Here is a 72089-nt window from a genome sequence, read left to right as displayed (position 1 = left end):
CACTTTTGATATCTTACAATGATATCATGTCAATTATATCCCAGTAAAGGTGAAGTTCAAAAAGAAAAAAGAAAAAAGGAGGAATGTTGCCACATTACCACGACTACCACGAGGCTCGTTTTCTTTACTCCCTTGAATCCCCATGGGGGCCCGAGAGAGTGAGGATTCGGAAGTTTCCTTATTTATTTTGAGAGACAGACACAGCATGAGAGGGGAAGAGCAGAGAGAGAGGGAGAGAGAGAGAGAGAGAGAGAGAGAGAATCCCAAGCAGGCTCCAGGCGGCCAGCCACGGAGCCCAATGCAGGGCTTGAACCCACGGACCGTGAGATCTCGACCTGAGCCGAAGCTGAGAGTTGGACGCTCAACCGGCCGAGCCACCCAGGCGCCCCAGAAGCTGAAGCTCAGCAACGCTAAATGACTTTACTGTGTCGTGCAGGCAACATCTGGTAGGGCCCGATGCTAATTCAGATTTGCCTGCCTGCAGAGCCCAGAGCAAAAACCTATTCCAGCAAGAGTTTGTTGAATATCTGTGATGTTCACGATACGGTCTCCTATGCTAGAGAACCGTAGTGTTTTTCAAAGGCTTGGTTGCTGTCCTTTCGCAGTCTGGAGGGAGAGTCCGGGGTGCAAGCAGCTAAGCCAGTTTCTACCAGGCGCCATGTCGTTGGGCCGTGAACGGCACGCCTCGGGGAGACCAAGATGAGGGACCAAGAAACACTTCAAAAAGCAAGTATTTGATCACGGCCTTGAAGGATGAGTAAGATTTCACGCATGGAGAAGCTGGGAGGAGTATTATTTTAAACGTAGGGGGGGTTCCTGGGCCTTGTTTGTTTAGAACTAGGCAGGGAACATCCGAGTTCAATTTTTACAAATCAGGGGAAGCCGTGTTGCCAAATCCGAGGGGAAATCTGCGTCCCAGGCCTTTGTCTAGAACGCATTCTTGGAGGGGAGAGACTGTCCTGTTTATTCTTGCGTCGGCAATGCCTGGTGGGTCCCCGATCATCTTACGTGTATGGAATGCGGTTTTGCAACTGCAACAAAGGGGGAAATGTGGCTTCCAATAACCCCCCAAATTACACAGACCTGAGCAATGTCTCTCGTTGCATCCGCTGCGGATATTGAGAGACCTGAGTGCTTTTCTGCCATACTAATTGTGGCAACGGGAGCGTAAGGAGACATTCTTCCTGCTCCTAACGGTCGAGGGCAGCTTGGTGACCCGAGGGTACAGAATTCTGACCCTCAGTGGCACCTCCGGGATGGCAGTGTGTGGGGAAGTCGCCCTCTTGTACTGCGAGTAAGTTCAAATGAGCCTTAGTGGTTTTCTTTTTTTTTTTTTTTAAGATCTGTTTGTTATTTTCCTTTCCTTACCAAGTCCTGGCATGCACCGGTTTTGTGGTCTTTTCTTCTGCGCTCTGTCAATTAAAACGCCGCCGTTTTCCCCCTCGAACACCGAGCATGCCAGGAACAGGGGTTTTTGTTAATGAAGAGGATGGGCTGGCAAACGGTGGAAACGAGTGCCCCCTCCCCGTAACACGTTGTACGATCTAGATGCGGGTGCTGTTCACTAAACTTTCATCCATACTGATTGTGGCATGTGGATCGTGGGTGGGTGGATCAGAGCTTTGCTTGCAGAAAATTGCAAGGATACCCATGCCTGCGATCACGCGGGAGAATTGTGCTGGGCCTGGAGCCAGAGGCAGCCCCTTCCTCTGAGAAGCAGGGAGGCCCTCGCTGTGCAGGTGCGCGGGGAGCTGGCTGGCGATAAAGAAAACCTCAAGCTGAATATTTGCAAACACAAGCCCAGCTTCCGTTGGGCGCGAGCATCACCTTGGGACAGAAGCAGCTAAGGTCACAGGTAGAAGTGGACCGTCGTTGGTTGATACAACCTTCAGAGCAAGAGAAGAACGGATCTGTTCCCTGCTCTTCCCTTCCCTTCCCTTCCCTTCCCTTCCCTTCCCTTCTCTTCCCTCTCCTTTCCTCTCCTTTCCTCTCCTCTCCTTTCCTTTCCTTTCCTTCTCTTCTTTTTCTTCTCCACCCCCCCCATCTTCTCCCTCCTCTTCTCTGTCTTGTCTGTCTTTCTCTCTCTCTCCCTTTGCCTCCCCCCCCCGCCTTACAGTCTCGTCCCTCGTGGCTGGCTTTACATCACATTCAGCAGCAGCCTTTCTCCTGAATCTCGGGGGTGTTTGCTCTGCCCGGATCACGGTCTTCTGGCTTTTCCACTTGCCCACCCAGCAGAGTAGCCCTGTGGCAAACCCACATTTCCGCCAGCATGTCAGGCGGCTGACGCCACCTAATGACATTCAGGCCCCGCAGAAAAGAGCAGCCGACGCGCAGGTGGTCGTCCAGAAGGGCTCCCCGGTGCCCAGCAGGAAGCGGGGCTGAGTTTAATTTGGTGAAGCAAATTTAATCATTTGCCTCTTTGTAAATGGGGACACGGGAAGAAACAAAAAAGATTTTCTTGGGAGGGTTCTAACCAAATGGGTGCTTCTAACGGCACACACGACTACGTTCCTCTTTCGTGGGATTTGCACAATTGGAAGACTTTCCGGTAGCCTGGAACTATGGGAGCGTGCGTCATGCCCGGGAGACGCAGAAGCTCCAGAATGTACCTCTGATAGCGTCTCTGCACGGAGCTCTAAGAGCATGATGCAAGCTTATTTCAGGGAAAGACCGTGAAAGAAATTCAGATGGTTTTGTCCAAGGCCAAAAAGTCCTTGCATTTTTTCTCCCTTTTACTAATTTGGAGCAACCCTGATTCATTACAAATGAGCGCACTTACAGATTTTCAGTTTATGTCTACTTTGTGTTTCGGCAAAACATCTGCCAATTAAATCTACGCCAGAAAACCTGCCTACCGCGAAAACCCTTTAACGCTAGTTATTGTGTGAGGGTAGAAGAGTTGGAACCATCTTTCATAATCACCAGCAAGACTTCTCTGGGGTTTCAGGGCAACGTCACTGAGTAAATCATGTTCACGTGCAGCTCTGCGCTTTGGCTGTCAGCGTTTTGTTGTTCTGTTTCTGGTGAAGAAAGAGTTGCTCTTTTACTTTTAAAGAATGTTTCAGCTGCCAGTTAAATTCTCTACAAGTTGGGGCACCTGGGCGGCTCAGGTCGTGGAGCGTCGGGCTCCCGATTTTGGCTCAGGTCGTGATGTCACAGTTCGTGAGTCTGAGTCCTCGTGGACTTCGTGCTGACAGTGCAGAGCCCGCTGGGGATTCTCTCTGCCCCTCCCTGATCGCCGTCTCTCTCTTTCTCTCCAAATACATAAATGAGCTTAAAAAGTTATTCACGAAAATGCTCTGCAAGTTAACATGAGGCTTTCCAGAAAGAGAAGCACGGTCCCTTGGACCGATTCTATTACAATGAACTGATTTTCCTCTTTGGGCGGGTTCAGGGGAGCTAAAATTTACATCCGTAGGTGTACTGGGTAAATTCGATTTGACTTCAACAATTTCTTTACCTTCCAGATGAGAGGGTGGCCGTCTGTGTCCAGGCTGCAGTGCGTTTATTCCAGTTGGTTCTTGAATCTTAGGAAAAAACAGAGCCGAAGGGAATGAAGTTCATCTTTATCCTAATCATGGACATCCTCATCATTACCGTTAAAACTGAATCTTGCAAACACACGCTGGGCTTTGCGGCAGGTAGGAGCAGGTGATTATGTTCCACGGGCAAAGCCGGGGGTGGGGGGAAGCGTCCCTGGCCGAGTAGAGGGGACAGGAACGTGGCTGGGCGTGTGGGACTCTTCTGCTCTGTGGGCGGGGCTCTCATGGCATCAGTGACTGGTGTGACAGGAGCTCAGGCAGGAAGACTTGGTTTCCCCCACTGGGTGAGTCACTGCGCCCACAGGAAGCGTAGCCGAGGAGAGGGGCACCTGGAGTCCAGCCAGAGGCAGGGCAGAGCAAGAACCCGCCGCGGCTGCTGGACCCTGCCTTCCTCCGCGTTGGGACGGCTTCTCTTCTTTGTCAGCTTGGTTGGGCTGTGGTGACCGGACGCGGGGGTGAAAACGCGTCTAGATGTTACTGAGAAGGCATTTTCTAGATGAGACTAGCATTTATCATCAGAGGCTGAGTAAAGTAGATCTTCCTCCCTATTGAGGGTGGGGCTCATCCAATCAGTAGAAGGCTCTAAGAGAAAACTCCAGGAAAGTTCCCTGAGGATGAAGGAGTTCTGCCTCCAGACGGCCTTCAGACTGGGAGTGTGGCATCAGTTTTTCCCTGGGAGTCCAGCCTGCTGCCTGCCTAGCGGACTTCAGACGGGCCAGCCTTCACGACCTCCCTAGTCAATTCCTTAAAATATGTCTCCCTCTCCACACACACACACACACACACACACACACATAACATGACCTTCACATACATCAGCTGTGCCTACAAAAACTTCCCCTTTGCAAAGAAGCTTCCATTGTTCCTTTGCTTTTCGACACCTGCTTAAAGGGACAGATAGGACACGCGGGACGTCGTTTACAGAAGCCTTTATGAGATTTCTATGACGCCATTTTTACAATTTCGGGAAGGGAAAAGGACCCAGAACTTTATATTTTTTTAAATTCTTCAGAGCTTACCAATCAGGGGCTAACAGCTATATCTCTCAGCCCAGAACCCAGATGTTGCAAGAAATGAACACTTTTCTTGTCGTCTTCCCATGAGCCGTTGTCTTCAGAGCTTCCAGACTGCCCTCAGGCAAGGTGGCAGAGCCCCCAGACAGTTAGGGACACGCTGTCACAGGGAACCCGGGGACGTCTAGTGCTGGACTCACCTGTGCTCCCCAGCTTATCTGTGGAGGCCCCCGCTCTCGGGCAGCCCCGCGGCAACGGGCCCGCGTGGAGCGCATCCCGGAGGCATCACCTTGGCCTCCGGCTCGGTCACCGTCCCAGCACTGGGTGCGATGTGCCGACTCTTCAGGCCTCTGCGCGTCAGGCTGGCGCGGGAGCATCTTGCCCGCACTGTGCAAAAGCCCCGTCTTCCCAGATCCGCTCCAGCGTGACGGCCTGTCCTGAGTGTGCTGCCTCCTTGGGGTTCCCGCTAGGAATCAGGGACCAGGCCCTCTTCCACCCGCCGCTCCTCGTCCACCCTTTCTCTCTTCCTTCCGGGAGCTTGGAGAACCTTCATGACGATGCGGGCGAAGGTCGTGGCCCAGAGACATTTCCTCACACGCTTGGTCTGGACTCTCCTCTGCGTTCTCCTAAGGGTTTAGGGTTTTGGATGTCCCAGCAAGGAGGAGGCTGTTGGGCCAGTCCTTCCTCCTGACCCTGCCAGCTTTCTTGCAGGAGGCCGGGAGCCCAGGGCTTTCGTCCCCAGTGGGCGAGAAGTGGAGACGGGAGCAGAAAGGGTAAAATACAGTGACCACGGAAAAACGAAATTCAGTGACTATCTTAATGCTGATGCCATCACACGGCCCTGAGAAACCGGATTCCAATGGTGATTGGGAGTCCTCACGTTTTAAGGCAAACTCTTTTTGTTTTTTCTTTTTATTAGATTGTGTGTTCAACTGTTCCTATAATGTGATGGTTTTATCCTGTGCTTATGGGAGCCACCTTTTATTTATCTGTCTCTCATTCTCCTTACCTCCTGCCTTTGCCTCTCTGGGCCCAGAACGATGCTTGGTATTACACGGCACACACACGTGATTATTTGTTAAATAAGTGAGTGGATAATTTTACGGGTCCTTAGGGAACAAAAAATTTCAGAAGGCAAAAGACAAAAAAAACAAAAACAAACAAAAAAAAATCCACTCCTCTGTCTTGCCCCCCGCCTATGTCTCTGGGTTTGGGCTTCCTGATGGAGACCACAGACTTCGGTTGTTCCGGCACGTGACCACGGGCATCTGTGTCACAAAGATGCCGGCAAGCAGATGTGAGCGTGCCTGTCACAAACGCTCGTCCGCAGGACCGCGTACAAATCAGACCGATCCGTCCGGAATCAGCTCGCCGCGGGCCTAGCACACTATTGAAGATCTGCTGAATAGATCACCTGGGCCGAAAACAGTCCCAGTAATTCCAGACTCCAACTGGATTCCAGTGTCAAGGCACATCTTTCGCGAGCGCCCAGCTCATTTAAGCCCGGGAAGTAAGCATCCAAGGAAAGCTGTTGGCTTCGCGGGCCGCCCTGGCCCTCAGCCTCCGCATTCATCGCTGCGTCCAGCGAATGGCACATCGAAATGCCATCAAATACTGTTGTTGAGTAGGGTTTCCTCCCTCTGCACAATGGAGTATAATGTGACCTAATAGATTGTGTTAATACTTCAGCGGAAATTTACAGTCTCTACAGAGTGGTCTCCGAGCCCTTTTTACTTTTCTTTTATTTCAGGAAAGGTGGTTGCTGTGGCTGGATGTGGAATATTCCTTCTAAGCGTGGAACCAAATGAAAGTTCGATCTTGACGGGGTCGCTGATGCTAAAGAAGAAACGAGATTTTGGTGGCCTTGTGTCCGGATGTGTCTCCAGGGGCCCCGTTACTCCAAGGAAAAGCCAATGGATTTGGTGTGAAGGAAATTGGACTCCAGTCCCGCCCCTGCCCCTGGGAGCCTCTAGAACATTGGACAATCCTCTGAACTAATTGTCCATCGGTGTGAAGCAGGGGGTTTGCTCTCTGGTTGCCACAGCTTTATGGATAAGAAATGCTACATCGTGGGCTTTTTCCTGTTTATTTATTTAATGGCTACTTATCTGGGAATTAAAGAATAGGACTTGGAATATCAACTTTGAAAGGCATCCAGCCTTTAGGATTTTGTGAAAGATACTGGAAAGAGTATGGGTCTTGTCATCAGACAGAGTAGAGCTTGATTGTCAGAACCTTCCTCTGTTAGCAGGATAAGCCTGACTAAATTTCTTCATCACTCGCTCAGTTTCCTAATCTACACAGTGGGAATGATGTTACTAACATGACCTTTTGTTTGGGGTAAAGATTAGAGAAAACACGTGTAAATCAGGAAGCAGTCTTCAGCCTGGGGAAGATTTTGTATAATCCTTGGATAATTTTATTATTAGCAGCGAGACCAAATGATGGTGAACGAAGCAGGACCCTGAGGTTTTCAGAGTTCAAGTGTGGTCAAAAGGAAGGAGATTCCTCAGAGTGGCTTTTCCAGGCTTCATTGGGCCCTGAGTGTCTTGGTAGATACATAGCCTGAGAATCATTCATGATGAGGAAGGCAGAATCTATTATTGGCATCTAGTTGCAAAAGTATATAGATGCTTGAGTGTCTGAGAATATCAACTCCAAACATCCCTTTTTAAATTAATGGACTTTCTTTCTTTCTTTTTTTTTAATGTTTATTTATTTTTGAGAGAGAGAGAGAGAGAGACAGAGCGTGAGTGAGGGAGGGGCAGAGAGAGAGGGAGACACAGAATCCGAAGCAGGCTCCAGGCTCTGAGCCATCAGCCCAGAGCCCGACGCGGGGCTCAATCTCATGAGCTGCGAGATCACGGCCTGAGCCGAAGTTGGACGCTCAACCGAATGAGCCACCCAGGTGCCCCTGGACTTTATTTCTTAAAGCAATTCCCAGCTTGTAAAAAACTGAGCAGACAATACAGAGTGTTCCCATACGCCGTCCACAAGACATAGTTTCCCCCAGTATCGATATCTTGCATTCGTGTGTACGTTCTTGACCCCCGAGGAGACGATATGGACACATTAGTATAAACCAAAGTCCGTAGGTTACATTAGGATTCACTCTTTGTGTTGTACATCTTATGGGTTTTGACAAAAAGTTATGTTTCCATTCTTACAGTCTCATACAGAAGTTTCACTGCCCTAGAAATCTGCAGTGACTCACCTCTTCATCATTAGGTATTTACCCAGATGACTTGAATCCTTGTGGCCACACAAAAATCCGCATGCCAGTATTTAGAGAAGCGTTATTCATAACTGTCCAGACTTGGAAGCAATTAGATGGTGTTCAGTAGGAGAATGGACAAATAAACCGGGGCTCTCCCTTCGAGTGGAATATTCTGCACTGATGAAAAGCAATGAGCTATGGTCACCTAAAAAAAAAAAAAAAAAAAAAAAAAAAAAACCATGGCAGAAACTTAAAGGTGGATAACTAAGGGAAAGGCAATCTGAAAAGGCTACATTCTGAGTAGTTTCAACTGGATGACCTTCTGGAAAAGGCAGACACCATAAAAGGTCACGGGTTGCCCGGGCTTACGAGGTAGGGAGGGAGGAACAGGTAGGAACGCAGGGGGTGCGTGGGACAATGGAACTGTTTTGTACAACTGTAATGCTGGCCACACGTCTTCACACATTTGTCCAAACCCACAGAAGGGGCAGCAGCCAAAGTGACTTCTTGTGTTAACTGTGAACTTTAACTAATAATAATGTACTAATACTGTCTCACTGATGGTAACAAATATACCATGACAACACGGGCTGTTAATAATAGGAGAAGCTTGTACAAGAGGTAGAAGGTACGGGAACTTTCTCTATTTTCTGTGGAGGTTTTTTATATACTTAAAACTGCTCTAAACATAAAGCCTACTTTTTTTTAAATTTTTTAATTTTTTTTTAATTTTTAAAAATTTTTTAAACGTTTAGGATATATTTTTAAGAGACAGAGAGAGACCGAGCACGAGCCGAGGAAGGAAGAGAGAGAGGGAGACACAGAATCCGAAGCAGGCTCCAGGCTCTGAGCTGTCAGCACAGAGCCCCACGCCGGGCTCCAACTCAAGAACAATGAGATCATGACCTGAGCCGAAGTTGGACGCTTAACCAAATGAGCCACTCAGGCACCCCGTAAAGCCTACTTTTTGAAAAGCATAAAATGTATTTATTTTGAGTAAGAATGAAATCCGGCCTTTTGTAGCAACGTGGATGGAACTGGGGAGTGTTATGCTGAGTGAAATAAGTCAGGCAGAGAAAGACAGATCCCATATGTTTTCACTCTTATGTGGATCCTGAGAAACTTAACAGAACACCATGGAAGGAGGGGAAGGGGGAAAAAAAAGCTAGAGAGGGAGGGAGGCAAACCATAAGAGACTCTTAAAAACTGAGAATAAACTGAGGGTTGATGGGGGGTGGGAGGGAGGGGAGGGTGGGGGAGGGGCACTGAGGAGGGCACCTGCTGGGATGAGCCCTGGGTGTTGTATGGAAACCAATTTGACAATGAATTTCTATTAAAAAAAAAGAAATTAGTGGGGAAATTAAGATCATAAAAGAAAATACAAAATAAAAACTCAAACTGAAAAAAAAATAAAAAGTAAAAAGCATAAAATACAGTAAATGTATTGCTCTGGAAGTTTGCAACAATGTATTGTTAGATGAGAAATCAGTGTGCACATGAGATGAAATCATATAACCTGTAGCTTGTACTTTTAATTATATATACACATCATTATAAATTATATTTATATATATTATTTCCACATTTATATTTATGCATATATTTATATTTACACATGTTTACACATAATTATAAATATAAATATCTGTAGAAGGATATGCGTGAAACTCATAACCTGGCTGATAAGGTACAGAAATAAAAGCCGAGTTTACATTTATTATGTTATTTTGTTCCTCTTGAAGTTTGTAACATGAGCACTTCTTACCTAGTCAGAGGTCATGAGATAAATAGACAAAATTAGCTAAGACTATGCCAGAGAGAGAGAGAGAGAGAGAGAGAGACAAAGAAAAAATGGCAACAAATTCGTATAAAATAATAAAATGGAATGCAATAAAAGTGCAAAACCAAATAATCGTTACCGACTAGACAATTTAGAAAACTGAAATAATAATAATAAAAAAAAAAACCCATAACGATGTAAGACATTACACAACGTAAGAAAACAATTACAGGAGCAAAATGATAATTTAAATACAAAGAAAGAGGCAAAATCAAATAGCCAAACAATATATTTTGATATGTATGTGCTATTAAAACCATAGCAGGAGAATTAACCAACTAATTGAAGTAAAATTTGTAAAGGAGGAAATGCTCTATAGAGACCTTAGCGCAAGTATTTATTTACTTATATTTTTAAATGTTTTTATTTATTGGGGGGGAGGGGCAGAGAGAGAGGGAGACACAGAGTCCGAAGCAGGCTCCGGGCTCCGAGCCATCAGCACAGAACCCGATGCGGGGCTCGAACTCACAAACCTCGAGATCGTGACCTGAGCTGAAGTCTGTCGCTCAGCCGACTGAGCCCCCCAGGTGCCCCTTAGCACAACTATTGAAATAGTATATTAAAATTTGGATGCAGACATCTACAGAAACTCCTATCAATGCCATCTCAGAGGCTGTATCCCACTGAGGGATCACTGAGGTCTGACATCTGCACAGGGAACTGTCTAATTTTAGTCCCCAAAAGGAAAAGCTGTCTGTATCGATACCCGCGTAACCATGCAGAGATAGGAGCTGGCATTATCTACATGCCTCGGTACCATTTAAGCTGCTTCCCTGCCTCTCCACAGCTTTGGAGCCCTGCCCGCCATTGTCTTGTTTGTCCTCCACAGTGACAGGAACCACCAACCCCGTCCCCAACTGTGTGGGTCCCCGCAGGTGACTGTATTCGACTCTTCAGGGCTGGGAGAATTTTAACGAGGTACGTGATGTGGCTGAATCCACACCTTGCGAGGGTGAATTCCAACCTTGTGAGGAGGACAGAAAGAAACACACGAAAGAGGGGGGTCACCGTGACCTTCTGGGGAGGACCACAGACATAGGAGTGGGATGTACTGACCTGGAGAAACTGTGAGTGTGTGTGTGTGTGTGTGTGTGTGTGTGCGCGTTGGAAAGGAACAAGGGGAAGGGAACGAGGTTCTGAGTGTTGGTCACTGAGAAAATGCCCTGTGACTTACAGAAATGGGGGAAGGGAGGGAATTATGTATTCACGTGATTTTTTTTTTTTATCTTCAAAAAGACTTGGCCATACCTCATTGGCATGAATTTCGCATCAGCACAAGAAGTGAGAACTTACCTGGCCGGTCGTATCGTGCCCTCTAAGCTCACCGAGTGCTTTCGATTGTAGAAGAGGGAAAAAGGCGTCTTTTGGTTTGTGGCAAATAAGCTATATGATATACCTGTGGTCTGTAACAAAACCAGGAGTCGTGATTTGTACGAGGGAACGAGAGTAGCTTCAAAGCAATGCTCGCGGTGAGACGCTGCTGGTTGACTCCAAGTCGAAAAGACGCTTCGTGGTTCTGGACGTGTTGCCTTGGAAGGGTTTCCGTTACAGTGGAAAAGCGAGGTCAGATAAAATGCCCAGTGTGAATCCAAGAAGCCTACTGGTTGCATGTGCACTTGCTCCATGAAACAGAAGGGGGTGAGGGAGGGTCCTTGTGTATTAGGAGCGCTCAGGGGCCCCCGAAGGTTAATTCAGGCTCTCTGAGGCAGGAGGATCTAGGTCCTTTTCCTTCATTTCCTGCACAAGGAGAGATCTGCTTGGCCGCTTTGTCCTCGGCTACAATCCTTTTCCCGAGGAGAGAGGCAGGCTGCCGTCCTGTCTCACACGTCGGCTCCTCTGGTGTTGGCACTTAAACCCTACCCCCCCCCCCCCCCAGGATGCGTAGAAGATGTCCCCCTGCTCCAGAAAAAATGGGACCTCTGAAAGTCTGTGCCTGGAGGGGTCAGCTGTGTGCGTCCAGGGGCGCGATATCTCCATCGTCCCCAGATTGCGGCAAATGTAACTACTTACAATCCCAGAAGAGGTTCGCGTTATTTTTATCTGAGCAGGAAATGCTTCCTGATCCTTGTAGCTCTGGGGTGGTTTCTGATGTCTGGGTGAGAAGCATCGCACACAGAAGACGGGAAGTTGGTGACTTTCCCCACAGCACAGACGGATAGCGCAACAGTAAAGCGTAAATGAGGACCTAACATTTTGCATTGGTTTTATTATTTTTTAAATGTCTAATTATTCTGAGACAGAGAGTGTGAGCGTGGGAGGGGCGGAGAGGGAGGGAGACAAGAGAGTCCTAAGCAGGTCCCACACTGGCAGCATGGAGCCTGACGGAGGGCTCGATCCCACGAACCACGAGATCATGACCCGAGCCGAAGCCAGGAGTGAGACACAACCCACTGAGCCACCCAGGCACTCCTAAAAATTTGCCTTTAAAAGGAGAACATATAGGTTCCGCATGAGGGGCTGAGGCGTTTTCCAAAAAACATAATATGAGGTTTAATACATTGATTTCACGATATTGTCCAGGGTGCTTAGAGGCTTTTGTAGCTTTAATTGTACCGTATTGGATTTTCCTTACGAAAACCCACGTTTTGGTCCCCGTTGTTAGAACGCACATGGTTCTGGATTGGAGACGTGGAACCCGGATTCCACGGCTACGCGTCCTTGGACTCATTCGGGGCTTAGATTCCTCAGGGAAACAGGGGCGCACGTGTTGGGCTCACGGAGTTGGCGTGGGGCCAGATGGGCTACTCCAGGTCAGGGCACCTGAGGTCTGGCTTTGCGGGAAGACCACGCCTTTTCTGAGCACACCTGACAGGTTCCTCGTGAGGACGCAGTGACTGGTTTCATTGGAAACGGACATTAGTTTTGACTTTTGCCTCCAAATGTCCGTGCAAAGTAAATTTTCAACCTGTTTGCGCAGATGCGATGGTCTCTCTTCTTCGCGTGACCTTTAGCTCCTGACTGTTGTTGAGGGTAAGAGATCTCGGAAGAGACTCCTTGAATACATGTGGTGTGGGGCTTGGGCATTTTTGAAGCCCGGCAGGCAAGCCACGGAAAACACTCATATTTGAAATTCCTGTCGCAACGCGGCGTGGCCTCCGTGCCGGTGAGGGGATTGTGAGGGAATGATTTCTGGGTTCCTAAATACCACGGGGCTCATCCTCCCACGGAGAGTGGATATAGCCCAGCAGCGCCCAGGCCAGAAATAGCTCCAGGATCCAAATTCCTTCATGATATTTAGAAACAACAGTTGTGGGTAGAAAGGTCCATGGTCATGGCAATATTGCTTAATTGGTGTTTCTTTTTTGTTTTTTTTTTTTGCCTTCTATCACGGTCATTAAAGTACTTTTTTTCTTATTAAGCAAGCAGTGGAATTTAGACATAAAAACATAAAAATGAAAATGAAGAAAGTAAAAATAAGATACAATAATACAAATGACCCAGAGGCACCCGGGGAGCTCAGTCGGCTAAGCCTCTGACTTCGACTCAGGTCATGATCTCGCTGTTCGTGGGTTCGAGCCCCGCATCGGGCTCTGTGCTGACAGCTCCGAGCCTGGAGCTTGTTTCAGATTCTGTGTCTCCCTCTCTCTCTCTGCCCTCCCCCCCCCCCCCCCCCGCCGCTTGTACGCTGTCTCCCTATCTCAAAAATAAATAAACATTAAAAATAGTCAAAAAAGAATTACCCATGGCCACACTGCTCAGTGATAACCACAGTTCATGTTTTGATTTCATTGGCTTTGGATCTTTTTTTATTTTTTGTATGCATACAAATATTTAAAGACCAGAGAAGATGAGAACCCACGGCACATAACAAGAGTAAACTCCATCGTATTCCTTGGCTACAAAGTCCCGTCTGTGTCTGTATAATATTCCAGCCAGCAGGCATAGGACAATGGGCTTTTCCAATCGTTGTTACACTCAGACTGTTTCTAATTTCTGAGTACGACAAACACTTCTGTGACCAGTGTTCTTGTGGCGACGCGTGTCTGCGGGATATCTGATTATTTCCACGGGACGGTTTCTCCCAGTGGGGGGCGGGGGGAGTTCAAGGAAGGGCGCGTCCAAGGTCAATGTGCAGGTGCATGTTGTCGGTCGCTTCCACACGACTCCCACGAGGTACACGCCCACTGTCGGGTCAGCGTTCGGTACCTGCCGTGCTCTTGAAACTGTTATGATTATTTCAAAACATCTTTACCGATTTTACAGGGAAACAGTGCTGTTCTCTTGTTGCTGTTAAGTCTGCCCTGCTTCGATGACCCTCTACGTGGCAGACGAGTAAACGGGTTTGGTAAATTCGAGTTGCCCACAGGTAACCTGTAGGAAGCTGTTGACTCCAGTCTGTTGTCTGATGTGCTGAGTTTTCGCTGCTGAAGTTCTCTGCTGCCCAGGAACAGTGTGAGGCTCTAGAAATGGAAAGAAGCGGGCCACGTGGCCGCCGGCTCACAGGAACTCCGCGTCAGGAGGCGAGGGCGAGGCCGCATGGATGCCGAGGATGGTGTGGGGGCCTGAAATGGGTGTGGGAAGATCTCCCAGCCCAGGACATTCTGGAGAGACAGGCAGTGCCAGCAGGGGAGGGAGGAGAGGGGCGGGAGGCGCTGGCTGGGAAGGGAGGCGCCGGGCCGGGGGATGGGCTGGAAGGGTTCAGGAGTCACAGGTGCACGCGGCCCGAGAGGCCTGGGGACAGGGCAGGGCGCTCCTCACTTGTCCGCAGAAGTGGTGGGGGCTGGATGCAGGCACCTGCGAGCTCAAGAGCAGGATGGAGTGGGACAGGACAGCGGGCAGGAGTCATGGGCAGGAAGAGGAAGCTTCCTCTCCCGGTGTGGAGCTGAGCTGGGGCCCCAGATCTTTGAGCTAGCGGGGCTTCCCCGGTGGCCAGAGACCCAGCATCCTGCAGCCGCTGCGGAGGGGGCTTTCCCGGGGTGGTGTCGAGATGCCCTCGATCTCCAGCTTTGGCCGGTGCGTGGTGTGAAGGGTAGGAGACGTGCGGGGCTGTGGGCCTGTCCGCATGGCCTTCTGTCCCTAGAGCAGGAGCAGAGAGGACGGGACGCCGGCCCGTGGGTGTGAAGAGGCAGGTCGTAGCCACAAAGTGCTACATGAGGCGGCTGTCAGCCTGGGACACAAGAAAAGCGATTTCCTGAGACTTCATGGTCCCTCGGGCTCCTTCCCGCAGGCGGCCACTCTGTTCCTTTTCTTTCCCGAGGCACAAGAAATAAGCACTCTGCCGTGCCTGGAGAGCCGTGCTCCTTCCCTGAGCTGTGTTCTTCCCCCCTTGGAAGGGGGTGGCCCATACCCAAGCCCAGATACCCCTGTCTCCTTCCGAGGGGGGAAGTTTCTAAGGAGCTGGAAAGAGAAGCTTCATGCCTTGAGGGAGACTTTTTATCCACTTGCTAAAAACAATATGTTAAAATATTCAGTGCATGTGTTGAATGTAGCCCAGCCCTCCAGAGCTATGTCTCTCGTGGTGGGGTCACACTGATTTCAGACCATCCCGGTACGTGCTGGTGTCCACATACAGGGGCCACTGCTGACTCACGGGGAGATGTCCTTTCCCTTCTAGGAGAAAATCGCCTGGAATGGATTTTTGCGCTTGCAAATATGTTTGGGAAGGGTGGTGCTGCTCGAACCCTCTTTCCTATTATACCCTCAGCACGTAACTGTGGTCACTGAATGCCTGTGGATCCAGCGAATGAAATATCAGTGCAGCTTCCAGCACTGAGTGGTGTTATGCCTGCTTTTTGCCTTAAGTCAGATAGGAAACGTGCTTTTCTCCGTCGAACAGGCGGAGAGGGAATGAGAAGTGATGGTTCCATTTCCACTGCGAAGGTTAGCTGGCTCATTTGTGGCCATCAGCCACCTGCCCAGGAATAGAGGGCAGAATGTTCGGCTTCAGAGTTTGCCCGGGAGCAAGAACTTGAAAAGAGTTCTCAAAGGATGAACACTGACACTGTGGGTCAGGAGAGGCTGAATACCGGTTTGCGTAAGCTCCCCATTTAGAAACAGAAGGGAGGGAAACAGACCTTTACAGACTCGTAGAGGCAGCCTGGGTCCCCGTGCTGGGGGGGCGCCTGGGACATGAGGCTCTGAGGGACCCAGATGTTGGGATGGGCATTGGCACGAGATGGAGCCGATGGAATCCGCTGGGGACGGTCCCAGAAAACATTCTCTGGACTATCACTGCTTCTCCTTATAAGACATAGCGTGGCATCCGTGACCACTCGACATTGGCCAACGAAGGCTGCATCTTGTAGGAACTTCATGTGGTTGGTAACTGTACCAGAGATTGTAGCAGCTGGAACAGAGATCGTGGGGACAGCACGTGGTTGGCTGAACGTGCACCTGGCCGTGAGGTGGTATGGGGTAGGCATGTCTCTGTTCAGGGGGCAGTGACTTAGACCGGCAGGACACGATGGCTCTTGCGTGAAGAGCTCGCCAGTGAAATTTTGATCCCCTATTGAGGCTGATTACTCTTGAGATCCCGCCCCTGACACTGAGTCTGGACGCCATACCTCAAGCGTGGGAAGAGGCATAGCATGCTTATTCTAGATTGTGATGTCTGAATAATGAGATGGTCGCGTGATAAGGAAAACTTACAAGTAATGGAGGTAACGTGTTAAACGAGTTACGCCACACGTCAGAATCAACATATCTTGAGTCTCATCGCAGAGAGGAAGGACAAAGTTTCTAAAAAGGAAATGGATTTAGAAGTCATCAACGAGGATATTACTGGCATGTGGCTGGTTTTTTTGTTTGTTTATTTTTTGTTTTTGGATAGGTTATCCTCTCATTCACTTTCTTCTCTACTAGCTAAACACTTTGTGGCTATTCTTTCGGGAGTCTCTCTGAAAATCAACAAGTGCATATTTAGCTTTTCAAAGTATAAATTGTATCCAAATTTTTATCCATCTCCTGGAAAATTAGTAGCTTTGAGGATTTTGACCCCATCTCTGTCTTCTTCCAACTCGTATGTTATTCTTGACTTTTAGTTTGCATTTGGCTTCCTTTTCCTCACCTCAAAGACTCTTTCTATTATTTTTACATGTTCACCACTTTCTTAATCGACACCTTCCTTATGGATTAATTACACCCTTTAACGAGAATCTGCTCTTGAGTAACTCTCTTTGTTCTGTTCGCCTAATAATGTCTTCGTTTCACCCTGTTCTTAAAAGGCATTTCCTTGGAAATTCCAGATTGGTATTTATTTTACTTCAGCACACTGGAAATATAGTTCCACTGGCATTTTCCTCTAGTGCCGCTGTGGGGAAGACAGTTGTCAGTATCACCGTGCTGCCTTCAGGATAGGCTGTTTAATTCCCCATCGTGTGTGTGCGTGTGTGCGTGTGGTTGTTTTTAGATTTTCTGTCTCTGATTCTTACGGTTCACTATGCCATATTCAAATATGACTTGATTGTTGTGGAGCCTCCTCCACATGTGGAGGGCTTCCTGCCGTCTCTGCCAGAGGGAAATCCTCAGGGGCGCCTGGGTGGCTCAGTCGGTTGAGCGTCCAACTCCGGCTCGGGTCATGAATTCGTGGTCTGTGAGTTCGAGCCCCACGTCGGGCTCTGTGCTGACAGCTCGGCGCCTGGAGCCCGCTTCCGATTCTGTGTCTCCCTCTCTCTGCCCCTTTCCCACTCACACTCTGTCTCTCTCTCAAAAATAAATAAAGATTAAAAAATTTTTTAGAGGGAAATCGTTAGTCATGACCTCGACATTTCCCCCCACAGTGTTGCCTCTGCCCACATTCTTTCTCCTCTCCTGCTGGGGATCCAGGTAGGTGCGTGCGGACACTTTTACCATATTCTCTGTGTTGCTGCCTCTGCACTGGTCTCCGTCTCTTTGCTTTCCTGTGATGCACGCTGCCTCTTCTCTTCTGACCAGCCTGGGCACCAGCACCCACCCTCCCAGTCTAGCTGTTTCAGGACAAGGTTAAACAGCCGGTGGATTGTACATCTTAGTTATTGTGTCTTCCAATATCCGAAGTCCCATCGTTTCTTTTCTCGCACATGCCGACACATTTTTAACCACTTTCTTTCCTGAGGTATTTCTCAGCCTTTTATACGTGTGAAGGATGAGCAGGGTTGTTCTACAAACCTTTATCCCGATTCTTCTTACATCCAGAGTCTTTGTAGAGCCATTATGTTCTCTGTTATTTCTGCTAGTTTTCTTTCATGATGCTTTATGTCTCTATTTGTTTGAGTATTTCTTTTTACATCCATGGTTATTTTCCTTGGAATAATATTGCAAAATTTTTTTTGAAAAATAGGAGGACTGGGAAATTCTTTTTTTTTTTTTTTCTTTTTTTTTAAATCAGGCACTATGGACCCAATCATCTTAAGTTAAATGTATGGCCTGAATTTTTCAGGTTGCGAGTTTATGCCACCACAACGTTTCCCCCAGGCTCTGCTCTGCCCCAGTGAAATCTTGTTGGCATGTGGAGGTGAGGGGCCTGGGGGGTCAGCTTGTAGTGTATCCTTACCCTGGAGTTAGAGGTCTTTCAGGGGTGTGTTTCACAGGGGAAGGTCCACTGTACTTGGATACAGGTTGCTTGGGTCCTGAGCCTCGGCCCCTTTTCCTGTGACTCCACAAAACCTCGAAAAGTGCAGCTCGCATTCTCAGCTTTGCAAAACTCTCTAAGGCATAACAGGATCCAGTATTCTGTTTGCTTTTCTAGGACCACGATTTCACTTAGATTTTGGTCCGGTAATCCCTTACTATCTTGTATGCTTCTGATGCTATTGCGAATGTGTCTATATTTCCGCGTTTTATTCAGAATTTCTCAATGCTTTCATCAGGGTAGGTATGAATACCTGAGCTTACTTTTTTTATCAGAAAGGTGCAATTATTTGCTTTCTGTCCATTCCTGATTATCCAAAGGATCTAGATAGGACTGACTTATCTCTTTAGCCTATTAAGACTCAAATCTATTCCAAAAATGTTTATTTATTTTTTTAATTTAAATTTTATTTCTTATTTCTATTTGAGAGAGAGAGAGAGAGAGAGAGAGAATCTTAAGCATCCCCATGCTCGAGCATGGGGCTTGGTCCTATGACCCTGAGATTATGACCTGAGCCAAAATCAAGTCAGACGCTCAACTGACTGAGCCACCCAAGTGCCTCCTGGATTTTTATTATTATAATGCTATCCTGTGTTAACAGAGACTCAATATAAACAATGGGAAATCAAATGTTCTCCAGTATGATTAGGAACTTGCAACCTTCCTGGGTCTTCCAAAATGCCAGTGATCACTAGTTACTTTAACTAATAAAGGTGTTTTAAGTAATTGGTTTGAATCTTGGATGTATCCGGACCGTATTTTTAAAGTGTGTTTCTGACCCGCAGCTGTGGCCTATTTTAGACGTGGTAGTTCAGTGGGAGCTGTGGCTTTAGGTGGCCCACAGTCACCTGATTGGGTAAGTCCCTGATTCCTCTGCACCTCAGTGGTCTCATTTGTAACTTAGAGCAAAGGTACTCGATCAGGTCTCCCAAAGCAATCCGGGGAGCATCAGAGAAGGTAGACCGTGCATGCACTTTGTAAACAGTTTCCATGCATGACTAAATGTGTTCTAAGAACTAGTGAGATACAGAATGGACAAGGGAAATAGACTCCCATTTTTATGTCTCTACCTCATGGATTCCGGGAAAATTAAAGTTTGTAGGAGTCTGTCTGAAGTTGCTCAGTAGAATGTAGGAGGCTGGGTTTATCAGCGTTCTAGAAAAACAGCCATTTGCAAAGAGAAGGCTCAGGCACTCAAAGGCACCCTTTATTTTCACATTGTTCAGTCTCTGATTTCAATACACACCCCATGTTTTCCCCAGAAATTCTTTTTTTATATGAAATTTATCGTCAGATTGGCTTCCATACAACACCCAGTGCTCACCCCAACAGGTGCCCTCCTCCATGCCCATCCCCCACTTTCCCCTCTCCCCCACCCCCATCAACCCTCAGTTTGTTCTCGGTATTTAAGTCTCTTATGGTTTGCCTCCCTCTGTCTCTGTAACATTCTCCCCCCCCCAACCCCCCGCCTTCTCCTTCCCCCTGGTCTTCTGTTGAGTTTCTCAGGATCCACATATGAGTGAAAACATATGGCATCTGTCTTTCTCTGCCTGACTTATTTCACTCAGCATAATACCTTCCAGTTCCATCCACGTTTCTGCAACTGGCAGGATTTCATTCTTTCTCATTGCCGAGTAGTATTCCATTGTGTACATAAACCACATCTTCTTTATCCATTCGTCAGTTGATGGGCATTTAGGCTCTTTCCGTACTTTGGCTATTGGTGAAAGTGCTGCTATAAACATTGGGGTGCAAGTGCGCCTCTGCATCAGCACTCCTGTGTCCCTTGGGTCAATTCCTAGCAGTGCTATTGCTGGGTCATAGGGTATTTCTGTTTTTAATTTTTTGAGGAACCTCCACACTGTTTTCCAGGGTGGCTGCCCCGGTTTGCATTCCCACCAACAGTGCAGGACGGTTCCTGTCTCTCCACATCCTCGCCAGCACCTACAGTCTCCTGACTTGTTCATTTTAGCCACTCTGACCGGCGTGAGGTGGCATCTCAGAGTCGTTTTGTCAAAATCTGATAGGTTTAACAATAGGGTGTGGATGGGAGGCGTTGGAGGGCTTCGAGCAGAGAAGAGGGACATGGTTCACGTTTTTGTTTTTGTTTTTTAATTTGATTCCTGGAATCATAACTTATTCTTTTAAAGACTTTATTTTTAAGTAATCTCTACACCCACCGTGGGGCTTGAACTCACCACCCCGAGATCAGCAGTCGTGTGCTCCACTGACTGAGCCAGCCGGGTGACCGGTGATTTTTACAGGAATGTCTTGTACGCGGTGAGGACAATAAAGGTGAGGACAAGGGGGAAGCAGGGTGGGCCAGGAGCTGAGGGAGCCGTGCAGGAGCGGGGTGGGGGACCCTGCCAGGGCGATGTGGTGACAGGGGTCCGACTCTGAATATGTTTCGAGGGTGGAGCTGAGAGGATTTCTTGATACATTTGGTCTGGGGTGCATTTGGTATTGGGGGGAGGAAGAGATAAAAGATTTAAGGTTGGGTTACCAGTGTTCGGGCTTGAGTAGCCAAAACAGTGCGACTTCCACTAACTCGATGGGAGACATAACGGTGGAACCAGTTTACAGGAGGTCGATAGGAATCTGGTGTTCGGCATGCTACATTCAAGAGGCCTATTAGTCATCCGAGCAGAAATGTCGCACAGTCACCTGAAAATGTGGGGGTTTTGCCTTATCAAGAACTTTTTTCAGACGGCTGTAAACATTTCAATCAATTCCGCTTCCCAAAGCAGATAAAAGTCTTTTAAAGCTGATAAACTGACATCATTTTTAGATTAAGAAATCAGATAAGAGGAACATTTCCCAAATGCTTTACACAATGCCCCCTGTGTAGCATATGCTATTCCGAATCACGGTTACTTTCTTACTCGCGGTCAGATAACCCCTGTCCTCGAAGGTTTGGATCAGCCGTGAGAGTGTGCCTTGTGTGTGTAAATGGGTGTTGCGTAACGCCCCGCTGTGAGGGACGTGTCATCGCAACATAACTGAGCAAGTTTTGCGTGCTCATCTTTTTGTGAGAGAAAAACACAATTTTCACTTCTTTAAGTTTTATTTATAACGCAACATTTGTTTTTGAGTTTACAACGTGGTTTAATTTGTCAAGAGAAAACCAACAAATGGTGTCTGATAAAAAAACTCCTCATGTTTGGGTGCCTGGGTGGCTCAGTCGGTTGAACGTCTGACTTTGGCTCAGGTCATGATTTCACGGTCTGTTGAGTTCGAGCCCCTCGTGGGGCTCTGTGCTGACAGTTCAGAGCCTGGAGCTGCTTCCAATTCTGTGTCTCCCTCTCTCTCTGCCCCTCCCCTGCTCATGCTCCATCTCTCTTCAAAAATAAATAAACATTCAAAAAAAGAATCTTCATGGCCACTGTCTGTTTCCCAATATACATTATTTATTACGGAAAAGTATTCCATTAAAGGGCACCTGGGTGGCTCAGTTGGTTAAGCTTCTGACTCTTGATTCTGGCTCAGGTGATGATCTCACGATTCGTGAGATTGAGCCCTGAGTCGGGCTCTGTGGGGACGGTTGAGATCCTGCTTGGGAATCTCTCTCTCTCCCTCTCTCTCTCTCCCTCTCTCCCTTTCCCTCTCTGTCTGTCTCTCTCAAAACAAATCAGCATTAAAAAAAAGTATTCCGTTATTGTTCATTACATGTTTCTCTTTAGTAGCTTCTAAAACAATTATTTCTGTATTGATCCGTTACTGAAACAGAGTCTAGAAATTTCTACAAGCCGACACCTGAAAGATACGTCACTTTTCAACCGACTGGTAGCCCACCTCCAGCTCCGTGTCCTCTGTGTTAATACTAATTTCTCTACATGTTTAGTAATATTTTCTATAGATCATGTAACAGTAGGAAAATACAAAGAAATCTACTTCAGTTTGTTCGCATATTGTCTCTTGTTTTATTTACTGAGTTTCTTATATGTTCCCTGTATCATCCCTGCTGTTCGTATCAAAATAATAGGAAAAATAAGCCTTTCGGTTGTAAGTAACAAAGAATCTACCAACAGTAGGCAGATTTTTGTGTGCTATCGGTAAGATCAACGTTATCATTAAATTTAAGTTTTTGCATGGTAGATGCTTATACGACACATGGCTGTAAGCATGAGTTATGAGATCGTACATGTTTTTCGAAGACCGTCATCACCTTTAAGCGTCAAGTTAGCATGTGCACTTACGACAAGGTTCCGTGTTGATGACCGTAGGCACAACCCGTGTTTCAAGGTATTTTTCTGGTAGTTTAGAAGTTTTGGCTGGCTTTGTGTCATTATCGTAAACCGTTACGGGTCAGGTAACAGCATGGAGGACCAAGTTTAGAAATGAGACTCTGAGGGCGCTTGCGGGGGGGCTCAGTCAGTCAAACTTCTGACTCTTGGTTTTAGCTCAGCTCATGATCTCATGGTTCGTGAGTTTGAGTCCTGGGTCAGGCTCCCCAATGACAGCGCACCGTCTGCTTGGGATTCTCTCCTTCCCTCTCACTGCCCCTCCCCCTGCTAGTACTGTCTCTGTTTCTCTCAAAATAAATGAACTTAAAACAACAACAACAAAAAAAACAAAAAACAACAACAACAACAACAAAAAAGCAAGGGAGACTATGACGTTGTCCTGGTAACTTCATCTTACATTATCACGTTAGGCTTAATTTGCTATTTCTTTGCAGGAAACTTTTTAAGCCACTTAACCTTTTGGCCAGGTTGGTTTAGTTAAAAGTAGACAAGTTAATCCGGAAATTCACTAAATCGGGCCAGATGAACTGTGCTCCCTAACAAGCTGCTGTGAAGAAACCAGTGAGTGAGGTCCGGGCAGGCTCCAACCCTGGGCTGTGAGGCTCCCACTTCTCTGTCGGGAGCCCAGTGGGACCCCTGGACGTGCACATCTCTGAGGTGAGGACTGAGTGACGGCTTCGGAGTCACTCTGCATGTTCAGTAGTGCCAACACCTGCATATTTTCCCATTTTCGTCAAGATTTCGTCTTCTTTCTAGACCCAGGTTGACTATTTTTTAGACCCGGCTTACGTCAACTCGGTCCAGTGGACCAGGCTGGTCTGCGTTGTTTCTTGGTCCATCTTGGGGGTTTGACTCTCTCGGGATTCCTGAAGGACGTCAGCCCTGTCACCCCCCAACTCGTGACCTAGAATTTGTTCGATCTCGGAAGCACGGTCCACATCCGTAACTGTTGAAATGGAACGTTGAAGTCCACTCTGGCTTGTCCTGGACCAGCCTGAGGAGAGGTCTTTGGGACTGGGACCACCCAGGAAGAAGTACTCTAGTATAAAGCCAAGTGTGTATTTTTCCACAATGATGGTTATGCACAGTGAGCTGTAAGAATGACCCTTTCTCCCCAACGAGGATGGAGATCTGCTTGAAAAATGCCAGAACACCATCCTGGAACCCAACTGCATGATCGCGACTCAAATATCAAAGGCTTATTTTTTGGTTTTTTTTTTTCTCCCTAAAATAGCTTTAAAAAAATAAAGTATGGATCTGATTGTCTCTTACACAAAAGCAAGTTGGAATTTGTAACCTGTGTAAATGCTGTAATTAAAACCTTGTTTTTACATGGATCCATTATGTTATATTTTCCACTAATTACTGACATTTTCTTTAATGTGTACATGCAGGGAACACGAGGATATGATTAACTGGAGTTAAAAGTGTAAGCAGTAATGAGCATATTATGGGTTTCCTTTTGTCTTTCTTTGGGCCCTCTAAGGTTCTTGACAATAAGCCTGCCTTTTTTAAGGGTTAGTACTCTGCGCACTTTTCTGTAAACAAACGCATGTGACGTAAAAATGGCAATATTCATATACACACGTTGAATGTATTGCCTCCCCTTACATTAGCCTTCCGAGGGACTGCCTTTTCTCTGGTGTAGATACAAGCGCCCCATTAAAGTACAGAAAGACTTCCCAAACATGGGAACGGGGTTTCTGAAAGTCTCGGGTTTGCACATGTGCATTTGCGGCTCGGAGAACTAGGCAAGGGAGGAAAACAAGGGACTCTATGGGACATTCTGCACATCTCAATGCGCTGAGTCGTTAGATGTTTCTGACTGACGAACATGCTTTGCTGGAAGGAACTTCTCAGGACTCCTGAGATCTTTGGAAGGATATTTGCTGGAAGGATCTTCTCAGGACTCCTGAGAAGTTGCAACCTTTCCTGACTGTTGCAGTCAGATGCCTGTACATTTGCTTTGCTTCTTTGCAGATAATACGCACGTTGAGAGATGGATCTCCTTTGCTTTGTTTCTCCCCGGCCGAGCCTTCTCCCAGGGTTCCCGGCTCAGCTGGTGGTTTGGGGACCTGTCTGGCAGCCTTGATGGCTGGTGAGGCCACAAGACAGAGGCAGCCTCCCCGGGGACCTGCTCTTGGCCCCTGCGATGCCCGCGCAGCTCCCTCCCAGGACCTGTCTCTCCGAATGCTCTGAAAGTTGCAGGACCTCTGCCCGCACTCCTTGCTTTGTTGTTTCTTTCTTTTTCTGTTTTTCCTTTCACCTCCTTTTCTTAACTCCTTCCAACCCAGTTGTCTCTTTTTCTTTTTTTTTTTTTTTATTTAAAAAAAAATTTTTTTTTTCAACTTTTTTTTAATTTATTTATTTTTTTATTTTTTTATCTTTGGGACAGAGAGAGACAGAGCATGAACGGGGGAGGGGCAGAGAGAGAGGGAGACACAGAATCGGAAACAGGCTCCAGGCTCTGAGCCATCAGCCCAGAGCCCGGTGCGGGGCTCGAACCCACAGACCGTGAGATCGTGACCTGGCTGAAGTCGGACGCTTAACCGACTGCGCCACCCAGGCGCCCCGTCTCTTTTTCTAATTATTTCCAACACGGGTAAGTTGGGAACCTGGGGGAAAATATCTTTATGGAATTAAAACCATGTTGATGGACATTTCACATCAGCAGAATTCACAGCTGAGGAAGGATTTCGGCAATCCTGCCCCAAACCCACACGGGCCAAGGGGACAGAAGTGGCTCGGTGACACAAAGCCCAGGCACAGAGCCACGCCAGACCCCCCGGCCGGGGGAGCGGAGACCTCTGCTGCTTTTCACACGGACTTCGGGGAATCACTCAGACAGTTCTGTGCCCGGCGGAGTCCACGGGCAATCGTCCTGGAAGTAAGATTTCTACACCTAGTTCACTACCTCACAAATAATTGGACCCTGGTTTTCTGAGTTTAAACAGGAACAGCCCTACATACAGTAGTCAATTGCCCCTCTTCTTTGCACTTCTGATCCTTGTTCTCTTCTTCCCTCTTCTGTGTTTAGTGCCTCAGTTTACTGTTGTTTCTGGTCCCTAGAGCACAGGGCGTCCCCATCTTGCTGCCTTGTCTTCTTCTTTTTTAAATGTTTTTATTTTTGTTTTTTGCGAGAGACAGAGAGAGAGAGAGCGAGCAGGGGAGGGGTAGAGGGAGAGGGAGACACAGAGTCCGAAGCAGGTATTTGCTGGCCGAAAATCATACCGTGGTCATTGGATGCATTGTAAGGTAGGAGGGATTTTTTCCTTGCTGTTTCTCAAGCTGCACAATGTTTGGGATAATGACTAACATGTATACAGTGCTTTGTGATGTGCACAACGCCTTTCACTCATGTGACCTCATTCTGTCTTCCAAAAACAGGGATATGTCGTCAGTATCTCTGTTTTCCAGATGAAGATGTTGAAGATTACAGCATTAAAAAAAATTTTTTTAACGTTTATTTTTGAGACAGAGAGAGACAGAGCATGAACGGGAGAGGGTCAGAGAGAGAGGGAGACACAGAATCGGAAGCAGGCTCCAGGCTCTGAGCTGTCAGCACAGAGCCTGACATGGGGCTCGAACTCACGGACCGCGGAATCATGACCTGAGCCGAAGTCGGCCGCTTAACCGATGGAGCCACCCAGGCGCCCCGAAGGTTATAGCCTTAAAGAACGTATTCAAAGCAGGGCGGAGCCTGAGTGTGAAGCACTCTGTTCTGACTTCAAGGTCTGTGCATCTTATGTATCATTTGTTGCATATAATACACTTTATATTTTACCTTTATTTTTTAAGAAACATTGAGAAAATAAAGTTTGGGTACCGGTAAAAGTATGGACTTTGTTGGCAACATAACCGGGGCTCCAATTCTGCCGTGCTTCCTACTGTTATATTTCCTTGGGCAAATCTAATCACGTCTTGGAATCTCGTTGCTATTCTGTGCAATGATAGTGATATTCCTTGTAAAATACCTAGGTGCCTGGCACAATTAGTACTCAGTAAATGTTTTGCCCTTTTTTAATGTTCATTTATTTTTGAGAGAGGGAGAAACAGAGCGTGAGCGGGGAGGGGCAGAGAGACAGGGAGACAGAGAATCCGAAGCAGGCTCCGGGCTCCCAGCTGGCAGCACAGAGACCGACGGGGGCTTGAATTTGTGAACCTCAAGATCATAACCTGAGCTGAAGTCAGATGCTCAACTGAGCAGCCCAGGTGCCCCAGTGTTATTTATTAAAAAAAAAAAACAACCAAAAAACAACAACCTGTTATTTGTAGGAGGACAGAGTATAGGCATTGACAGGACTAACAATATAAAGCCAGGCGGGAAGCAAGCAATCCTTTCATGGCCATTTTTATGGCTACTGCGTAAAGTATGTTTGTCGCTGCAGTCAAAGGCCACAAGCCAGGGAGATGGTTTGAAAACTAAAGGCAAAGATATCAGAGTCCCGGCCAGGAAAGTTCCTGGAGGAGAAACAAGAGTATCTAGGGGACCTGCTTCCCTCTCTTTCCGGGCTCTCCTGCCGTTTTCTTGATGCCGAGGCAATTAGCAAGAGTGGTGGGTGGCTTTTCTCTTCGTCCAGACCTTCCATCCTGCATTCCGAACCCAACCACTAAGCCTTCGCTTGATATCAATTCTTGTGTCTCGAATGGAAGTTACAACAGAAATCGGAGGACATACAATTCCTGCCCTCGGAGCTCACAGCCCAGTAAAAGACACCATTCATTCACCCGTCAAACATTTACGGAGAATGTAATGTGTCGTGAGTAAAGGGCATGTTATTCGAGGTAAAGATAAAAGTCATAGTTTCTGCTCTCGAGGACTTCACAGGGTAGCTATGGAGACAGAGAAATGAAAAGATAGGACGGAATGAAGAACAATACGTTGAGAGACGGAGGGAAACCCAGCGTGCGGTGCAATTAACGAAGGGCCACCCGTCCCAGGCAGGGAGGTGAGGCAGAGTCACGGAGAGGAAGGAGGGCATGGGGAGCCTTTCTGGGAGGAAACACTGAGGCAGATCCTAAGGCGAAATCAGAATTAGGTGGAAAGGAGTAGAGTCGAACCTGCCATGTCACAGTTGTCCAACAGGTGACCGCCACGATGCTGGCGTTTGGTGCTATGTGCGGTTCCTCGTACTTTGGGCCGGCTGCACCTGCTCTTTCGCCCCCGGGACAGTGTCGTGTAGTGAAATATGTATGTCAATTATGCGTGTATTTACAGCATTTACATGATATGTATTTATGTTTAATATATATTCATATACGTATATATTATATTATATATAGTCGAGCAGTTAAGTATATATTATTTGTATTATATGTTATTTATATGTTTATTATGTTTTCAATATATAATTATATATTATAAATAATATATTAATGTATTAATTGTATTTTATTAACATAATGAATATATCATATATTTTTATTATATTTTCACTTAATATATTTATAATAAAATATTATATACATGTGTATATATTATATATATGTGTATGTATATATATAATATATAATATATAATATATAATATATAATATATAATATATATTATAATATATATATATTTATATATATACATATATATGGTTGGAAAGCCAGGACAACAGGATACAGAGGGAGGGGCAGAAAAATGTCACAAGAGAAAAAAGCCCATGACACACGGAAAAGCATGGAATGCTGAGGACCTCAGAATCTATGTGAGAAAAACATGGAGACATTGGGGCGCCTGGGTGGCTCAGTCGGTTAAGCGTCCGACTTCGGCTCAGGTCATGATCTCATAGTCCGTGAGTTCGAGCCCCGCGTCGGGCTCTGTGCTGACAGCTCGGAGCCTGGAGCCTGCTTCGGATTCTGTGTCTCCCTCTCTCTGACCCTCTCCCGTTCATGCTCTGTCTCTCTCGGTCTCAAAAATAAATAAACATTTAAACACAACAACAACAACATGGAGACACATCTTTAAAGTATTGACAAACAGGTTATCTAACCTAGAAGTCTCTACCAGGCCAAAATGAAAGGAAATTAAAGCCTTTTCCAGACAAGTGAATTTTGAGTAAATTCTTCGATATACTTGCGCTACAGAAATGTTGAAAGAAGTGACTTGAGTAAAAGTGGCACCAGAAGGAAACTTTGTTCTTTGAAAAGGGAAATTAAGAGCCCCGGAAATATGTGAAAAATACAAAAGCTTTAAAAAATCACTCCATCTCTTTAAAAGACAGCTGAAGCACAGAACAATGGCAACGAGCTGTGGGATTTGCAATATATACAAAATGTTATTTTTTAAGTTTATTCCTTTCTTTTGAAAGAGAGAATGAGCAGGGGAGGAACAGAGAGAGAGAGAGAGAGAAGGGGACACAGCGTCCCAAGCAGGCTCCACACTGTCAGCACAGAGCCCCACACGGGGCTCAATCCCATGAACCATGAGATCATGACTTGAGCTGAAACCAATTCAGATGCTTAACCAACCGAGCCACCCAGGTGCCCTGAAATGTTTGTATTTGAAGTGAAATGCATAACAACAATAGTGCAAAGAACAGGAAGGAAGAACAAAATTCTATGGATGTGTGTTCCTTATGCTCTACGTAAACGTGTAAGTTAAAAATGCATATTGGGGCACCCAATGCACCTGAGCTGGGTGGCTCAGTCGGCTAAGCGTCCAACTCCTGGTTTTGGCTCAGGTCATGATCTCACGGTTTGTGAGTTCGAGCCCCGCATTGGGCTCTGTGCTGACGGTGCGGAGCCTGCCTGGGATTCTCTCTCTCTCCCTCTCTCTGCCCCTCCCTTGCACATGCTCTCTCTGTCTCTCTCAAAATAAATAAACAAAACTTAAAAAAAATTGAAAAAGTGTATATTATAAACATCAGGAGAATGCTAAAAATTTAACAAAGAGGCATTGATAACAAAGAGCAGAGATGAAAAAAATAGAATAAGAAAATACCCCATCCAAAACAAAAGCTGAAAACATGGGAAAAAGGGAGAAAAAGATGACATGAATAGAGAATGAATACCAAGACTCGCCCTCGGTCACATTCATCATTACACGACATTTAAACAATCGAAACCTCCAGATTCCAAGTAGGCGTGGCAGAATGGACAAAAGCAACAACCATTTACAGGCTGTCCACTTAAAGCCTAAGGGTACCTGTTGAAGGAACAGAGCATCAAGTGATAAAACATGTGGTCGGTAGGTAAGGATTTTATTTCAGCGTTGTTTTCCGTGAGTGCATAAACACCGTGGCATTTTACATGCAGTGACATTTTGTGTGATTACCTCCATTCTACGGGATAAATCCTTTCTGCACTTTGATTTTCTGTCAGTACACAGAAACCTGTTGGTGCAAACACCCATTTTCCTCTTATCCCTTTACATTTGGCCACTATGGGGTCTCAACGATAATTTTCCTGGCTGTTCGAAACCATCTTTGTTAGTGATCATACTGGTAAAGCCATAGCGTTCCCAAATGTTACCTAAAACCAGTGCGAGAGGAACCACGGAGCGAAGGGCGAAGAGATTCCAGAACGCCACGGAAGCTCTAGAACGCAAGCTCGACCCGAGCAGGGACTTTTGTTCGTTTCACTCACTAATGATAGAAATAACTTAATAAATAAATATTGGTTCAATGATCAAATGTATAAAGTTGTTAATGAAGTACGTGAAGGTGGAGTGTTCTGGAATCATGCAGAGCGGTAATAAGCAGTCATCCAGACCTCACTTGTGGGGAAATCATCATAAAAATGCTCCATTTAATGCTGTATGTCCGTAACGAGGAGCTACAGTTTTCTATGAAAATACCACAATTATGCTATAGTGAGGAAGGAAGCAAACAATGTAAAAACACATAGAAAAAAAAAAACCACATCGGCATGATTGATTGAAACTAGGTCGTGGGATTTATAGAAATAAGCTTCATTTCTTAGGGGGGAGAAAAAAGCTTGCACTGTGGAACACTCGATTCCCCGAAGAGTCTTAGTAAATAAGATGAAAAACTTTTTAAAATGAACCCTGTCGGAAAAAAAGGGATCATTATTTGTAGAAGAATTGCAAAATACAAGGGGCCAGCGATAACGTGGCTAGTAACCGAGGTCATAAAAACAGAGCAGCGAAGTGGCAGGAACACTTCTTAGTTGACTCGATCTTTCTAATGGTCAGATTTCGCTTCTGTGAAATGGTAATCGACTTCATAGGGTTGCTTCCAGAAGATTGTGAAATAATGTAGGAAATGCCTCAAAACCTCTAGCCGAGGCCCAGATGCCCGGCAGACACACATCCGATGCATGTTACCGGCTTTACTCTCCTTTCAAGACCCCCGAATGGTTACTTCATTTCCTGACGCCACCCCCCCCCCCACCCTCCCGGAGGGAGTCAGTTACCTGGGTCAGGAGCTGGGGACCCAGCCTCTCAGCTGTCCTCTGTGTGCGCTCCTGCCTGAATGGCTTTTGAAGTGTCCACCTCTCTTTCCTGCCACCCTCCAACAGCTTTCCCACTTCCTGCCCTGAAGTGCCTTCTTGCCTGGGGTCAGTCCCCTTTCTACTCTGTCTTCCCTAGAACGAGGCACTCAGGAAGTGGGAAGGATCCCCTCCCCCTCCCGCCCCCCTTCGCTTGCAGAATGGAGCTCCAGAACTTTGTTCCTCAGTGCAGCCAGGCTCAGGCCATCTTCCTGCTATCTTGATGGCCGCAGGGCCCCACCCCTCCCTGCGCCTCTGAGCCTCAGGGCCGCTCACATTCCGTGCAAATGCCTCTAGTTCCGGCTGGTCTGCCTGGAAAAGTCCTGCTCGTCTTTTACACCTGGCTTCAGATATCACCTCCTCCTAGAAGCCTTCCCTGACTGGCTTGTATGGAGGTGGTCTAAACTTGGCCTCAGGTTACGAAAATAGGAGGGCAAAGTGCACGGAGGGAGAAAACCCGCTGGCAGCATCTGGCACCACGCAAAGCTGTGGTCTGGCCTGTGGTCTGTCCCCAGTCCGTGGCCGTTGACGGAATCCTGCCACGGCCCCCTCCCGCGTCAGCCCTGTCCCTCCCCCTTCACCTCTTCCACCTGATTTCTCAAATTTCACTTTCTTGTTCTTAACTGGCTGATTCATAAATTAATAAAAACAACCGAAGTTAGACAACCCAGCTACTTAAGAAAACTGTGCTCCCAGGGAATCTGTTGTATATGTAGTGGGGGAAAAAAAAACAGTAATAACTCTGAATCTTCTACATGAATACGTTTGCTTGGGGAGCAGCAGCTGTTAAAATACAAATGTGGTCTTTGAGTTCACACTGGAGGAGGAAGAATGCGCCGTGTGGTTCAGGACAGGCTCTTTCATCTGGGGCTGTGGGCCTAATTCTGATTTAGGGAAAAGCAGGATCGCTGGGGGAACGGAACAGCGGGCGCCTGGCGGCAGAAAATCCGCCTTCAAACCACCTCCTCGAGGAGCTGTAACTTTAGGGAGAGCCCGAGGCAGTTGAGGCTCCTTAGGAAGTGGGAAAAGAGTAAGGTCTCGCCTCTGCGTGCGCAGACACCGGTGAAGGTCGTGGACCCAGGGTTTGCCAAAAAAAGACGTCTTGCCTCCAAGTGAACAAGTTACAGCCTCTCCCAAGGTTTATCCAGGGAAGGCGGAGAGGCTCATTTACCTCCACGATGCACAGCACGTGGCTGGAGGTGTGGGGCTCCGCCGGCGGCGGGCGGGTGCCCAGGCTGCGCACTGGGTCCCGCGCAGGACGCGGCCGGGACTGAAGCCCCGCGTGTCCTCTTCCCGGTCCCTTGAAGCTCCGGCCTGGCCTCCCCGCCCGGACCACCTCGCAGAGCCGGGCTGGAGCGCGCACCGCGGGCTCCCAGGCGTCCACACAGCGACTCGGCCCCGGAGTGCGAGGCCTGAGTCAGCAGAGCGCAGGGACGCTCCTGAACGTGTCACTTCCTCTGCGGCCATACTCGGCCCGACAAACGCTTAACCCCCACCCCCCCGGAGCGGTGACGGCTGGGTGACAACAGCCACACCCTCCGGGCGACCCTGGAACCCCTGGCGCGCGGAGCCGGGACAGCTGGCCGAGCCGGGCCCCTGCGGTCATTGGCAAAGAATTCCCCTCCGGCCCGGCCGCGGCAACCCTGCAGCTGTCGCCCTCCACATACCGGGCGTGCCTCCCCGCCCGCGCGGCAACTGCGGGGCGTGGGCAGAGGAGCCCGCGCCCCCGCGCCCCCCGTGGCCTCCGCAGCCCCCGCGCCCCCCGTGGCCTCGGCGCCCCCCGTACCCCCCGCGACCCCCGCAGCCCCCCCACCCCGCGACCTCGGAGACCCCCTGCGCCCCCGCGAACCTCACAGCCACACTCCCCAGCCCCCCCGCGGCGCCACCCCCCCATGCACCTCCCGGACCCCCCGCGGCCCGCATTCCCCGCGCTCCCGAGGCCCAGGCACAGAGCGAGCCCCGGGCGCACGGCGTCCAGGCCCACAGGCCCGAGGCAAGTGCCAGGGAAAGTGCGGGGGCGGGGGGGGGGGGCAAGAGGCGGAGGTCGCGTTGGGAGAGTCGCCCTTCGGCCCCGTCGCGCGCCCTGTCCACGGTGGCTCCCGGGAGCTGCGGCTTCACGGGGCGCGGTTGGAACGCGGCTGCGGAGCGGGGACGGGGCGGGGGGCGGGGGAGCGCGGACTGGGACGCGAGCCCAGCCGGGTTCAGGTTCCCCGCCGCCCAGTGAGCCTCGGGATCCTAGTCCGGGAGCCGGACCGAGCGGCTTCCCAGGGAGGCCGGGCCTGGGTGTCAGGTCCCCCCCGGCGAGAGGCTGACCACGTGGGCGCGGCGCCCTGCTACCCACCCGGCTGCGTAACCCTCACCTCCTCCCTCCTTCCTCTGCCCAGTGGCCTCGTCCCCTTTAGACAGGATGCCAAGGGGGGCGGGGTGTTCTGCGGAGCTTATCACGTGTGCGTTAAACTTGAGACCGGTCCACTAATCCACGTAGGACTCGATCCTGACGGTGCTTAATTTTCACACAGACTCGTTTTCCTAAGAGCACACCCGGCCATGAGGCTGTGTGTGCCAGCTTACGTTTTTAACATTTCTCTTGGTTTCAGTTTGCATTTCTTTAAATACCAATGAGGTGGGTTGTTTTTTCTATTTAAAACATTCAGATAAAAGACACGTCACCTGAAATTTACCAGGTTAACTATTTTTAGATGCACGTTAGGTGGCATTAAGTATATTCACACCGTTGTGCAGCCATCAGCACCCTCTGTCCACAGAAATCTTCTCATGTGGCAAAAGGACACTCTACGTCCCTTGAACAATAACTCCCCATCCCCCCCACCCAGCCCCTGGCAGCTACCATTCTATTTTGTGTCTATGAATTTGACAACTCCAGGTATCTTATGCAAGTGGAATCATCATATTTGTCCGTTGGTACCTGACTTCTTCGATGAGTATATTGTCTCCAAGGTTCTATATCACAATGACCTTCATTCTGAACGCTGAATAACATGCCATTGTAGGACCACGCGGCACTTTTTTTCATCACCCGCAATTATGTTTTTAAACTTCCGTTCTTAGAGTACAAGAGAAAATGAGGCGTACAATTCTCGGTGGGAGCTTGCAAAGTGAGGGGGTTCTGACGGTATAAATAGACAAGATACATGATAATGGAATCTTTGCAGAATGATTATTATTCCATTGTGCTAAGGCCAGTTTTGCGTTTTTTTCTATGACATAAGCATACAAATATATAAGCACGTATCCGCATGTGTATTCCTCCCACACTGTTCTTTATTTCTCATTCTTGCTCTTCCCCTTCAGGACAAGAACAGACTTACTTTGGGGCGACAGCATGGGACTTTTGTCACACACAGCTATACAGTTCAAAGTGATTTATATCTTATATTTTAAACTCAAGAAGTTTCTCTCTGCTGTAGGTTAGAGGTGATTTATGGCCAGTTCAGCGTCCTATCCATTCCACTCTTGTCCTCGACAGAGCCTGCCTCTTCCCCTCCCCCTCATCCTGCCTAATTCTATGGGATTTCTCTCACTCATTCTGTCCTCAGGCACAATGGTAAATATTTTCCTTACATCTAAATCTGATGCTTCTTAAATAATGTAAGTATTACTGTTCCCATTTCACAGACGAGTAAACTGAGGCGCAGAGGGATTATATAACTGCCTGAGGCCAAACATTGGTCTGTGTCAGGGTCAAGATCTAGACCAAGTGTATTGGAAGTCAGATCTCAGATGTTGCCCTGCACAGGCTATGGCAGTTGTCACCTTAAGTCTTCTGACTTTCATTTTCCACTGGATTTTACAGGATTCCAAGAACATGACCCATGACTCTAGAGCCAGTATTTTGTGTACAGTGTTTGTTGTTCGATCAAAACTTAGTAAAACAGGGGAAATGTTTAAAATAAAACTATGAAAAAAGAGCAAATAAAATCCAAAGGAAGCAGAAGAAAGGTAATACTAAAAAAAATTGGAACAGGAATCAGTGAAGTTGAAAAGGGAGACCCATGGAGGAAATCAACAAGACCAAAATCCGTTTCTTTGAAGAGACCAATAAAATTGATAAGTCTCTAGCCAGGCTACCTAGGAAAAATGACAGAGGACACAAATTAAAAATATCAGAAATGAAAAAGCAGACATCACTACAGATCCTATAGACATTAAGAGGGTAATAAAGGTATATTATGAACACCTGTATGCTGCATAGTTGATAACCTAGATGAAACGGACCAGTTCCTTGAAGACACAACTGCTTAAAACACAAGAAATAGACAATCTGTATAAATCTACATCTATTATACAAGTTGACTCAATAATTAACAATCTTCTGAAACAGAAAGCACCAGACCCAGATGGGTTCACTGGTGAATTCTACCAGACATTTAAGAAAGAAATTATGTCAGTACTCGACAGTCTCGTCTGTCTCTTTTGCCCTTGTCTTCAGCGTGCTGAGCTGCTAATGGGGAATTTTATTTGAAAACTCATGGTCTTCTTCAGGTCTGAGAAAGCTATGTCTGCCACTTCTATTCCTTTATTTATTTTTTCTTTCTTTCTGGAATTTTTATCAGTTTGCTGTTGGTCCTCTTTCCTAGATCTCGTCTGTATTTTCCTTTTTAAAAATTTTATTTAGTTTTGACTTGTCTGTACTTTCTTTTCTTTTCTTTTTTAAAAATTCTATTAATTTTTGAAAGAGAGAGCGCAAGCCGGGGAGGCGCAGAGAGAGAGGCTGACAGAGGATCTGAAGCGAATTCTGTGCTGACAGCAGTGAGCCTGACGCATGGTCAAACTTGGGAACTGTGAGGTCATAACCTGAGCTGAAGAGGGATGCTTAACCGACTGAGCCACCCAGGCGCCCCTAGTCCAACTTCTAAATACCAACCTCTGTGCTGTTTACTCATTCTGAACCCATGCCCTCTGACTTCCAAAAGCTAGATTGGTCTCCTTTTTAAAGCAGCCCAGTCATTTATCTCTCTGTGTCTTGTTTCCACCCTCCCCACCTCCTTCCAGAAATTTGTGGAAATCTCTCAACTGTTGTTGATTATTACCTGCCCTTAATCTACTTTTTTTTTTCCTTTTGAACTTTTAATATTTAATTTCAGTGGAGGTCTTTGGAAGGTGAAGAAACAAATATGTATGTTTATTCCTCAGTTCTGAATTGGAGCTGTCTGATTAGTCTTTTTAAGAAACGGATTCCCAAACTGATAGCTTTTATACTCACCCTTTCTTATTCTTTTTTTTTTGTTAGCATTTCTATAAAGGCAATGCCCTTAGACAAAAAAAGAATTGTTCTTCTGCCCAGTAAATACAAAGACAGACCTTGCCAAGGAATAGTAATGAAGTAAAACCCTAAATGGGCTTTGGAAAAGCCTCATTAAATCGCATGTTATCTTAGGAGGTTCTTTGGGATATCGAGGAGAACACAGACATTGTATGATACACCAGCTTTTCCACATAGCCTTGAGCAGACTGCTTAACCTCTTAGCACCCAGAAGCGAGTGGATAGAGTATAATTTTGAATTTCACAAGATCATTGTGCAAAGTGCATGCTACTTAACAAGTGTTTAATAAATCATTCTGTGAAGATTCCTGGTTACGCTCTGCGGATCACTGCATATATCATGGCGGGCAGCCACAGGGCTAGATCTCTCTAGAAGGTGCATTCCAGTGGATGTGAGGTATAAGTAGATAGTCTCATGACAATGTGAGTCACCCCTCCACGTGTTCCACTCCATCGTCCCTGTGATGCACTTGTGGGAGCTCTATGAGCTTATGTGGAGACAGGTTGAATACCTAACTTAGACCGTTTCCAGTACGAAAGTTGAGTCCATCCCTGCCCTTTCTTTTCTGGCTGTTATAACAGAATGCTATATACGGAGCAGCTTATAAACAGCAGATATTTGGTTCTCACCATTCTGGAGCCTGGAAGTCCAAGATCGAGGCATCAATGGATTGGGGGTGTGGTGAGAGCCTACCTCTTTGTTCACAGATGGCGGTCTTTCCCCCAGCGTCCCCACATGGCAGAAGGGGCGAGGGGCTTCTCTGAAGTCTCTTTATAAGAGAACCAATCCCATTCATGACGGCTCCATTGCCATGACCTGATTGATGCCCAAAAGTTCCACCTCCTAATACCATCACATTGGGAGTTCGACTTTCAACATATGAATTTTGAGGGGACATAAGCATTCAATCTATAATTATCACCAAATACAGAAGATGTAAGAGAATCTGTATACACAGGGAGAACGTTTGAAAAACGTAAGCAGTTCTTTATGATAATAATGGGAAGAACACTAGACTGGGAGGTTACTGTTTCAGAGTCTAACATTAGCCATTAGCTAAGTTGTTATTTAGTACATTGGCTTTGAGAAACTTTCCTAGATACCCGGATCTGTTTCTACCATGAGGATTAATGATACAGAGTTTTCTTTGTATATCTAACATGTTATACTCCTCTAAAAGGATTTTGATGTCTTCTATTTTATGGAGTGAGAAATGAGGTGTACATCTTAGATAAATAATCGATGAATATAGTTAGATAATAAAATATATGTAAGGCTTAAAGTTAGACAAAAGAAAGGCCAAGAAAATGTTAAAACACCTAATTTTAGAAAGACAAGTACAGAAATTGATTGGATTCATACAATTCTGAATAAGTTGAGCCCAAATTTGGAAAGAGCTGACAATTTATCAGTGTAATAATGTTCAGATCCATGCTTCTATAGAATTGGGCTTATGAGAAAATAATTATGATCCATTGAAAATAATGGTTTTGTTTCAACTTCACCAATCAGATTCACATTTTACAAGCATAAATACACCAACACAAATGTAGTATAAATATCTATTGTGATAATAAAAGATATTTATTAAAAATTTAGCCTAACATTTCTCATGAAATGTGAAACGATTCAAGTGCTTTGTATAAATTGACTCCATAGGGGTCTTGAGAAAATAGCAAATGAGTTTTTTAATGTTATGAGCTTTTGAAAATAGCCCATGAAAGAGAGCTATATTGTTTTCCAGCAAAGCAATTGAATCAGATGCCCATCACTGATAGAGGGAGAAGAACTTATTTGGGATTAACCAGTTATTCTTTTCAGAATTCCAATAAAGCCACAGGAGATTTTAACTCTCAGTTTCAGCAAGTCTCGTTTCCCAATGCAGGTCACTGGTCCAAGAACATATTGAAAGGACGAACATTTGCTGCCTTGTTCTGGAATGAGTTATCCCAGCAAAGCTAAAGGAAGTCAACTAGGCTGATGTAACAACACAGGTAAGACCAACCTTGCCTTGCACATAGAATGAGGTCAATAAATGTCTGTGTCCACGAAATAGAGGGGATTGGTGGGGTTTGACTTTAGGAGACCATTCAAGTGAATATAATATAAAATATTATATTATATATATATAAAACAGAAAGAATATATATATAAAATATATATGTTTTGTAAACATATAAAACATTTATATATGTTTATACATAAACATTTGTATGTTTATGTTTATGTATAAACACATGTATATTTATAAATGTTTATATAAAACATATGTGTTTATGTATAAAACATATATAAAACATATACAAGTATACATACATATACATGTATGTATATATATATAACATATATATGTTTTGTATATGTATGTATACATACATATATATTTTTTATATACATATATATTTATTTATTTGTATATAAAAGTTTACCTACCCTATCTTGTCCCGCCCCTCCCCCCCTTTTTTCTCCACAAGAGCTCTGTCTTATTCCTTTTTACCCTGGGATTTTTTGCCTGTAAGTTGAGAGCTGTTAAAGATGTTGCCATTCAGGTTTCCAAGCCCGTGAAAATGAGCTATGCTGCCTCCCATGGCTTCTTTCACCTGTGCCCCCAAATCTGAGCGGTTCTACACAAAATATTCTTCTGGGACTAATGGAGAAGTGGTACAAGAAAGGATATTATCTAAGACATGCAGAGTTGTGAAGAGTGTTCCCACCGCCGACACAATCTTCCAGTCAAGAATCCAACACAATGTGAAGCTAGAACAGATAAAACAGGGAAGGAAGGAAGGAAAGAAGGAAGGAAGGAGAGAAGGAAAGAAAGAAAGAAAGAAAGAAAGAAAGAAAGAAAAAGGAAAGAAAGAAAAAGAAAGGAAGGAAGGAAGAAGAGAAGGAAAGAAAGAAAGAAAGAAAGAAAGAAAGAAAGAAAAAGAGAGAGAGAAAGAAAGAGAGAGAAAGAAAGAAAGAAAGAAAGGAAGGAAGGAAGAAAGAAAGGAGCCAGGATTTCAAAGGATAAACTGGAGATTTCTTTTAGGAGACCACCTAGCCAGTCTTTTCCACCAGCTGCCACACAAGATCCTTGAACCCACGCTCGGATCTGAGAAAGGACCGAACCATTTCATTATCAGCCAATACATCTGGACGTTCACAACAAAGCAGGATAATCAAATCAAAGGGACCGTTCTCGTGATTATCCCTTCCTTCCCATACCCATCCTCACAGCGTTGCCAAACTCTATCCTTAGATCAAACCAGCCCTGCTCCCCAGCTGCCAAACCCGGATGAGTAAAGCCACCCAGATGTGCTGATGAGATCCATGACGGATTTTTAAACTTCCAACCTCAGTTTGGCCTCCGTGGTTCCAGTAATCCGTAAACTGATCTCTTGTTAGTTTCCCTAAAGTGGCTGGGCCAATTTTTTCAAGACTCCTTGTGACATTAACTTAATCCCTGACCTTCACACCCTCAATGCGATCTTTTCCTTATTCCATGGGTGTTAGAAATCACTAACGGTAAACTCCTGTCCACATTTGGACTCGCTTTCCTCCATCCGGGTATTTAGTAACAACTTCTCACCTCTGGGTGTCCTTCCTACTTATCTCAGGGGACATAGTGTCCATACCTGGTGAAAACCAATGCCTTGTCTGTGTGTTATTTGACCCCACTCATTTCCTCCCTCTCTTTTGGGATCTCCCTCCATGAAATACCCAGTTGGACTATTTCTAAATTGGATATAGAGTGTCTTTCTTTTCACTATCTCCTTCCCTTCCCATAAATATACCCCACACTCCCATATTGTACAAATCCCTTCAGAGACGTTATACATTCTGACAGTTTTCTGGCAAGAGGTAATAGCATTTCTTTGGGGAACAACTACTTTTTCAATCATGCCTAGAGGCTCCATATTGGTAGAAGAGAGGCTAATTTTCCATGTTGGAAGAACTGAGTTTCCTTTATTTCTTTTCTCCTTCAATCTACGGCCCATTCCATTTGTTAAAAACGAACACCCTTTTCTCTGTGTCTTGCCTGACTTTGGCCATGTTTTTGACCCTCTCTACTCCCAGGAATTCTGAGACACCACCTTTCTCCAGTTTCCCCCAACGTTTGACAATGGCTTTCTTCCTTTCACTCCCCTAAGATAGAAATGAGGCCATGATTCTGTTAGCATCTCTGTGGAAGTTCTTGGCCAGGGCATGATTGGTCAATAGCTCCTTGCCCTGAGTGTGATGGTCTGAAGTAAGGTAGCCACGTGACCCAGTACAGTTGGGACCATTGATTGCAGATCACGTGTTTTATTTATCCATTGCCATTTGGATGGCCATGTGGTTGTCTCCAGTGTTCCTCTATCGTCAAAGATGGTAAGGTAGACCTTATTCAGGACCATCATGGTCGGCATGAGAACCACTGTAACAGGATTTTGCAGTGGGGAGGGATATTGAGCTCAACTCCAAATACAGTGTGGGCAAGTGGGAGTTTATAACCAAAGAGCATGGTGGGGATCAGTGGAGGGAGAATTAGTAAGCAGAAACACCATGTGTAAGGGGGGTTCTGGCTAAACTGATCTGCCAGGATTCTTGCTGGAGGCCTGCCATGGTGGTCACACATCACCTGGGGGTGGGGGTGGAGGTGGGGAAATGAGGAACCTGATCAGAAATCAAAGGTGGTGGTGGGGGGGTGGTTCTCGCTAAATTCTAATTTAGCGGAATTTTTGCTAAAACTGGATTTTGCAAGGTAGGGCATAGATGCACCTAAGAGGAGGCTCAGGAGCTTGACTAAAATTTCATCAACCGAACTATCTTTGTCGCTATTTCAGACAAAGCTGGGCAAACATTCTCTACATGGTTTCCTGCCCTCATGAGAGTGACCTTTTCTAGGTTGTACACAGACAGTGATGACTATTTTAGGTCATGTATCTGCACCTTTTTTGTCTTCCTAGAATTATTCTCCAAATTAGTTGTGACTTTTTACCTTCGTAGTAATAACATATGGGAGTTCTCACTGCTACATATTTTCTTCAATTATTACAACTATCAGATTTTGACAAAACCACACTGAGATACTACCTCACGCCGGTCAGAGTGGCTAAAATGAACAAATCAGGAGACTATAGATGCTGGTGAGGATGTGGAGAAAGGGGAACCCTTGTGCACTGTTGGTGGGAATGCAAACTGGTGCAGCCGGTCTGGAAAAGTGTGGAGGTTCCTCAAAAAATTAAAAATAGAACTACCCTATGACCCAGCAATAGCACTGCTACGAATTTACCCAAGGGATACAGGAGTGCTGATGCATATGGGCACTTGTACCCCAATGTTATAGCAGCACTTTCAACCATAGCCAAAGTATGGAAAGAGCCTAAATGTCCATCAACTGATGAATGGATAAAGAAGACGTGGTTTATACATACCATGGAATACTACTTGGCAACGAGAAAGAATGAAATCTTTTCTTTTGTAGCAACATGGATGGAACTGGAAGGTATTATGCTAAGTGAAATAAGTCAGGAAGAGAAAGGCAGATAACCATATGTTTTCACTCATATGTGGATTCTGAGAAACTCAACAGAAGACCAGGGGGGTGGGGAAGGGTGAAAAAAAAGTTATAGAGAGGGAAGGAGCCAAACCATAAGAGACTCTTAAATACTGAGAACAAACTGAGGGTAGATGGGGGGTGGGGGGGGAAGGTGGGTGATGGGCATTGAGGAGGGCACCTGTTGGGATGAGCACTGGGTGTTGTATGGAAACCAATTTGACAATAAATTATATTAAAAAAAAAACCATCAGATTTTGAAACTTTTTTCAGTTTGATAGTTTTGGAGGGACAGCTCTTTGCTTCACTTTATCTCTGACTTCTCATAAGGTGGAGAATTTCTGTATAACTTTTAAATATTCGAGGTTCCCCTTCTATTTATATTTTTTTATTTTTGTTGTTAAACTGACTTGCCTATAGCAGGTTTTTATATATTCTGGCTACTGATTTCTTTCATGCTTTGAGTTGGAAATACCTTTGCTCTGTCTATAATCTGTTTTAGAATTTTGTTTTCAAAGTTTATTTCAATCTCCATATATATAGCCAAACTTACCTTTTTTTTTTTTTTGTACTTATCAATTGCATTTTAAAGACTCATTTAAGGGGCGCCTGGGTGGCACAGTCGGTTAAGCGTCCGACTTCAGCCAGGTCACGATCTCGTGGTCTGCGAGTTCGAGCCCCGCATCGGGCTCTGGGCTGATGGCTCAGAGCCTGGAGCCTGTTTCCGATTCTGTGTCTCCCTCTCTCTCTGCCCCTCCCCCATTCATGCTCTGTCTCTCTCTGTCCCAAAAATAAATAAACGTTGAAAAAAAAATTAAAAAAAAAAATAAAGACTCATTTAAGAAAGACTTCCGGGACGCCTGGGTGGCCTAGTTGGTTAAACGTCTAACTTCAGCTCAGGTCATGATCTCGCGGTCCGTGAGTTCGAGCCCCGCGTCGGGCTCTGCGCTGACAGCTCGGAGCCTGGAGCCTGCTTCGGATTCTGTGTCTCCCCCTCTCTCTGCTCCTCCCCTGCTCATGCTCTCTCTCTCTCTCTTTCTCAATAATAAATAAACATTTAAAAAATTTAAAAAAAGACTTCCAAATATATACAAATATCAAATAGTTATGCTGAAACTAATATAATGTTATATCCCAATTATACCTCAAAAAAATGAAAAAAAGAAATAGAGAAAAAGAAAGAAAGAAAGAAAGAAAGAAAGAAAGAAACTCCCATATTTCCCTAGGTTTAAAAACAAAGTCACAAACAAACAAAAACACCTTAAAGTTTTGTCTTTCAAACTTTAAAATTCGGGCTCATAGACTTTATTATTTTATATATGGAGAAATGACTGTCTCAGCATTCTCAGCTTTGTGGATGAGCTTTAATTAATTTATCCTCACTTCCCCTGTGCGTTTCCTCCACTCTCAGATCTTAAGGATGCTTTTAAAGGTTCTGGACTGTTTCATTGACATCCCTTTTGTCTCACAGGCTTCTCCACCCTCCTGATGGCTGAGGCATGGTTCTCGGTGTCTCTCCCGAATGACGGCCTTAAGACTTAATGACATCACCCTGCCACCAGCTATTGTCAATGAGGTCCCAACACAAGGAAAACTATCTTTACCTTGTGTTTCTTCTTTCAGCTATGGTTTTCCAGGGAGAAGGTAGAGGAGAGCAACAAAGGTTACTATTTGTGTGACTGTCGACCAGGGGCAAGTTCCGTAAGTAATTGTCTTTCCCATTTTCCCCCTCATCTTTAAAATGGGGATGATAGCAATACTTTCGTTCTAGTAAAGGATTCACAAAGTATATAAATGAGTGTGTGTGTGTGTGTGTGTGTGTGTGTGTTGTGTTGTGTCGCAATAATTCCCCGCACATCGCCAGCACTCTACAAGTGTCCTGTAATACAGTTCATTCTTGCTGTTTGTGAAGTAGGCTCCTCTTTATTACTAGAATGAAATGAGGGTGTTTTACGAGCCAAAGATACGTTATATGGTCCTTGAGTTGGCAAGGTCCACTTTCAAAGGACGTTTATTACCTCTTTCTGGTAAAGACTTGGCTACGTAATCCCCTCTGGAATCCTCGAGTCTCCTGAAGGTGCTGTCCCAGTGTTCGTCCCATCTGGTGGGTATCCTCACTGGAAGTGATTTTCCCTGGAAACCGTCACTCCAGTCTGCCCCCCATAGTCCCCTTGCTCTCGTCCAGGCCGAGATCTGCACGCTTCGTGGCAGCGAGATCGACAGTAATCACGCAACGCTGAAACGCCCCTGAGCTTGCCAACTGAAGTGTGACCCCGAACGGTTGTTCTGGACGAGTGTTGTGATTGTTTCCCCAGCTGTGGCTATTAGGATAATTAATATCATTAACAATAGAGGCTTTAATTATCCATGTTTGATGGGAGGCATTTATAATTATCACCCAAACCTCCTCCAGATACATAGGAAACTTTTATTGAGTGCTTACTAAGGACTTTGCACGTAGCGTCTCGGTGAACACTTCCAATAATCCTTCAAGGGTAGATACCAAAATTCAGGACCGTTTAAGTCAAAATTTAGGAACCAAGATTTGCTGTACCAGTGTCCTGGGGTTACTGTAACGAAGGATCACCAACTGGGTGGCTTAAACCACAGACATTCACTGTCTCACAATCCTGGAGGCTGTTGGTTCGAGATGTTGGAAATTTCAGAGCAAGGTGTAGGCAGGGTGGGTTTCCCCCGTGGACTGAGGAGGAACGACCCGGCCCAGGCCTTTTTCTGGCCTTTGGTGCTGGCAGGCCTCCCTGGCTCGCAGATGGCCGTCTTCTCCCTGTGTCTTCACCCGGTCCTCCCTCTGTAGATGTCTGTTTCTGAGTCCACATTTCTTCTCTTTATAAGGACACAGTTGCATTGGATTAGGGTCGGCCCTCGTGACCTCATCTTAACTTGACCATCTGCAAAGACCCTCTTTCCAAATAAGGTCACATTCTGAGGTACTGGGAGTTGGAATCCAACGTCTTTTTGAGAGACCCAGTTTCACCCTTTCAGTTAGACAGTGTCAGAGCTGGGACTTACAGCCGTGTACCTTTGCGTCACCTTGCCCTGATTTCTTCCCAGTCCATTACCGGACGTGTCCCCCGCCATCTTGGACCCGATGCCTGTCCAAGTGAGGGTCTCCTTTCCTACCCCTCGAAAGCCCTATTCTCTTCCTGAGTGTCTTTGTCTCTCTTCCTTGAGAGTCCCTCCCCTTTCCCGTGTGGGTCAGCATCTAAACATGCTTCCTTATCCTTCCAAGTGTATTATGATTCCAAGTCCAGTTTCCCTCCAGCTATCAGCCCAGCCCTCCTCTGTGTCTCAGCCCAAACAGTGGGTAATGCTGTTCCCCCGCCATATTTATCCCTCACTTTCCACGTACTCCATGGGCTCCTCAGTGTGCCTTCCACCCTGACTCTACCACCAACAGTGTTTCCTCTTGGGTTTCCAGCAACTTCTTCGGTGCTGCGTATCAAAGACATCCTACGGGATCCCTCTGACACATTTTATTTGTTGGACTCTCCTCCCCTTGAGACACTGGCTTCTCCTCACTTCAGTCAAAATGCAGAAACCCTCATGAGTACCTTTGAGTTTTGTAACAAATTCGTTCCCTGAGTATTTCCACCTGCACGAGTTTCTTCAGTGACCTTCTATATTCTGGTGAGCTTCCGCGACCACTGTTGAGGGGTAATCTTCTGAGCTCTGACCTGGATAGTTGCCTGGTCCCTGCAGCACCCCCAAACACATGCCTCACAGGCTTTCAGAGTCAGCGTGTGCAAAACTAACTCGGAATTCCCCAGATCTCCTCTTCTTTCAGGGTAGTCCACTTGAACAACGGCGCTACCCGCTTGTTTCAGTTGTGACATAAAAACCCAAAAGTGGATCTTGACTCAGTACTCTTTTAAAAAAACTTTTTTTTTTGTTTATTTATTTTTGAGAGAGAGAGAGCACACGCAGGGGAGGGGCAGAGAGAGAGAGGGAGACACAGAATCTGACGCAGGCTCCAGGCTCTGAGCTGTCAGCGCAGAGCCCGACGCGGGACTCGAACTCACGGACCGAGAGATCGTGACCTGAGCCGAAGTCGGACGCTCCACCGACTGAGCCGCCCCTTGACTCAGTACTCTTACTCTCCTTCCTACCTCCAGCCCCACCAGCCTCCAAACTCTGCCGGTTCCATCACCTCTAACGGGGCAGGGGCTGTGGAGTAGAGGTGGAGATTTTTTTTTTTAAGTTTATTTATTTATTTTGAGAGAGAGACAGAGCACAAGAGGGGGAGGGGCAGAGAGAGACAGAGAGAATTCTAAACAGGCTCCGCACTGTCAGCATAGAGCTGATTCAGGGATCGATCTCACGAACCGTAAGATCATAACCTGAGCCCAAATCCAGAGTAACACACTTTAACCTACTGAGCCCCCCAGGCTCCCCTCAGAGGTAGAGATTCTTGAAAAACAACTCCTCTGTCCCAACTTTTGTCAGCAACTTTTGTTGCTGTTGTTGTAATTTTGGGAATTCCGTGGTATTTCGAGATGAGAAGCCCTCGATGTCTAAACAACTGTATCAAAAACACAATGGGGAAGATCCTTATCAGTTTAAAATGAAAAAAAGAAAAGAAAAAGAAACACACATACTCCTTGGAGACAGTAAATCTCCTATTTCTGCTTTCCTGTCTGGGACACAGAGACACCTTCTACTTTGTTTTGAACATGGCCTTGGGGGGGGGGGGGAACCTCACGGCTAATTTCTGCTTCTTCGAATTGAAAGCTGTTTGAAGTTTTTAACATTAAGCACTTATATTTACTAAAGGAAATTCCGCGGATGGACACCAGATCCTTTTCTGATTGTATACGTTATAGAAGGCACGTCTAAATCATGATGATTTTGAAAGGAGAAAGAGCGGCCAGAAGCGTCGTTAGGTTCTGGATGAGAAGGTGGGGAGTGAGACAAGCCTCCTTATGCGGAGCTCGGTCTGCACCCTGGTGGGGGGGGGGGGTGCGGGGCAGGAGCTAAAAGACCCAGAACCTGAGGACACGGAACCACGTCACACGGATGTGGACACGCTGTGTGCAGCTTCCACAGAGTTAACGTCTACAGTAAGTAGTGGTGACGCCCCCTCGGTGCCGTCCTGTCCTCAACTAAGAACCGGCCCAGCGACCTGGAGTCCCGGTGCTGGCAGGGGAGGGGGAGGCTGCCAGGGAGAGGGGGGCGAGGCTGAATGTGCGCTCACAGGCGGAGCCCCTGCCTGACACGCACAGTTAAGTTATCCTGAGCAGATTGGATGGTTTCCTTTTGTTTTAAGAAAAATAACTTTTTTTTTTTTAGTGGCCAGTGAATTAGTCCAATTAATAATGCACAGGATTCCCCTTTTCTTCAAAATGGAAAAAGTTAGGAGCGTCTGGGGGGCTCGGTCAGTGGAGTGTCAGACTCTTGATTTTGGCTCAGGTCATGATCCCAGGGTTGTGGGATCAAGTCCGCACAGATCCATGCTGCAGGGAGCCTATTTAAGATTCTCTGTCTCTCTGTCTCTCTCTCTCTGCCCCCCTCCCACTGGCACTCTCTTTCTCTCTCTCCCTAGAAAATAAAACAAAGAAATAAACATGAAATTTAAAAAAATGGAAAGTTTTAGAAATAACGTGTCCCCCAATTTGCTCTTCTCAGTTTAAAGCAACCCGACGAGCCTGATGGGCTTTGATGAGCTCCCCTTTCCGGTCCACGTGTTAGCCGGATCGAGAATGCGCTGCCTTGGGAATAGTCTTATTTTTGCAAGAATATTAATAAGAAAGACTCGAGCAGGGAAGGCCCCAGATGTCTGTGGGTGGTGTATGGGCTGCGCCGGCAGCTTAATGATGAACTAATCCTCCAAATGGACATGTGATCATCTGCGTTTTATGGCGCAGTAAACGGGGGGGCGGCCCCAGGGAGGTCGGGGCTCTCCGCTCCAGGCCTAAGACTCGGGCCCTAGGGACTGCTCTGCATTTTAGAAGAGCCACTTGCCGTCGCTGGGCTCCGTGCACCGTGCGCGTGGAGGTGGGCTCCGGGAGGCCGGGCTGCTGGCCGGCCAACACCATCCCTACTCTCCGCAGGCGCCCAGGTCACTGGCTAGTCAACCCGGATTCGAATACAGGTTGTTGGTCAAGCCCGCCTTCCTGCCCCATCACACGGCCGCCGCGGTGGTTGAAGGTAGCATGACCCAGGGCGCTGAATGTCGGCAGTGACGCAAGGTCCGGAAGGAAAACGTGTTAACACGTCAGGACGTGCGGCAGTCGCCTAATCCAGAACCTGCCACCGAGGTTAGTGGCCCCTGAAGCGTATTTCTCGCATAGGATGCTTTGGATACGTGGGATGAGCCCTCAAAAAGTCTGGGATGCAGTCTGAGGTGCCGTGGGAAGGACCTGACTCACGTCCGTGCAGAGTCTGATGCTCTGCACGATGAGGCTCCGGCCCCGCCTTCCTCCCTCCACCCCTACTCCTTCGCAGGACCCTCCGCTCCCTCCCCTGCCTGCAGGGTCCGGGCCCTGGGTGCAACCTGTCACTCAGTGACGCTGCAGAAGGAAATGGGGCTTTTCTGGGCAAGCAGCCCTTCATAGACCAGAGCGTTTTTTATTTATTTGTTTATTTTAAGCTTGGAGGGAGATCAACAGCAAGGGAGCCAATGAGAAGCAACAGGTCCAGCCAGAGGAAGCCGGTCGGCTGAGGTCAAGGAGGCCGGCCAGGAGGCGGGGGGCTCTGGGACAGAGTGACTGAGGGGCGCGTGAGGTCACGGTCCGTGGGGCCGAGAGCTTCCCCGGGAGGGTTCCAACCAAGTGCAGGTGGCCGAGGGGACGGGTGGCTCTGGAGGGTCCCCCGATGGTCTGCGGCACTAGCCCCGGGTTCTTCCGAAGCTGGACGGTCCCTCCCGTCTTTACCTCGGAAATGCCCAATCGCAGCAGTTCATCGTCAGGATCCAGGAACCCCGAGCTCCCCAAACGAGGCGGCTCTCGGTCTGTGTGTGTCATGAAAAAGTCAGATCTGTATCAGCTATCGGGAGCTCTTGCCTTGAGGGAATATTGGTTATTCTTTGGGGCAATGACAACATTTTTTGCCATCATCCTCCGGAATGTCACGGACACTCTATGTTCCCAAAGCCTTCCTTCTTCCGCGGACTGTTTCTTTCCATCTCTTTTTCTCCTCCTCCCCTCCGCCCTGTCTTCTCCTCCCTCTTACTATTCTTGGCCTCCGTCACCCGAACCACTGTTGGTTCTGGTCCGACGGGAAACGTTTTCCATGTGACCGGAGTCAAAATGTGGCGTGGTTTGATTATTTTGCCTCTGGAATGAAGCAAGCCTTGGCCTTGGCCTCTCACCCCAAGTGGAAGACGTTTATTTGACGTGATGAAGACGTTCGGCATCAGGAGAGGCGGATCTGTCATCTAGGCAAAAGCTTCTGCACATCAGACCGGTCGGGAAAGCGGGGCTCGGCCAATTCCATGTGCCGTGTTGTCCCTATACATTGTCTTATACCGAGGATTTCAGTCGAGGGACATAAATGAAAGGTGTATCTGGCTCGTCATTTTGAAGCAGAGAATTCAGTTCTTGCTGATCCTTTTATTTTTTTCTGAATTAAAGTTTTACTTGAGCCTGTGCTGTTCGCTAGCTAGCTGTGTGTCCCTGAGCAAGTTGATCTACCTCTCTGGGTTTGAATTTTTCTTTTATAAAACGTGAGGGTTAGAGAAGGGTTCCCAAGTCCCTCCCAGTGTGAAATCTATGATTCCACTAAAATAACGGCAGTCTCCACTGTTTTCCTTCAAGTCCTTTATTGTCATTTATTTGTGATTTTTTAGTTAATTATTAATTTAATAAAATTATTAATTTTATTTTTGGAGGAAAGAGAGACAGAGCATGAGCAGGGGAGGGGCAGAGAGAGAGGGAGACACAAAATCGGAAGCGGGCTCCGGGCTCCGAGCCGTCAGCACAGAGCCCGACGCGGGGCTCGAACTCACCGACCGAAAGATCATGACCCGAGCCGAAGTTGGTCTCTCAACCTACTGAGCTGCCCAGGTGCCCCTCCTTCAAGTCCTTTAAAAAATGTGTATTGGGATTTCAGAACCTCCCCACGCATACCACTTCCCATGATGCTGGTGAGATCCGTCCGGAATAGAGCCACCAAGGCTGGTCCTGGAAGGAGACAGACTGTCTTCAGGTTGCTCTCAGTTTCCTTCCTCCTTATTATCACTGTTCTTTCTGCAGGCCCATAGAAAGAGGGTGTTAATTTTCCCTGCACCTATCTGTTACCAGATTTTGGAGTGATATTTGCCAAAAATGTCACACATATTCTGTTTCGAGGACCTAGAAATTTGATTGGAAGTTCTCCATATCCAGAATATCCAGAATATTGGCTAGAGTTGATGGATTTGCATTTCTTTATCGTTCCTTAGACTTTCCCCCCTGACCTCCGCTTGAATATCCCTTGTATCACGGCTTGACCGTCACCCCTGTGAGGAATGCCTGGCATGACCCCAGCTGGAATACCCAAGAAATTTCCGGGAAGCACCTGTCAAGCAAAAAGTAAAGGTTCATCCATCCATGTCGATTTTTATCACCAGGTTTCCCCAAGCCCCACGGAATGGTCTGAGCTTCTAAGACAGGAAGACGCATTTTTCTCGTCCTCGGGAGGACTCTCTCACTTCAGAAGATCCTGACAAATAATGGATTCTGGGATCTACGTCTTATCTGCTAGCTGCTACTCGTTGAGTTGTGCCAAAGTGCCAGGTGCTGGGTTAGCCTCGTTGCTCGACAAGTCGCATACATAGTCTGTACCTTTTGAGTAGTTCTCTATAGAGATTGCCATACCAGCCGAAGATGCACAAACCAAGGCTCCGGTGTTACCACAAGCTTGGAAAGTTGTTCTTACAGTTGTTCTATGGGCACTGGGATTAGAAAGCAGGCTATTTCAAACCTCGTGCAACCATGCAAGGAGTCCTCCCTGGGGTGGAACATTCCATGAGGATCTCCTATCGTGGCTTTGAAGGAGGACCGTAGAAGCAAGTGGGGACATCTCGGAGCAAAGCGGTAATACAGGAGCAGGGTTTGGGAGGTCCCGAGTTTGTGACTCAGTCTGCTAGGCCACCGTTTTTACTTTTATGAAATTATTGGAACCTCATGGTGAGGGAACCTGGCTCACAGTCGGTCAGTAAAGCAATGCACAGAATTTTAGTTAGCTCCTGGGGGGCAGAACGACATAGAGAAATTGGAGAGGAAGATGGGCGGGCGAGGTGTTTAGTGTGCATATTACATCCATGTAAGAAATTTACAGGGAGTTACACAAAGTGCGGATAAATTTGTGAAATATATCCGGGCCTGTTCTGGGGATTTACTTAGTGCCAAGCACAGAGGCAGATGCAAGGCATAGAGGCATGGCTAAGACAAAGTGTTTCCCACTGAAGGGTTGGTCTAGTACGGAATCCAGAAAGGCCCTACAGAGACAGAAAGAGAGAGATTTGAGCATGGGCTCCATATGTAGATATCGGGGGGAGAACAAGGGCACCATGCTTTGCTGGCGGGGGAAATGGTATAAGCTCAGGCCCAGGAAATCTTGAGGAGATGAGGGGAAGGCTTGAATACTTAGAATGTGGGGGGTGCATGTGTCGGGAAGGCGTGGGAACCACAAGCAGCAGGAGAGCAAGCTTCACGAACAGGGACGTGTCAGCCCTCCACGGGCACTGCGTCTGCTGAATTCCCAAGGCACGTAGTAAGCTTGGATTTAAGGGGTGAAGAGACAGGCATCATCTTTCCATATAGTTCCTGCAAAATTACATTAGAAAGAGGACTCAGGAGAAGGAAGGCAAGAACCCATGACCGTTATGCGATCAGGCGTGGATAATGGGGACCAGCACTGTCCAATAGAACATTCGGCAATGATGGGAGTGCTGTTCAACACTGTTGCTGTAGCCACATGTGACTACTGGGCCCTTGAAAAATGTGAAATGTAACTATGAATCTGAATTTTAATTGCATTCAGTTATAATGAATTTAAATTTCAATGGCCACGCTGGCTAATGTTTACTGTTTTAAAGAGTGAACAGCACGTTCAAACATTTTTGACCGAGTCCAGCTTCTGAAATTTTATTTGTAATCTTCCCAGTGTTAATTTGAGCAGGAACTCAGTTTTCTTAAGCATCGGCAGCAAAGAATGTCCCCTTCCCACAAAGGACTAGTCATTTTGAAGTTCTCAATCCTGAGAAATGCCTTTTATCTCCTTGAAGCTTCTGGCGATGGCCGTAGTCTCTTGTAGGTCCCCTGATGGCGTGGCAACATGAATGCTGGGCCACATGTTTAGGACACTGATGACTTCTATTTCAAGAATCTCTCGGGGCGCCCAGGTGGCTCAGTCGGTTGAGCGTCAGACTTCGGCTCAGGTCATGATCTTGCAGTTCATGAGTTTCGCCCCACGTCGGGCTCTGTGTTGCCAGCTCAGAGCCTGGGGCCTGCTTCAGATTCTGTCTCTCTCTCTCTCTATGCCCCTCCCCTGCTCAAGCTCTGTCTCTCACTCTCTCAAAAATAAATAAACATTAAAAAAAAAAAAGGAAAGTTGATTTTATGTATGTAGCAAGGCAACAGGAAGTGTGTGGTGTAATTCTGTAGTTGGGCCCGCTGTGTGACCAGAAGTGTCTTTCACAGAGAGAGATGGTGGTCTCAGGAAAAGTTCAGATTTGGGTGGAAGATCATGAGCTCGATCTGGGGTAAGTTAAGTCCAAACTAAGTTGAACACACAAGAGCCGTGTGTTGAACAAAATGAGTCAAGTGGTCTATTCCCACGCTGTTTAGTTGTCTGACCTGCAGAAGGAACGTTATCGCACCTGCTGTCCCACCCAGACACGTGACGATCGGACGACCCCAGCCACGTGAAAATTCAAAATAGTCAATGTTTATGCGAAGGTAAAGTGACGTGATTTACTTTATAGACAGGACATTAAATATTTTTCCCGGAGATGCCTTTTTGAGTTTATCGCATCTCCCGCTGCTAACGCAACTGACGTGTGTGCTTAATCCTCTTGGCAATGGTAACTCCCTTTTCTCTTTTCAGTCGTGTCTTCTGTGGCTTCAGATGATGCGGTAAAAAGGAAGCAGGGGTCATCATTTTAGTATGCAGATCATCAGTTTACCAAATCAGAAATAGTGTTCAGTTTCTAAGCTACTATTTTTAGACATTCTCTTATTTAATCACCCAAACACTGTGTGAGGTAGCAGCCTATTAGGCATAGAAGGTGGATTAGCCTTCCCACGTTATACATCAAAAACTGATACGTAGCAAAGTGCATTGTCCAAAATCATACATAAGGAGGTAGCCAAGGCAGGACTTGGACCCACATCCTATGAATTTAAATCTTGCCTTCCACGAGTTCTGTCTTACCTTCTGGAACCTCCAATCTAAATTTTGTGTGCAACGCTGAGAGCAAGGGAACCTCAAAATTCAGAGAACTTTCCATTACAAATATTTCGTCTGTTTTGACATTCTGATGTCCAGAGTGCAAAATGAAACGCCTGCCTTCACCCCAAACAACTCCCTTGACCGTTAATACCAGAAACCTTACAATGGCGGTTTCAGACTTTGGCCGAAGCCATTCAGCGATCCTCCCCTGCCAAGTTGTACCAAAAATTTTCCCGGGGCCAGCTCAGGCCAAATAATTTACTTTTAGTTATTGTGGATAGCGTACCTTATAGAAACCACACGTCGTCAGCACAGCCTTCTTATTGTCCGTTCTACTGTGTGCTGCTCTGTTCCCTGAAACTGGGTTGATTTCTTTCACGTACACATTGGCATCAGCAGGGAGCTGACGGGCCTCGTCCTGGTTCTTGAGCACCCGCTTTGTGTTGAAGACTGTGACCGAGCCTTCCCTTTTATTCGCCACTTCATTCTTCCAACACCCCTCTGGGTGGCCGTGTCACGCCCATTTTTACAGATGGGGGCACCAGACTCAGGGGTGGGTAATGTGGTCACCACCGCACAGCCGGTTAAGATTTCCACCCAAGTCTTCTCGTTTTCTGCTTTGCGAACGGCTTTACAGGAGACCCAGTATGGAGAGTCCAGAAAGACCAAAGCTAAAATATTCTGAGTTCCGGTCTATAACGTTGACCATATGAATTTCTGACGGTCCACCTTGTTTGACAAAAGCAGCAATTTCATAGGGATCCACCCCAGCGCTAGCATGGCGGTCCCCGCTGAGACTCCCGTTTCCGACCCAGCAAGTCGAGTCCCCGTTTCCCTAGGGGTTCTGTGTGTGCTCAGGCGGTCCACCCATCTGCCACTCTGGCCCCATCTCAGCCACTGATTAGAGAGGCCAGTGTGGTGCCCTGGTCGAAAGTGTTGATTATTTCCCTGGAATTCTCACAACGAATTACCATCATCTTTCCTAAATGTCTCACGATGAGATGGCTCTCCAGTAACTTAGCCTGGTTTCACCATGACGGTCTGGGTATTCGCACCGCACGAGTCTACCCTCCTTCCAAATATACCCGGTCTTTCTCTTCCCACTTAGGATGACGGGCACCGTGCACGACCTTTACCGACTTCAACAGCACGGAGGAGAAAGTTGGTTTGGGCTTTGGAATCAGATAGACCTGGTTTGTGTTCATTTAGGTCCCCTTAGGGGCAGGCTTTGAAACAGAGTTTTGAGCATAAAGTTGATTTGGAAGTGATTCTAGGTATGAGCCCGGGTTGGGAGGAGAGCCAAGAAAGGGTTTGTTATCAAAAAAAAGTTACAACTACAGTTAACTCGTTTGGATCCTTTTGTGGAAATTGGAGAGCCATACAATGTAGACCACATGCCTCGGTGTCGATGGACCAGAGGGTCAAGGGCACTGGGGCAGCTACACAGTCAGATGTTAGATGAGCATCGGCTCAGGAGATACTCATTCTCTGGTGCTGCCAGCACAGTTTTGGGCAGACAGAGTGGGTTTTGGTAGCCAGAGAAAGTCCGCGGACACACACACACACACACACACACACACACACACAAAGCAGACTCTGAAGAATTTGGCCAGCTGTGCTGAAACACTCAGGAATTGGGAATATAGGTGTGATGTCGACCCTGGTTTTGAAAACTCAGACTGCAGTGTAATGTGGCCTTGAGCAAACCTTTAACAATTCTGAGCCTCCGTTTGACCCATAAAACAGTAAAATAGTGATCGTTCGCTAACGATAGCGAAGAGGGAAATCACTGCATTTGTTCTGTATTCAGCAGAGACGCTCGGTGCATGTAAAGTCACATATTTTATCCCACGGGGGCCGTGCCTTCCGTACCGAATTTTTCTCGATGTCTGAATTCTATTCCTGAAGTCTGTGCGCGAGAATCCTACGTCCTCCGCAGCTCCCTTAAATGCGACATTGTGAGCGGTTTCCATTGGGAAATGTTTGCCCCCTCTGGATCGGTGATGAAATGGTGACGTTCCTTGTTTTTGTTTGTTTGTTGGCTTGCTTCTGTTTTGAAGTTTCTTCCTGACCTGAATCGCGACTCCTGTAAGCAAATGGGTCTTTGTAAAGCTCTCATGTTTGGCTTTGTTTGGGACTAATTGCTTTTCGAGAGTATTTTCTACTGGGTCGGCACTGACCTGAAACCCGTTACAAAATGCAAAGACAAAAGGTCTCGGTGAATTTAACTTAGGCAGACACTGGGGCTCGAATTCAGTCAATATTGAGCCCTTAGTCCCCAGGTGGGGAATGAGAATGATTTGGGGACTCTGGGGTAGGACGGATGACCCCGATGAAGGAGTGAATGAAAAGGCCTTCTCTTCCCCAAGCAGAATCCCAGGGGCAGGTGTACTCTGTACTCTGGAGCATCCACACCACCGTCCAGATCCATCGCAGTGCTGCATGGATTATGCAAACATCACAGACACAGTGGGTAACCAGGACCTGTGAGTCGTAGCGGAAGGGGGTTTAGACTGGGAGTTTATTTGGTTTGATCCGGGTAGATTTAGCCTTTTGCAACAAGCAATTTGATCTTTGGATCTGGTCTAGACTTTGAAGTGAGACCGACCTTTTTTCACTCAGATTCCAGCTCTGCTCTTCACAAGCTGAGCCGATAACGTATCTCTCTGTCTTCATTTTTATATAAAATGAGAACAAAATTGTCTAATTTACAGGATTATTGGGAGGCTCAGAAATAAGTCTTATAAAATTGTTGGCACAAAGTCTGCACCCAATGGCATACAAACATTTCTATGCCTTTTAGACATTTGGGGTTAGATGGCCTGTATCATTTAAAAAAATTTTTTTAATGTTTTTATTTATTTTTGAGACAGAGAGAGACAGAGCATGAGCAGGGGAGGAGCAGAGAGAGAAGGAGACACAGAATCCGAAGCAGGCTCCAGACTCCGAGCCGTCAGCACAGAGCCTGACGCGGGGCTCGAACTCATGGACTGTGAGATCATGACCTGAGCCGAAGTCAGACGCTTAACCGACTGAGCCACCCAGGCGCCCCGGCCCATATCATTTCACACTCGACGCACCAAATAGGAAGTTGAATTACTTCTTCCCAAACAGACTTCTCTTCTCATTTTTCTTTTCCTAATACTTCCACCCACCCCCCCGGCCCACATTTTCCTGTCTTCCCTGCTGAGTAAATTTGGATTTTGCTGCTCTCTCTTTTCAGTCCTTCCCATTTAGTGAGATACAAAGGTACCCATCACCAGTTACTGTGTGACCCGCCCCCACTCACCTCCACCCTGCTCTAAAGTAATGGCATCTAGCAGTCACTCTGGATCATCACAACCACCCAGGGGAGAGTGGTCCTCCGCCCCCTCCAAGGGAAAGGCCAAAGGCCTGCATCTGACGTTCCGTGCTATTTCCTGTTTGCCAGGAGCCATGCAGTGAGCAGGGGTTTACAGCGAGTGGGCCTTCCAGAAGCAAATGCCAGTGACAGGGCAGAATCGGGCAGAAATCCCCTCAGAGGCAACGATGATTATTAAGGAAAGGACACATGATGCACGAGGATTAAAACCTCGTGAATTCGGACGCTTGTGTGGAGAGGGCTAGCAAGAAGTTTGATTTCTATACTTCCGGAGCCTCAGAGCGTCAGACCCCATCTCTTTGCACAGAGATGAAGAGCGTGGTCAACACAGAGGAAGGCAGGCTGAGAGATGACAACTCACCGGGTCCTCGTAATGCCATTTAGCCCCTGGGTCAAACTTATCTCAAGATACAGGCTCTGTTTTGCTTAAGCCAGTGGTTTGGGCTTTCTGTTGTAATAATAATAAAAACAAAGCTAAATGAAATGTACAACATCAATGTATGCGGATGTTCAATACTGTAGGCTACACGCCATTGAATGAAACTTTTTTGTGACTTTTGAACGCCTTACTCTGGTCCACTTGCACATGGCGTCCTGCGGGCAGGAAGCGGCTACTGTCCTGTTGATGTGGCCGCACTCCTTGGTCAGAAAGGGCCACTCGTTCAATCGGTGGCCAGCAGACCGTGTCCGGCTTGGAGTCTAGCCTTTGCTCCTTGCTATTGTCTACACCTGCACCGACTCGCCCTTCCCCCTCCCAAGTCAGCCAACCCTTTAAGGTTTAAGTTAATTGCTCTTTTGATCGGTTTCGCAGAGTGGGATCCCGAGATAATATGGGAAGCCTGCGGTTTCTCTGATCGCCCCCCCTGAATGACCACAGCCTTTATCCCTTACTCAGCCCTCCCCAAGGCTATTTCTGCCTGTGGGGACCTGGCCTCCCGAGTCCGATCATGAACTCCGTCCGCTTGTAGGTAGTCTTCTGGGTGGGTGAGTGTTAGTGCTCCACCCAAGGAGCTCAGTGCCTTCCTAGAGGGGCCAAGGTTGGGCAGAGAGGGTCTGTTCACAGGTGCACCCTGTTCCTATAGCAAGGAATTATCCTACCTGCTATAATTTTATAAAATATAATCATACAGGCTTTGTCTTTCTTTTTAAGCAATGTCTCTCACCATTGGGATGTTCTACCAGTTGCGTCTGGAGGTGTACCAGTAGTAATTACGTTTTCCCAATCGACCGTCTCCTCCCCCTCTGTCTTAGGGCACACACACCCATGCTCACATACACTCACATACATCCACGCTCGCACACACGCTCACATGTGTGCACACACACATTCAAATGGCTAATTTACAAAGAGATTTTTCTCTATTTTAAGATTTACTACAAGGGTTTCGTTAGGCTTTGTCGCTAATAAATCCAATACATAATGAAAGTTTGAAGAGCCAATACATAGGAATTTAGACACTCAAGACCAGACGATCACGCTTGGTTTCCCGGGTGTTTTTTGATGCCTATGCTCATGACTGAAATATATCGCACGCATAGGAGTCAGTCATGATTTCTATAGTAACACTCTTCACAAGAGGATTATGTATGAATGAGCACTCCTCGATGCACGACAAAGAGTACTAGGACTTTCGAGGGCTCTACTAACTGAGCAAGCTTGAGAGCCCTTATTCTAGACTCAACGAATGTGACTTCACAGTGGAGATAAGACGGGGTTCTGATGTGTTTCACAAGGTTCCCTGGACAATGTGAAACATGAATAGTAAAAAAGCAATTACTTGTCGTGGCGTAAACCAAATGCATTATCTTATAGACAGATCTGTGACACTATATCTATATAGGCTATAGACTATATCTATATATCTGTATAATCTATATCTATATCTCTGTATAATCTATATCCTATAGAGTCTTGTCCATCTCTGAGAAAACTTATTTTCTTGAGTATAGTGATCAAAAGCCCAAAGTATGATGGCTTGGGGCTGGGGTTGTTCAAAGGATAGCTTAGCCATTGTTTTGTATGAAATGCTGCTTTCAGGCAGTAAGAGGAATGAATCCTAGCGAAACCACACTTCCTCCGAGTATTTCCTCATTATCTGCTTGGTTTTGAGAAGTATCTGTATTAGTAAACATGTTTTCTCCTGTTTCCTCAAGTTTGTAAAGAGTGAAGTCAGGGTATGGACTGAATGCATCTACTCAACACTTATGAGTGGAAACTTCACCCCCGCGGTGATGGTCTCGGGGCGGGGAGGGGGTGGCAGCTGTGGGAAGTGATGGGGCCCCCATGATGGGATTAGAGTCCTGATGGAAGAGGCCCCAGAGAGCTCCCCAGTCCTCTCTCTGCCATTGCGAGGACAGAGCGAGAAGACATCTATGAAAAAGAATTGGACCCTGGCCACTGCTGACACCTTAATCTTGGACTCCCAGTCCCCAAGACTGCAATACACAATTGATTGTTGTTTGAGCCCTCTAGTCTGTGGTATTTCTGTTACGGCAGCCTGAATGGACTAAGCCAATATGTGCATATTCTTGGGTGCAAACAAGTATGTGTGTGTGTGTGTGTGTGTGTGTGTGTGATAGAATCAAGTGTATTGGGACTTATTGCAGAGAAGGGGGCCCTCCAGCTGGTCCCGACCTTAGCTGTGGGTGAGCTGAAGTTGAACTCGTTGGGTTTCCCTAAGGAGAAGACCAAATTCAGATACTAAAGCACCCCATTCTGCAGATTACCAGGCAGCATGGGGCCCAGCCTGCGCTTCTGACTCTGGGCCTTGTTGGAAGCCCAGGAGCTCATGGCTGTGAAAGCTTCTGTGCACACGAGCCCCCCAGGCACGTGGGTGCTGTTGCTCAATTAGCAGGTGGCTGGCTTTGAATGTGCCCTTCAGAATCAAGTGTATTGGGACTTGTTGCAGAGAAGGGGGCTGGTCCTGACCTTAGCTGTGGGTGAGCTGAAGTTGAGCTCGTTGGGTTTCCCTAAGGAGAAGACCAAATTCAGATACTAAAGCACCCCATTCTGCATGGAGAGGGCGTTGCACAGGACATTATCACGGCCGAAGCGAGGTGGCCGTCATCAAAGATCTCTCTCTGTTTCTTGTCACTCATCATCCTCCGTCTGGCACACGTGGACGTGCACACAAGCTCGGGGGAACTTGGAACATGTCCCGAGCGGAAAAGTCCTATTTTCCTTTTAACGGTGGGAAAACACCGTGACTAAGAAAATTTGTGATGCAGCTATTCCCATAAGGGTGGTTCGGTCTCAGGTATTTAAAGCAGAAGCCATGCACCTGGGAGACCTGTCCTCTCTCCCATAGAAATACCAACACCCAGGGTTACTAGTGAGGAAACGAGTCCTCTTGGTTCATTCATTCAACAAACCTTCTTCGAGCCCCCGTTCAGTGTATTCCAGCTACGACCCTGGGCAGGAACTCAGTCATGGAAACGGCAGAGACACTTGAGCCGGTGTAGACACGTTTTGCTTGGGGATCTGTTTCCAGACCTGCTCTCCGTGAGACACAGCAAGACAGGTATGCCTGAGAGAGCAGTGGATTCCTTTTGTGAGTTCGGGGAAAGGGATCTCTTGATAGTGTGTTAAATCATTCGGTCCTTAATGAAACAGATGCTTAGAATACTTGCGTCACCGAAAGGGATTTTTGGGTTTTAACGGTCCGCTTTTGCTTTTGGTTGTCTTTTCATATTCAGGAGAGTCTTTGTTTGCTTTAGTGGGTGGCTTGCCCATGGACATTCCGCGTCGTATGTTTAAATGAATTCCAGCAGAGCGTAAGGTTTGAACCGTTTCTTCTCTCCCCTTCTGTGGTCGATCTTTATTAGTCCCTAAGCTTGTGTCATTCATTTAAAAGTCATTAGTTAAAATGAAAACAGAGACATTTTGGTTTGAAAGCAACGCAGAATGATTTCATGTAAAATGTTCAGCAGCCTCCTTGGTCGCCTGCTGCCTGGAGGGGAGCTGGCTGCAGGCGCCCCGGCAAAGCTTCTTTACGAACGTGATGCATATTGTGGTTTCGCCAGAAAAGTAATCGAGCTGAGCCATCCTGAGCGTCCCCACAGGTGCTGTGGTATATGTTGTCGGTCCAGCCCACTGTGGCACTGAAATACTGCAGGATTACATCGTAGCCAACAGAGGTGGGTGTTCCAAGAATTGCTTTTCTATCATTTTTCGCAGCACATCCGTGTCCCTTCTCGATTGGACCCTCCTAACTAAGAACGAATGGTGGTGGTCATTCCTGTGTTACCAGCCGACATCTCCGTTTTATGGGAAGAAATTGATACACGATTAGAGAAGGCAGAGAAGGCGGGTCTATGGCGGCCACGGTGACAACAGCAGCAAGGGACAGATGAGGCTTGGGACCAGATCCGCAAGGGTGAGAGTCAGGGCTCACGGCTGTCCAGTGCCTAGGGTGCCCGTCCGTACACGGCACAGAGTGCATCTCTTTTGTGAAGGAAAGAACCTGGATGGTTTTGGAAGAACGCCCCGGAGGCCCACAGATTACCGGGCAGCTTGGGGCCCAGCCCGCGCTTCTGACTCTGGGCCTTGTTGGAAGCCAGGAGCTCATGGCTGTGAAAGCTTCTGTGCACACGAACCCCCAGGCACGTGGGTGCTGTTGCTCAGTTAACAGGTGGCTGCCTTTGAATGTGCCCTTCAGTGCCCAGCGCCTTCTTACCTTGGTGAAATGCCCACATCCCCCCGTTAGCCCAGCTCCCTGGCTGCTGGGGCCCCCTCTCCATCCGATCTTTCCCCCAGGTCTTCCCCTAACCTCTGTGGCAGGCACGTATCTGCCCTGATCACCTACCTCGTGCTCACACTTCATTTTCACGTGCAGAACTCACAGCGCGGCTCACAAGTGTTTCCGAACCCCCATCCGTCATCGCCGCATAGGTGCGACGGACGGGCCTCAGTTTTATAACCTCAGAAAGGACCTCTTTCTTCCCATTTCCGCTTGAAGGTCTAATTTAAATACGAAACGCTGTAGTTGATGGGGGTGAGGAGGGGGGGAAGAGCAAGATGCAAAAGACATAAAGTCTCAAAAGCACAGCCTGCTGGGAGGACGCTGGTACCTCTCAGCCCAGCGTTTCTGAATATTTCTTAGCCGTGAGATTGTCACGACAAGCTACAAGGAGCCACAGCTGAGCAACAGTGCGTCCCTGCTCTGCAGGAGGGGCTTGAGGGGAGGCTGCGGGCGCGGTGGCAGCCTTCCCCGCCTCCCCCCTCCCTGGCTGCTCGGCTCCTGGGGAACCCTCAGGCTCCCCCGAACCCACTTTGAGATCCACTGACCTAAGACAACCTCCACATCTCCTGTTGCAGGAAACTGAAGTTCAGAGAGGTTGAGTGACCAGCCCAGGGTCACGGAGCGAGTCTGTGGGAGAGCTGGCACCAAAGCCCAGCCCTCGGAAGCCCCTTTCCCGCGCTCAGGCTTTGACGTGTTGTTCCCACGGTCAGTGCTCAGCGTGTTCTCTCGCCGTTCCCGGCAACGGAAGTAACTTCCTCTCCTTGCTCGTTCCCCTGCAGATTCGCCAGAGCGTGGGTGATTCTAGAAACGCCGAGCTCCGCTACACACCTAGTGAGGCCGGCCCCTGGCCCCCGTTCCCTCTGCCTCGCGTCTGCGTTCCGCAAATGTGTTCCTGGGTCCAAACCAGATGTTGCCTTGTTCTCGGTGGAAACTTCTGGGTGGTCCTCGGAGTTACCCGACTCGAGCTATGTCCTTCGAGGCAGCCTGAGAACTTCCACAGATGAAGAGCGGGGCCCGCGGGGTCACCTGGAGTCCGGCAGCGGCTGCCCCGTGGGGGTGCACACGGCCCCAGATTTCGTCCTGCTGGAGCGCGGGGCTGGAGGGCTGGGCGACGGTGTGGGGGTGCAGGTCTCTGCAAGCCGTCACTGTGCCGTGGGTCCCCTGTTTCCAACTGGGCGCAGGGCACTGGAGTCCCTGTCCCTGTGGCCTCTCCCCCACTGCCTGCGGACTCCTGGAGGGCCGGCCCCTTGGGACCCTGACATTGTGAACCTTCCAGCATGACTGCGCGGGGGGTGGGGGGTTCAGGAATGCTTTTTGATGGCAATGCATACCACCCGGTGTGGCTAACACAAGCCCGTGTCATTTCATCCGCAGCATCATCTAATCAAGAGCCAGGGTGGCAGGTCTAATTATCGCAGAAGCGAAATAAAGAATATCGGGAGAGTGGGCGCCCGGGAGGCTCAGTGGGCTGAGCGTCTGACTTCGGCTCAGGTCATGATCTCGCGGTCCGTGGGTTCGAGCCCCGCGTCGGGCTCTGGGCTGACAGCTCAGAGCCTGGAGTCTGCTTTGGACCCTCTGTCCTCCTCTCTCTGCCCCTTCCTAGCTTGTGCGCTCTCTCTCTCTCTCTCTCTTTCTCTCTCTCTCTTTCTCTCTCTCTCAAAAAAAAAAAAAAAACTAAATAAAAACTTGAAAAAAAAAAAGGAATATAGGGAGAAAACATCAAGCTGGAAGTAAGTGTTGCTCCGCATCACACGGGGTGGGCACACTTATACCAGAACCGTATCGAATGTATTGTTTACCTAAAGTTCAAATTTAACCCAGAGGCCCTTCCGTCACCCCGGTCTGGGATCTCTTCTGTTTGCATATCTGTTCCTGAGGGAAACTGCTTCCTCTTCCGGGAAGCCCTCCTTGATTTCCCCCAGACAGATTCCATATCTGACTTACACATGCCCCTACTATTGTCATGTATTATTTTGCTCGCCTGCTTTTCTGCCTGCCCCTCCGTGTGTCATGAGCCGCGTGGCCGTCTTACCTCTAACCCCCTATCCCCCCCCACCCCGCCCCGTGGGCCGGTGTTCAGAAATGGAGCCATTGGGGGGCGATTAGCTCGTGAGGCAGGAGCCCTCATGAGCCATTAGCGCCCTAATGAGAAGGGACGTGAGCGAGGTGCTTCTGTCCAGGTCCTCTGCCCGGTCAGGACGCAACCCAGGAGGGGAGCGCTCACTGGGAATGGGACTGGCGGCTCCTTGATCCCTCACGTCCAGCTCCAGGACCCTGGGAGAGAACTTCCCGCTATCCGGGCCCCTGGTCGGGGAATCGGCTACGGCAGGGAGAGCAGGCGAAAACACCGTCCAGCAGAAGAGCACCTCAGCAAAACCGCCAAGGTGAGCCTCGCCTCGTCCCTGTTTCCGTGACAGCGAAACCAGCATTTTGAGGTGGGGGGGTTTAAAATGTTTACTTCCAATTTAGAAATAACGAGGTGTGGTTGCAGGCAGGCTACCAGCACACAGGGAGCTTTCGTGCCATTCATGTGCCCCATAAATGTTACTTCCTCAAATACAGGGAGCAACATGAATTTTTCTCTCCCCCGAGGACGCCCCGAATAATCGTGTGGGAGGGCCCTTCCGTAAAGACCCCCCCAAGCAGGTGCCGGGCGGCGGCTGGGAGCCCAAACCCCAGCATCGGCTGGTCGGGGCCTGCGTCCCGGTTCCCAGGGCTTGTCTGAGCCTCGGTTTCCCCTCCAGGGTAAGGGGAGACAAGAAGGCTGGCCCGCAGTGTCCTTTTCTGCGTCATCTGGGCCTTCCTCCGGCTTTCTGCTTGCTTTGTGGTGGTCCGCACGCCTCTGCCCTCCTCCCCGAGGCTCACCAGCCTGTGTCACATCCGTTCCTGGGGGCCTCGGGTAGCAGAAGCTTCCACGTCCATTGTCCAGGCCTCCTCCTGGAGCTGCCTCCCCGTCTGAGGGCCTGGCTCACCCAGAGATAATGCACCGAAGACAGGGCCGAACTCGGGGCCACCTGCTCCTCCCCTCCTGCCTGCACCCCTGCTCTCGCTAACACTCTGTGCCACGGGTTCTCGGCATCTTCTCTCCTGCCTCCTGGCCGCCTCGGCCCCTAACCAGCTCCGGGACATCCTCCCGGGAATGTCTAAAACCGCGGGCCTGCGGCCTGACATTTTCTGAGCATCAGTCATCTGCTCTCGCTCCCCGCCGTGAATTCAGGCTTCGGGCACGAACTTCAGGGGATGGGCCAGCTTTTGTTTGACTGAGGAGACAGCACCCCTGTAGCCTTGCACCCCTCTGTCCCCGCCTGCCAACCCACAGAATCTGTCCCCCCCGCCACCCCAGCTGGGGTCCTGGTGCTGGCTTGTTTCTACCAAAAGGCTCTGCCCTGATGTTTACCGGGATGAGGGGCAGGTTCGTGCTTACACGACATATTGGCCTCCTCTGGGTGCTCAGAGAGATGATTATTGTTTTCAAGTTCTTATTTATTTATTTTGAAAGAGAGAGAGAGAAAGAGAGAAGGCAAATGGGGGAGGGGCAGAGAGAGAGAGAGGGAGAGAGAGAATCCCAAGCAGGCTCCACCCTCACAGTGTGGAGCTTGATGTGAGGCTCCAACCCAGGAGCCCCGAGATCATGACCTGAGTTGAACTCAAATGCTCAACCGCCTGAGCCCCCCGGGTGCCCCTAGTCAGATGACTCTTAAACAACATCCCCTCCCCTGCCCCTGCCATGAATGTGCCTTCGAGCGTCTTGCACCCTCATCATGGAACCCCTTTATCCCTAAGCTGTTTAGAAACATTGTCCCCAGGGTCCTTGTCCTCACTCCCCACGTAGACGGTCTGAAAGTAGAGAAAGAAGTCTCAAAGCCCCACTCACTGTGGTGCCGACTGGTCACTCGGCCCCTCTGAGGATTCTCTTCCCGTCGTCCCGTCTCTAGAATGGAGGCCGCACTGTGCACCTGCCTTGTAGACTTGTTCGGGGAGAAAACGGATGCTATTAGCCAAAGGGTCTGAGCCCAATGTCCAGGGCAGAATTATTAGCAGCTGATGTGTTTTTTTTTTTCTTTTCTGCTGCATTTGCAGGTCTCTCTCTTCCCCCTTCCTGTGTGTGTGTTTTATTATAACACGTTATGAATATTTAATGCCCTCTGTCCCCACCCCACAGCTGTAGAGACACTTTGGGTCTAGTTCGAATCTGGCTGGCGCTGAGCACATCTCTGTGGATTTGAATTCGTTTATAACGGTAGCTTTCAAGGTCTTACTGTGAAAGAGAAAGTCACTCCCGGACCTTCAGTTGTGGGGGGGGGGCATGGAGAGAAACGTGGGAGGCTTTAGGGAAAGGAAAACAGCTCACAGTGATTCTTACTCCCCGTCCTAGAGAAACTGCCTCCTTTGTGGACAGGTGACCCGTGGCAAACGGACATTTGCCGGCCAGCGCAGGGGGAACGTATTTCTCCCCGATGTGGGGCCTTTTATGCCCCATTTCTTCCTGAGGGGTCTACGTCTGCCCCTCACCCCTGCTTCGGTGAAACCACCTGTACAGAGACTGCGGGAGCGTGAACAATCTGGAGCCACGCGGCAGCTGTTCCCCGATTTCTTCCGGCTCGTTTCCTGCCAGGGGGTGCTTTTGAAACCTGAGGAAACTTGGTGGGAATCTTTATCAAGAAGAGGTTTGGGGGGGGCACCCTTGTGGCCCGGTGGGTTAAGCGTCCACTCTTGGTTTCAACTCGAGTCGTGATCTTACGGTTTGTGGGTTCGAGCCCCACCTCGGGCTCTGTGCTGACAACACGGAGCCTGCCTGAGGTTCTCTCTCTCTCTCTCTCTCTCTCTCTCTCTGCCCCTCTCCCACTCGAGCGCTCTCCCTCAAAATAAATAAGTAAACTTAAAAAAAAAAAAAGAAGTGGTTTCTTGAAGGAGAACATAGTTAATACTTCCTCCTACGTATTCTTCACGTTTGGTGAGGAGAGCCATGGGTCCAGAAAGTAGTGCAAAAACTAGATGCTTCCAGGAGCCTTCTTTGTGGAGACAGCCTCCCATTCTATCTTCGTTATCCAGCTGGCATCTGCCAGGACCCAAGCCCGTTCTCTGCTACTCCTTGTGAGCCAAACATCAGACCCCCTGGTCCTGCCCGAGGTATGGTGCCGCCGTCACAGGGTCTGGTCCCGCCTTTGCAGTTGGGGAGCAAAACCTCACAGCCGGCAGGAGGTGGCCAGATGGCGGTAGCTGTGGGAGATGTTGGCGGGCACGGTCCATTACGTCGGCTCGTCCTGAAGCGTTGCGTGAAACCAACCTCTCATTGAGCTCTTGCTGTGTTTCAGTCCTGGGCACCAGACCTGTCTGATCGCCACGGTGGGTGGGTCTGGGCTGAGGGCTGCCCGCTCAAGATTCAGCCTCTGGCCGCTCAGCGGCAGAATCCAGACCATTTTCGCACTCGCTGAGAGTGTCCGAGAGCCCCCCCCAATTATGTTCCGTCGGGGGAGAATCCACTGTCTCATTTATTTGAGCAAACGTTTTATTGAGCATTCGTTACGTACAAGGCATGGTGCTGGGCATCGGGGATACAGCTCTCAGCAGCCCTTGATCGTGAATACAGTCTCTGCCCTTGATCGTGTCAGGTATTGAGTGAGGTAAGTCACGGGAACACACAGTTTAACTGGTATAAGAACAGAGGTAGGAACATGACCCCGTGGCCGCTTGGCGAAGATGTATCTCAGTCTTTCCGTGTGGAAGGAGAGGTCACAGAAGTGCTTCCTCACAAGAGATAACCACGAGGAGGAGCACCAGTTCATTGACCTTGGCCATGAGAACCTCCAGACTTTTCCTGGGAGGAAGAACGAGACAGCTAGGAGCTGAGGGTAAGAAGTGAGTCCAACCCCCAGACAGGTAGACACTGTCCGTGCCTGTTTGCTTTTCCTCTGCGTCTCTGGCATTGAGCACCAATGTTTGTTAGTCTTCTTCTTGCTAGGACTTTCGGTATTTGAGGAACTGAATTAAATGTGAAGACTGAGTGGTGTCATAGGACCTCTGGAATCTGGGGAGCCCGCACACAGCCCACTGATGTCCACGCACAGCATCCCCGCAAGACCGTCGTTTGTTGTAGAAGCATCCAGCACCTACTTCCACCCCCTGTTTGGAGGCAGACCAGAGGGTCTCGAAGGTTTTCTTCTCAGAAGTCCGTGGCCCTCTTCAAAATTACTGACATTCCCAAATGTCTTTCATTTGTGTTTGCTCTATAAAAATGTAACATGTTAGAAATTAAAACAGAGAAATGTTTCAAGTACCAGCATAAGGAAGCACACGTTCCGTTCACTGCCAGAGCAATGGTGTCATCTCACTTCAGGTAGCTTCTGGAAAATGCCACCGTATGCTCGTTAGAGAATGAGATTGGAAAGGGCAAATGACGTCTTGGTCTTATTACGAACATGATTTTGTCTGCATGGGTCAACTAGAAGTGTCTCGGAGAAGCTCAGGAGCTGGTGGACCACACCCTCTGGGCCACATTCCTCCTGGGCCACCCCCGGCACCACCGGAACCTCCCGTAGTTTAGCTGTTGTTAAGGCATGGGTCATGGGCCCTCCTGTCTTATTTCTGCCATGATAGTCATCTCCCTGAGCCACCTCAGTGCACACCCAGCCCCCGCCTTTCTGTTCCACGTACCTTCCTTGACTCTACTCCTGTACTTGATTCAGGCTAGTTTTCCCCAGTGTTGATAGGCAGCCTCATAGAGGAATTTTTCCTGGTTTTATTGAGATACAATTTACATATTTAAGTATATGATGTTCACTTTGCCGAAGGGTACAATTCAACGATTTTAGTATAGTCCCAGAGTTGTAAAACCATCATCATTGTCTATTTGAGAAGCATGTTTCTTACCCTTAAGACACCTTATTCCCATTAGCTCACACTCCCTTTACCCCTCTCTCCAGTTCGTGGAAATCACTAATCTACTTTATGTCTCTATAATTTGCCCATTTTTAACTTTTTGAATACATGGAATCATAGCCCGTGTGGTCTTTTGTGTCTGGATTCTCTCACCTGGCATAATGTTTTCGCGTGTAGCATGCATCGGGATTTTATCCCTTTTTATAAGCAAATAATATATCATTGTGTGGATGTACCACATTTGTTTATCCATTCACTAGCGGACGGACATTTGAGTTGCTCCCACATTTTGACTATTGTGAATAATGCCGCTGCGCCTGCTCAGGTTCCTATGTGGACGCCATCTTCCTTTCTTTTGGGTCTATATCTAGAGACCACCTTCTGGTACGTATGGTCAACTCTACATTCAGCATTTTGAGTAACTGCCAAACCACTTTCCAAAGTGGTGGCACCATTTGAAAATATGCATGCCACCAACGAATGAGGGTCTTGATTTTTCCACTACCTGGTATTGTCTGTTGTTACGATTATGGCCATCCTCATGGATGTGAAGTGGAACCTCACAGTGGTTTTGGTTTGCACTTCCTTAGTAATGAATGATGTTGGGAATATTCTGTGTACTTATCGGCCATTTCTACAAAGTTTTTTTTTTTTTAATTTTTCTTCATTTTTGAGAGACAGAGAGCACAAGCAGCGGAGGGGGGGAGAGCGAGGGGGACACAGACTCGGAAGCAGGCTCCCGGCTCCGAGCTGTCAGCACAGACCCTGACGTGGGGCTCGAACTCACGAACTGGGAGCTCATGACCTGAGCCCAAGTCAGATGCCCACCTCACTGAACCACCCGGGCACCCGTGGCCACTTCTGTATCTTTCATGGAAAAATACCTATTAAGATCCTTTGCCTTTTTAAAAAATATGCATTTTTCATATGAGCACCTCCGTGACTATATGACTTGTAAACATTTTCTCCCATTATGTGGGCTGTGTTTTCATTTTCTGGATGCTGTCCTTTGAGATTTCAGTGTGTCTGATTTTTAGAAAGTCCAACGTGTCTTTTTTTTTTCTTTCATTGTGCATTTGCTATCAGGTCTAACAAACCATTTTCTTTTTTTTTTTTTTTAATTTTTTAAATGTTTATTTATTTTTGAGACAGAGACAGAGAGAGACAGAGACAGAGACAGAGATGGAGACAGAAAATGAGTGGGGAAGGGGCAGAGTGAGAGGGAGACGCAGAATCCAAAGCAGGCTCCAGGCTCCGAGCTGTCAGCACAGAGCCAGACGTGGGGCTCGAACCCACGAACCCTGAGATCATGACCTGAGCCACAGTCGGACGCTCAACCTCCCTGAGCCCCCCAGGCTCCCGTAAGCAACCGTTTTCTACTGCAATGTGACAAAACTTTACTCCTGTGTTTTCTCCTAAAACTTTTACAAGTTTGGTCCTTACATTTGGGTCATGCTGCATCACTTTCTCTATTTGGCATGAGGTGTGTCAGTTTGAAATTCGACTTCATTCTTCTCCATACAAACACTCAGCTTTCCCAGCACGACTTGTTGAAAAGCTATGCTTCCCTCATTTTATAAATGAGTTTTTAATACTTTCTCTTCCGCTCTGCCAGTCTCGAATACCTGGGAACTGCCCCCGCACTTGGCTGATAGTAACAGTTAATATAATTTTCCTCATTTTTTTCTTAATTTTTGTTTTCATTTTGACATACACAAAATGAGGAGATGAAACGCTATTGGCATTCAGTCTAGATGTGTCCCTGTCGGATTAGTCAGTTCTGATACATTGGGAATTTAGATTTTTTTTTAAATAAATGATAATAATTACTAGAAATTATTGAGTGGTTATTATATGTGAGGTAGTGTGTGAAAGATTCTACATTTTTTTTTATTTAACTCATACAACTCCTCATGAAAGAGTACTGACTAGAGTCCCCCTTTCCAGATGAGGACAGCGAGGCTTCCAAGGAGGTATGCAAGTTGCCAAAGATCACAATTTCTCGATGGAAGAGTTCAGACGTGACCAAGACGTTCGACTGGAAAGTTCGTGTTTTTAGTCCTCGTGCCGAGAAGTTCTAAGAAACTTACTTCCCAGTTTTTCTATGTTGTGTGTAGTTCCAGACCAGAACATATCTTAGGACTTCATTTTTTTTTTTTTTTTCAGATGGGAGGATTGATAAGTAACAGCACTTATTTTTGCTTTGGTTCACGATCAAGTTGAGAAAAAGGGGGTACAAAAGGCTGCAGGGACATTTACCTTGAAGAGAAGGTGTTGACCTGAATGTCTGAGTCCATATCCTAGTTGGGGAAGATGCCAGGCGTATTGATTATTCAAGTCTGATTAGAGCTCGTGGGATGGACCCCAGTAATCTAGACCAAAGGATGGGTGGTTATGACAGAGTTCTGCAGGGCTAGGATTGCAATCATATCCGCTCTCCTGGCTTTTCTGGGAGAATGATGATGCCTACCAGCAAATAGGAAAGCTCTTAGGACCTGTAGACTGACACTAACTCAATGTATAATCTCCTTGACATGAATTCAGAGCCATAGAAGTCATAGGAGATTCAAGGGAGAGAAGAGTGTCAGGGCTCCTGCCAGTAGCTGATTGAGTCATAACATCTTGTGGGAGGGTGGGGGGGGGGGCAGGGAAGGGCTTCGATGGTATTGAGAATCTCCATAGCCCTGACCCCCGGGAGGATTGGCAAATAGTTCTCGAGGTCAGTGTAAGAGACAGAAGCTTTAATAAGAGACGGGGGTCCTATGTGAACTGTAGTTTAACGGACCAGAGTTCTCATGAGACAACCGTGTGGGAGTCCCAGCATGGCAAAGACAGCAGGGGTGCCAACTTTGAGGAGAAGCCCACATCATGAATCTGAGAAGGAGGAACACCCAGCAAGTAAGGACTCCAGCTGTCCAGGGAGCAGGCACCAACATAGAAGGGGCACTCTCGTCCGTCAGTCTGAGAGGCAAATAGGTTAGCTGCAGACCGCCGTGACACGAAAAGCTGCCCGGGTTGTGACGGTGGTTCTGGTGGTGGTTCTGGTGGTGACGGTTTTGGCAGTGCTTCTGGGCATTTCCTCTGGAAGAGGCGGCCAGCACGAGCTGGAAGGCAGACAGATCTTTTAGCACAGAGCGTTCGCTTTAGCGTTATCATGGAGCAAAAGTGGAAATCGTGCTAATGTCTAATATTAATGGAATATTTGAATACGTTCTTATTTAATCACATGACGCTATCATACAATCATTAAAGTGAGGGTTGTGAAGAATATATTGCTTCTTGCTGATGGAGTTTTGAGTGATCAATGCGTGATGTGAAGCTATATGGGTGACAGGGTCAAAACCATAACATGATATGGGGACCTCTTTACAAAAAATAAAATCTCTCTAGTTAAGTGAACAGGGTGGGATTTCAAGAAATGAAAACAAAAAGAAAAGAAACAGGGCAAAAAATAATCAGCCCTTGAATATGCACATGTGGCATTATTCCAAGCCTAAAAAGGAACCGTAAGGTGGCAGAATGTCAGACAGAGGTTTGATCTGAAAGATGATCACAACGGCAGCCTACTTTTAGGCAGAAGCTGAAGCCCGGGAGAAGTGACACATCGCTGATTAAGTGAACGAGAGACCCGCGTGAAATGCTGCGTATTCACGGCCTGTCTCAACTTCCTTTTTAAAATAATTTTTTAATGTTTATTTATTTTTGAGGGAGAGAAAGACAGAGTGAAAGCGGGGGAGGGGCGGAGAGAGAGAAAGACACAGAATCCGAAGCAGGCTCCAGGCTCTGAGCTGTCAGCCCAGAGCCCCAGGCGGGGCTGGAACCCGTGAGCCTCGAGATCACGACCTGAGCTGAAGTCGAGCGCGTAACTGACTGAGCCACCCGGGCGCCCCTGTGTCTTTTCTTAACTTCCTAAAAGATGTTTCCAAGTTTGCTGCTGTCCCTACCTCCCCCTTCCTTCTGTCCTCCCCCACCTCCTGCAGACTCCCCAGGGACGTCTGCAGAGGTGAGTCAGGCCGAGCTGGCGGCTGGTGACCAGGCTGCCCTGGGCACCCACCGTAGCCCCATTG

Source organism: Prionailurus viverrinus, unplaced genomic scaffold, assembly GCF_022837055.1.
Source record: "Prionailurus viverrinus isolate Anna unplaced genomic scaffold, UM_Priviv_1.0 scaffold_33, whole genome shotgun sequence".
In the NCBI taxonomy this organism is placed as follows: Eukaryota; Metazoa; Chordata; class Mammalia; order Carnivora; family Felidae; genus Prionailurus; species Prionailurus viverrinus.
The sequence above is the reverse complement of the archived record's forward strand: the minus strand, read 5'-3'. Positions refer to the sequence as shown.